Source organism: Nicotiana tomentosiformis, chromosome 7 (assembly GCF_000390325.3).
Source record: "Nicotiana tomentosiformis chromosome 7, ASM39032v3, whole genome shotgun sequence".
Taxonomy (NCBI): domain Eukaryota; kingdom Viridiplantae; phylum Streptophyta; class Magnoliopsida; order Solanales; family Solanaceae; genus Nicotiana; species Nicotiana tomentosiformis.
In genome coordinates this window covers 125,255,791-125,327,879 of record NC_090818.1, presented here as the reverse complement: position 1 = coordinate 125,327,879, position 72,089 = coordinate 125,255,791, and the positions used below count along the sequence as shown (strand labels likewise).

Genomic DNA, 72,089 nt, shown 5'->3' with positions numbered 1-72,089 from the left:
AAAACAGTGTACGGAGAACAACCAACCGCAAGAGAAATGTTCGCCATCGAGGAAGTGAAACCAATATCCTCGCCTTCGCCAGTAAAGGGATCGGGCTCAGAAGGGGAATGAGATACCAAATAGCAATCACAAACATCGGCTTTGACCCAACCGGATAACCAAAAGATCGAAGAAGATGATGATCAGAGGATCCCTCGATCCTTCATGATTCCCGATGATTCTGACGCTACCAAATCAACGATAGAGGAATTGGAGCAAGTCACACTAATCGAGCACTGGCCCGAACAGAAGGTATATCTAGGGACGAGGATGACCCCCGAATTCAGGAAGAAACTTATTCAATTTCTTATCGATGACCTTGATTGCTTCGCGTGGTCCCATTTAGATATAACAGGGATCCCATCGGACATAACGACGTATCGGCTAAGCTTGGACCCCAGGTTCAGACCGGTAAAGCAAAAGAGAAGACCCCAGTCCGATGTAAAGAACGCATTCATAAAGGACGAGGTAACCAAACTTCTCAAGATGGGATCCATTCGGGAGGTGAAATATCCCGAGTGGTTAGCCAATGTGGTTGTAGTGCCTAAAAAAGGGAACAAACTTAGAATGTGTGTGGATTATAATAATTTGAACAAAACATGCCCCAAAGATTCCTTTCCACTGCCCAACATTGATCGCATGATCGATGCCACGGCCGGCCACGAAATCCTTACTTTTCTCGATGCCTATTCCGGGTATAATCAAATCCAGATGAACCCGGAAGACCAGGAAAAGACTTCATTTGTCACCAAATATGGAATATATTGTTATAATGTGATGTCCTTCGGGCAAAAGAATGCAGGAGCTACTTACCAACGCCTAGAAAATAAAATGTTCGAAGAACAAATAGGTAAATCAATAGAAGTTTATATTGATGACATGCTAGTTAAGTCCCTGCGCGCAGAGGACCATTTGACACATTTGCAGGAAACTTTCAAGATTTTGAGGAAATACAACATGAAGCTCAATCCCGAAAAATGTGCTTTCGGGGTCGATTGGGGCAAGTTCCTCAGCTTCATGGTATCAAATCGGGGAATCGAGATTAACCCCGATAAAATCAAGGCCATCGAATACATCACCATTGTGGACAGCGTGAAAGCCATGCAGAGGCTAACAGGACGGATTGCAGCCTTAGGCCGATTCATTTCGAGATCGTCAGATTGAAGTCACAAATTTTTCTCTCTACTAAAAAAGAAGAACGATTTCGCTTGGACCCCGGAATTCCAGCAGGCATTAGAGGAATTCAAACGATATCTATCGAGCCCGCCATTACTTCATACTCCAAAAGTAGACGTAAAAATTTGCTTGTACTTGGTAGTATCCGAAATCGCAGTAAGCGGTGTCCTAGTTCGAGAAGAGCAAGGTACGCAATTTTTCGTTTATTATATAAGTCGGACCTTAGGAGAAGCAGAAACTAGATATCCACACCTAGAAAAGTTAGCACTTGCACTGATAAGCGCCTCTAGAAAGTTAAGACCGTACTTTCAATGTCACCCCTATATGCGTATTAACCACTTAATCGCTTCGTAATATTTTGCACAAACCCGAACTATCAGGCCGATTGGCCAAATGGGCGATCGAACTCAGTGGGTACGATATCTAATATCAACTCCGTACATCCATCAAGTCTCAAATTTTGGCAGACTTCATGGCCGATTTCACGCCAACCCTCGTACCTGAAGTCCAAAAAGAACTCTTGTTGAAATCGGGTACGTCATTGGGGGTATGGACCCTTTTTACGGACGGTGCTTCGAACGTGAAGAGGTCTGGGCTAGGCATAGTTTTAAAGCCACCCATGGATAACACTGTTAGGCAATCTATCAAAACTACCAGGTTGACTAACAACAAGGCCGAGTATGAGGCAATGATTGCAGGTCTCGAGCTAGCTAAAAGCTTGGGAGCAGAAGTCATTGAAGCCAAGTATGACTATTTGTTGGTGGTAAATAAAGCAAACAGAACCTTCAAAGTTCGAGAAGATAGAATGCAAAGGTATTTGGACAAACTACATGTCACTTTGCACCATTTCAAACAATGGACTTTACAGCATGTTCCACGAGAACAAAACAGTGAGGCTGATGCACTTGCTAATTTGGGATCATCGGTCGAGGAAGGTGAGTTGAGATCGGGGACTGTCGTTCAACTCTCGAGATCCGTGATCGAAGAAGGTCATGCTGAGATAAATTCTATGAGCTTAACCTGGGATTGGAGAAATAAGTATATTGAATACTTAAAGAACGGAAAACTCCCATCGGACCCTAGAGATTCAAGGGCCCTAAGAACCAAAGTTGCTCGATTCACGTTAGCTTCAGATGGAACGCTATACCGAAATACATTCGATGGACTATTGGCAGTATGCTTAGGCCCAGGAGATACTGATTACATCCTGCATGAGGTAAACGAGGGCACTTATGGGAATCACTCCGGTGTCGATTCATTAGTCCGAAAAATAATCAGGGCAGGGTATTATTGAATCGATATGGGCAAATATGCAAAGGAATTTGTTCGAAAATGTGATAAATGTCAAAGGTTTGCACCAATGATCCATCAACCCGGAGAGCAACTTCACTCAGTCCTGTCCCCATGGCCATTCATGAAATGGGAGATAGATATCGTCGGCCCTCTGCCATCGACCCCAGGTAAAGCTAAATTCATTTTGTTTATGACTGACTATTTATCTAAATGGGTTGAAGCACATGCATTCGAGAAAGTAAGAGAGAAAGAGGTTATAGACTTTATCTGGGATCATATCGTGTGTCGATTCAGGATACCCGCCGAAATAGTGTGTGACAATGGGAAATAGATTGTCGGCAGCAAAGTGACGAAATTCTTCGAAGATCACAATATAAGAAGGATATTATCAACACCATATCACCCCAGTGGGAACGGACAGGCTGAATCAACGAACAAAACTATCATTCAAAACCTAAAGAAGAGGCTGAACAACGCTAAAGGAAAATGGAGAGAAGTCCTACCCGAAGTCCTTTGGGCATATCGAACAACATCAAAATCTAGTACGAGGGCAACCCCGTTCTCCTTAGTATATGGCTCTGAAGCCTTGATACCAGTCAAAATCGGCAAACCCAGCGCCAGATTTTGATATACAACAGAAAAATCAAATAACGAGGCTATGAACACTAGCCTCAAAATATTGGACAAAAAATGAGAAGCTGCTCTCGTCCAATTGGCCACCCAAAAGCAACGAATTGAAAGATACTATAATCGAAGAACCAAGCTCCGCCATTTTAATTCCGGGGACTTAGTGCTAAGGAAAGTCACCCTCAATACCCGAAATCCAAACGAAGAAAAACTAGGACCGAACTGGGAAGGACCATATCAGGTTCTCAAAAACATCGAAAAGGGATCATATAAGCTCGACATTATAAATGACAAACAACTATCAAGCAATTGGAATGTGTCGAATCTAAAATGATACTACTGTTAAGGTACGGCCCTCCCATATTCATTTACATTTCAAAACTAACCCCTGCAGAAGTCCGGTTAGGAGCTAAGATGGATCCTTCTGTACGAAGTCCTAGCTCCGAAAGAACGCGTTGCACTCTCTTTCCCTTATACCAGTTTTATCCCAAATGGGTTTTTCGGCAAGGTTTTTAATGAGACAACCAATGATCGTGCTATACTTGGAAACAATACGAAAGTATCCGAGGCATATTTACAATCGACCTCGGAATACTGGGGGGGGGGCATTAGGCCCTCAAATATATCGAGTTCTGATGCAAGAAAGTTATTTCGCAACAACGGGGTTCCAATAGGAAAAGCTGTAAGAGCCAAATGGTCAAAACGAATCATGCTCATGTAGTTGGCCCGAGCCCTGACGCAAAACATGAACACATGTATAATGACTTGCAAATAAAGTTCTCCTCTTTACTAATATCTTATATCCAAGAAAACTTCCTCTATTCTGAGGTTTATTACGCAAACATAATTAAGATAAATCTCCGAATTCGAGTAAAGCACTCACTTGACCATTACGCCTACGGGCTACATTATTTCGAGTTCGAATCATTCACTCGACTACTAAGCCTACAAGCTACTTTTATTTCGAGTTCGAGCAAGCGCTCACTCGACCATTATGCCTACGGGCTACATTATTTTGAGTTCGAATCATTCACTCGACTACTAAGCCTATAGGCTACTTTTATTTCGAGTTCGAACAAGCACTCACTCGAACATTACGCCTACGGGCTATATTATTTCGAGTTCGAATCATTCACTCGACTACTAAGCCTACAGGATACTTTTATTTCGAGTTTGAGCAAGCACTCACTCGACCATTACGCCTACGGGCTATATTATTTCGAGTTTGAATCGTTTACTCGACTACTAAGCCTACATGCTACTTTTATTTCGAGTTCGAGCATGCACTCACTCGACCATTACACCTACGGGCTACATTATTTCGAGTTCGAATCATTCACTCAACTACTAAGCCTACGGGCTACTTTTATTTTGAGTTCAAGCAAGCACTCACTCGACCATTATGCCTACGTGCTACATTATTTCGAGTTCGAATTATTCACTCGACTACTAAGCCTACATGCTACTTTTATTTCGAGTTCGAGTAAACACTCACTCTACCATTACGCGTATGGGCTACATTATTTCGAGTTCGAATCATTCACTCAACTACTAAGCCTACGAGCTACTTTTATTTTCGAGTTCGAGCAAACACTCACTCGACCATTATGCCTTCGGGCTACTTTTATTTCGAGTTCGAGCAAACACTCACTCAACCATTATACCCAAGGGCTATATTTCTTCGAGCTCGAATCACTGACTCAACTAATAAGCGTAAGGGCTACATCACTCCAAGTTTGAGTAAGCCTATGTTCAGAAAATCACTCAACTCAACCACTAAGCATACGGGCTACCTTATTTCAAGTTTCAAGTTGAGTAAGCGCTTACTCGGTTACAAAGTCTATGAAGTCCAAATTTGATCAAGTTGCCTAAATCCTTGTGAAAATGTTCATAAGGCGTAAATAAAATATTCACAAGACAGGAAACGAAACAGGAGCAGGTCGGCAAAAAAGGGGATATTTTTATATACAAAATTATTTACATGATTTATTACAACGTAAAAATTAAGGACTAAGCTTCCTGGTCATCCCCAGGAGCGGTCTCTTCTCTATCGAGCTCCCCCCGTTCTCGGAACTGCTCTTACTCCCGTCGTCATCATCATCGTCATCGAAAACCAAGGCTTCAGCATCGTCTTTGAGTTCTTTGGCCCTTTTTATCTCTTCAGCGAGGTCGAAACCTCGAGCATGGATCTCCTCGAGGGTCTCCCTCCGAGATCGACACTTAGCAAGTTTAGCGACCCAATGTGCTCGATTATCGGCGGTCTCGGCTGTGAGCACCTACGTTTTGCCCTACATAGGAAATTACTCCTAAATATAATCCAAAAATAATTTTAATTATTTTTATGAATTTTAGAAGTTTTTCTTTATTTATTTTGCATTTATTCGCATTGTTTATGCATGTTAGGAATATCGTAAATCATAAAAATCCTAAAAAATATCCAAATCTTAATTTCATAGCATTTTAGATTTTAAATTGCATATTAAAATTTAATTACATTGTTAAATGCATTATATAAATATCTAAAAACCAAAAAAAATGCATTCTTAGGTTAGTTAATTAATTAGGTCATTAGTCAATTAGTGAATAAAATATATATAATAGTTAAGCCACACAAATTGATTTTAATTAAAATTTGAGTCCAAAGTGACTAATTTTGTAATTATTTCAAGCCAATACATTTAGAAGCTCAATCCACCCCATAGTCATAGTCTGAGCCATACTCTTCTCCCACTCTAATGACCCTAATTTCACCCCTCCCCTTCCATTCTCAACACTAAAAGAGAACAGAATTAGACCCCCTCCCCCTTAGAGAAAAATAAAACCTAGTCGTCGCCTTCTCCCTCCTCACTCTTTCATCAGCATTCATACACGCATTTTCTCACCCCAAACGATCACTCTTTCTCTCATCGCGCACATATACACATATCTCCCCTTCAAAAGCAAGTTGAAAACTATTCCCAAAATCGGATTCTGGATCTAAAAACAAATTTCAAGAGCCAAAAGAAAAATGAAAAAAAAAACCCAGAAGAAAATAGCTTGAGACACCGATTTCAAAGAGCTATAGATTTCTGCTGATTTGGCCATTCAATTCCTGGTTTTTTTTTTTCAAAGTCAAATCAAGCTCTTAAGGGATTGTTTTGTTGTTGTTTATTCGCTGGAACTGCAACTGTGCTTCCTTCTTCTTTATCATTGTATTCTTCCTATTTCGGCTCTCCGAGGTACTGTTCGATCCCTCAATAGTGTGATACTGTTTTGGAATTAATGAAATACATGACATAATTGTAGTTGTCTACTGTTATGTGTGGAATTGAAAGTGTTTTGTGCTGTTTTGTATTCAGTATCCTTAAACATGTAGAATTCATCCTCTAAATCATGAATCTTAAAGCATAAAATAACTGCTGAATATGTATTGATCGAAATAAACATACTGGAAGTAGTCCTTGTTTTGATTTACAGCTTTCAAAATTCAAACAGTTTCTCTGGGGCAAATAACTTCGAGTGGATGTGTTTGGTTATGGATTAACCAAATTAATGGCGCTTGAATGGTGGAATTTTGTAATTATCAATCGAATAGTGTAATTCCAGTTGTTATTCTTAAATCATCATTTCTGCAAATCGTGGATGTAATCTGTATCAATTTTTGTTTCAATTTAATCATTACTATGGTTGAATTGGGCCTAACACTTGACCTAACAAGAGTTGTAGTATCACACGTGGGCAGGCTGCCCTTTCAAAAAGAACTTGTCGTCCTGGGCTCCCACTTCAAGCCCAAATGGCATTTTCATATGCCCCATGTTAATGCAATTCCTTAACTTGGCTCCAATCCATAAAAGAAAGAAACAACTAATTGTTAAAACTATCCTTTGCATTTTTCTCCAACAACATAATCCCGTATGAATCATCTCTTGTGCATACATCTTTTGAGAGTTAATTGTTTTAAAATCTTCTCGTCTCATGTATACTTGGTTAGAAAGTTTTTCCTAAACCTTACAAACATTATTCATTCCCAGTCAATTTACCCATCATTAGGATCTTACAGTAAATCCAAAATGGTAGTGGAAAACACAAACAACTTATAAACATCGTAGCCTGCTTTTGACGCGCAATAAATAAATCATCGTGGCTATGGGTACGATTCCCGTGGCATAGTTGCGATACATAAATCCCAATTTGAGTGCGCGCTTCACGCGACTCGACCACAACTTTGACTAATAATAAAAATTAACATGTTGTAAATCGCGGGTGCGTTTCACGTGGCGTGATTCGCAATATGACAAAAACAAACAAGTGCGCGACATCGCGACTTGTTTAAACAAATTTCATAAACATTAAAAGCGGTTAAAAAGTTAAAAATGCACAATAGGTTTTAAATATGTATTAAATCAGATAATTAGGTTAATTATTAATAGTTGAGAGACCGTGCTAAAACCACGGAACTTGAAAGTGTCTCACACCTTCTCCCGGGTTAACATAATCCCTTACCCGGTCTTCTGTATTTGCGAACCATAAATAAGAGCCAATTTCCTCGATTTGGGATTTAAAATAAATCGGTGACTTGGGACACCATAATTATTCCAAGTGGCGACTCTGAAATAAATAAATAATTTTATTTCGAATAATGTCACTTTAATTGGAAAAACTCCCTTATCCCTATCCCCCTCAGGAAAAACTGCCTCTCTTGCTTGGATCTGGGCAGCTTCAGCATCGGCCCGATAGATGGCCACAAGTGCATCCGCATCGGCCTTGCCTTCTCGGCGTCAGATTCGGCCTTGGAAAGTATAGAGGCCAACCGGGCCTCGAGCTCCTCTATCCTTCTTGCTTGGACCGAGCTTTTCTCCTTCATTTTTTGAAGTTGGTTTTCGGCCGATGACAATTGGACTCGAGCAGTTTCTTTCTCTGCAGCAAAGCGGTCCATTCCTTCTTTCCACTTCAAAGACTCCGCTCTTATTACATCGACTTCTTCACGGAGTTTTCCGATCATCTCGATTTTCTGCTGCAGTTGTGAGACCGAAAGAATAGCCATCATTCTGGTATCAAGCCCAAAGACTTTTAAAAGCATTATTACCTGCTCGTAGAAATCGATTTGATCTTGGTGAGCCCTAGCCAACTCAGCTCGGAGGTTTTTTATTTCCTCTCCCCTTTGGCCCAAAAGGATCTTTAAGGAGTTCCTCTCCTCTGTAACCCGTTGAAGCTCGTTCTCGTATCGATGCAACTCGGTTCGAGATCGAGAACATGATTCTCGATGAACCTCCGCGGCCTGCAAAAAAGAAGAATTGAAAAGCAAACTTAAATGTAACGCCATATGATTTAAGGCCTACCTGATTCAAAGTCTGCTGCACTCCGTGAAAAGGATCTGATGCGTCACTTGTATCGGCAGTGTCTTCGACGCCGATGAACAGGTCACGAAAAGGATCCTCTCCATCATGAGGCATATCTAATTCAAGGGCCTCCAAAGCTTGGGCCTCCCGAATCGCCCCTGCGAAAAAACAGGGAAGGTGGGAGAGCCTTCGATTGCCACTGCCCCAAATGAGTCATATGGGGCATTCTCTTCGATTCGAAAAGATTCGGTAAGAGCCCATTCAGAAATATCCCTCGTCCGTCAGCTTAGATGGGAAACATCTTCAATTTCCAGCAACTCGGGGACTCTACCCGAATCTCTCTCCGATATATCCTCAATTAGAGGCAAATCCTTATGAACCACCATCGATCCAGCTTCCTGTGGAACGTCGGTGGTCTTCTTTGTTCGGGCCGCTAGAGCAGACCCATCGTTCTCTTCTTCTTCTTTATCCCTCAGACACAGAAATGATTCTACGGTCAAAGGAATGACATTCTTATTCGGTTTAAGAGCCGTCCTCTTCTTCGGTTTTTGATCTTCGAGGGCGGGGGCTCTTTTCCTCTTATTATCTTTTACCGGCTTTGGGACAGAGGCCGAAGCCTCTTCCTCGACAGACGATGGCCTTAAAACCGCATCCTTTCTCACACCTGCATACGAAATTTTTTTATCGAAGAATGTGAAAGGCATCTTATTCGAATTACCAAGGAATATGAGAGAAATGCTCACTGCGATTTTTGGCCTCCCATCGGCCCTTTGACAAGTAGTGCCATGAGCGCTCGACATATGAGGAGGTCAAAACCAGATCACGTACCCAATTCTTGAGATCGGACACTACACTGGGCATCTAGGGAACCGCTGTGTCATAAAAAAGGATATTGGTAAGAAAAGAAATGAAAGAACAACATAATGGAAGATAACAGCAGAATTACACTTACGCTTCATGTTCCACTCCTCGGGGAAAGACATCTTTTCGGTTGGGATCAGGTCTGAAGTCCTCACTCGAACGAACCGACCCATCTAGCCTCGATCTTTATCCTCGTCTATACTCGAGAACAGAGCCTTGGTAGATCGACGTTGGAGTTTTATTAACCCTCTTCGAAAAAGACGAGGACGGTATAATCGGACAAGATAATCGAGAGTGAAAGGCATCCCCTCGATTTTACTTACAAAATATCAGATCAAAATAACGATCCGCCAAAAGGAAGGATGCATCTGGCCTAGGGTTATTAGGTATTTATGACAAAAATCTATGATAATAGGGTCGAGGGGACCTAACGTGAAAGGGTAAGTATACACGCTTAAAAACTCTCTCACGTGAGTAGTAATATCCTCTTCAGGAGACGACACTACCACCTCTTTATTCTCCCAGTTACAATCCTTTTATATCCGCTCGATGAGCTCCCGGGTTATCGAACAAATATATCTCGATACGGGCTCACATCGGCCAGGAACCGGTGAACCTTTATCAAGTTTGAAATCTGAGGTAAGAACACACGCCGCTGGAATGCACTCCTCAGGACGAGGATCCATCGGTGTTTTATCTGCGGCAGATTGGGAAGAAGAAGCTTTTTATTTTTGGGGCACGGTTTTGGACGTCTTCACCATCTTGGATTTAAAGAAGGTGACGAAGATTTGGTAATTTGGAAGAAGAATTTTGCAAAAAGGAATCACTGATTTGCGAATAGACTCAGAGAATACAAAAAAGAAATTAGGAAATTTGGAAGATTGAAATTGCAAAAGTGATAAATGATAATAGGAAGGGTTATTTATAGGTTTAAGAAAATGACAGTTCAGTATCAGCGGTGGCCGACCACCGTCTGACATGCATTAAATACCTTGAAAAACTAAATCGACGGTACAGCTATCACATGCGTCATGGTCGAGCCCAATATAAACGTCATCTTTTAATCTGATCAAGCCTTTAAAAAGTCAAATCGTTTCTCACCACGTTCTTCCTGAGAAACGAGGGGACTATCTGTATACGGTCGAAATAGATTTCGGCCTTCGTACGATCGATCGAGTTCGAGACATAATCGATCGAAGCGAGACTTCGAGACGGGTTACGAAGATGATACAAACAAGCTTCAAGTCTGAGGGGACGATATCATTATCGATCCCGAATCCAAATCGAACTATGATGCAAAGTGAAGTTATCGAGCTTTTGATCCAGAGATCGACCAACATTGACCCCGAATCATTTCAAGGGTCCAAGTCAGAATCGAGCTCGAGCCAAGATCGAGAGCTCGAGTCAAGACCGTAAACTCGAGTCAATATCGAGTTCGTAGACAAGAGTCATTGCAATCCCACTAGAGGAGAGAATCTCGGCAGAAATTGTGAAAAAGTTGATCTATTATGGGTCTCCCACTATGTATTTTTAATTATATCTAAAGTAAGATCCCTCTACTATAAAAGAGATGGTTATCATTTCTATATGGGACAAGTTTCACACTTACATTGTAATCCAAATACCAGATTCTCCATAGTGAAGAGTTGTTCTTTCAAGTTTCTTAAATTGATTCAACTTGTTTAATCCCAAATTTTATTTTCTTTGCAACCTTATCTATTTAGCATTCTTTGCGATCCATATTGGGTATTTCTATTTATCTCTACGATTTATATTAAGTTGCACCATATATTCTTAAAATTACGTATAAATTTAATTCTATCCGTTTTTCAGGTAAATAAAGTTCACAAAACCAACTGCTTCCTGGTAGTTACTAAAGGCTTTAGAAAACGACATAGCTGCTCTTGTTGGATTGGCTGTGAAGTAAATTCTAGTGCTAGTAGTGCATGATTAGTAGTTATGGTGGTAGTATAATGTTGGTGCAACACTAACCTTTTTTTTGCTAACCCAGAAATTTTCGAGGGTCACTGGCATACGGTACGTTCAAAAATCGGTGGATAATATGTCCACTCATTTACTCTTCTCTACTTAAATAACAAACCTTTATTTGCGACTCGTGACATGTGCCTAATCCACACATCAGAAGCAGAACAATATTATCTCATAAAAAAAGGTATTATTAGGTGAAAGAAAGCTCATCACAGCATTACAAGAGAGTAAAAATGCTCAAAGAGGAAAGTACACATCCAATAGCAACCTTAGTCTTACATTTATAATATTTAAGCATAAATTGCATTATTTATTTAAAAGAAAACGTAACTTGCATATAAATATAAATTTAGAAGAAACCTCATTTCATCAACACCAAATATAAGTACAAAAGATGGCATATATAAAGTATAAAAATTGGGGAATTTTGAGTAGCAAACCCCATATAAAATAGAAAGAAAGAAACTGACCCATAAATTGCAGTATTTAAAAAAATACATAAATTGCATATGAACATAATTATGGAATGAAACCCATTCAGCAAAACCAAATATAAGCATATAAATATAAAAGAGGAAAAGAAATTGACCTATTGTGGCTTGTTTATAAAGATGTTCACCCATTTGAATTAGAGAAAGTTTCGTAACTAGACAATATTAAATAAAATATAGTAATATATATGAAGCAGTAAACCAAATATTTCATATTTAGCCAAAAGAAATTTACGTTCATTAATTAACTATCCAAAATTGGATCTTTGACCGAAAATCACGTTCAATTATTGTTCCAAGAATCTCTCTCAAGAATCATGAATAGAGTAAAAATTGACTCCCAAAAACTCTACAAATATTAGTAGTATATATATATATATATATATATATATATATATATATATATATATATATATATATATATATATATATATATATATATATATATATATAATGTGTGTGATACACACACACACACACACACACACACACATATATATATATATATAATATATGCGGTATATAATGTGTATTTTAAGTGCTTCACATATATTTTTTTTATATATTATACTTAAAATATATAGTAATATATAATGTGTATAAGCAACTAAGATATTTAATATCCAGAGATTTTAAAATATTAAAAAATGGAATAATAAAAAAGATGAATCCTCAAAGAATTGAGAGATGGTAAAATTTGGAACTTTTTTGAGAAATTAAGATAACTTTATGAAAGACAGAGAAGGTACAAAATTAATTACATTGACATAATTAATGTAAGGATAGAAATGAATTGCTTGTTTTGTGGGGTAGTAGATAACATAACCACATAATCTTTCAATTCTGCTAAAAAGGTAAAAAAAATCTATCATATTTGAAATAAACAAAGAATGCTATTATTTATGAAAATAATCTTTAAATAGGGAGCAATCGTGTAAAAATCTCCCCATTGAGCAAAACCAAATATAACTTCATTCCAGCTTACTTTTTCAAGTGATGGAGATGGTGTTTGATTCAATACCTACAAAACAAAACAAACATACACTTTTTTCATAGATCACACCATACAATATAATAAAAATTGCAAAAAAATTGTGAAAGGAGATTTATAAGTTGATTTGTAAATTTGTAAGTCGTATAAGCTATTTGTAAGTAGCAATTGATATATGTGATTTGTAAGTCGTAAATTATGAATGCGACTTATAAGTCGCAATTAAAAATGTGATTTAAAAGTCGCATTTGTTCAATGCATTATAACTGGTATTCCTTAAATGCTTATTACATAAATACAATTATAAGTCGCATTTGATAAATGCGATTAAAGTCTCATTATGCACTTTATAAGTCTCATTTAAACGTAATTTATGTTCACTGTCAAGGAAATTGACATTTATTGATTATATAAGTGGTTACCATCAAAGGAGAATTTTTTTTAATAAGTCAATCGCTATTATAGAATATAAATGAGAAGTTAATTTTTTTAAAAAGAAATTTATATGTAATTATAAGTAATTCCAAAACATGAATCAAGAATGAGGAAAAAACGAAGCATATTTATCAGCGATCATAACAATAAAGTACTTGCATAGAGAAATGTGTGATATTCAGCCAATAAGTTCCTCAATTTGGCATCAATCGTGATAATCAACCAGAACAATAATAATGATGCCTCAATCCCAAATAAATTAAAATCTGCTTCTTCATTTAACCTCAACTCATATCAATCAACGTGATAAATGGAAAAAAAATTCAACCACCTCAACTCATATCAATCAACGTGATAAATGGAAAAAAAAATTCAACCTTAGTTTTGCAGATTATTTAATTTTATTTTTTTATCATTTTTTTAGTAATACATAATGTAATATCACAATGTAATATCATCGTATAGTATGTCATAAAACTTTGTGATGGTATCAGGATTTTGATTCGCTCTAGCTCTTAATTTTTACATGCTTATAATCGTGAGTTCCTCTTATGTAATATATTTGTCTAAAACTATTATATACATTTATTTTTAACAAGAGGCGAGTTCTAAACTCAGTGAGTTTAATGAGCATGATCATATACACATATATTTTAATATATATATATACGCATATTTTGAGCCGAAAGAAATGAGTTCAACTAAACTCGCAAACCCTAACTGGACAACTGTAAAGGTTAACTAAGCAAAAGACCTTCAAAGTTTATGTTGGAGTTGAGATTCCATCAAAATATTTGCGATTCCTTACGTTCCATATACAAAAAAGATAGTAGCTGAGATCATACTCGGGATCTTCTTGATGGCTTTGTCAACTCTGCAAAAATTCCAGTACATCGCCATGGATCTACACTACTCGTTTCACTTTACGAGTTTGACCAACTTGGCTATTCTTAGGGATGCCATCCAAAAGATAGAAAGTACGTCGCAAAAAAGATATTTACATGCTCTTATACTCTAGAATACTAGCCAGCAAATTCATATGAAGGGCGATTTACACAGGCGATCCGGTTATCTTGCTTTTGAAGACTTTCAACCTTTCTTCCACTTGGGCAATATCCGAATCAGCTAACTCTTTCATCTCTTCTAGAACAGGAAACTCAGCTTCCATTTCATCAAGATTAGTAGACTTTTCAAAACACTTCTTAGCCAAACTCAATTTTTGCTCCTGGATTGCTTTTCTTTTTGTCTTTGCATCCTTCAATCTTCCCTTCAACTTACTCATTTGGTTTCTGATGGAATCCATTGTACATTCAAGCTTGTCGTTGTACTCTTTGAGGTTGGTGTAGAGTTCCTGACCTTTTGTGAGCTCATCGACGATGACCACTTTCTTGGCAGCCTTCTTATAATACTCCTCTTTGTCCTTCTTAGCTCTACGCAAGGTTGAGGAAAGATGCGGAAGGTTCTCTTTGAGTTTCTCCAAGGCAATCGCTCTCTCAGCCGATAAATCTGGTGACAAAGCATATATTGACAGTGCTGCACTTAATGTTGAACAGTTTTCAGGTACAAGTAAGTCTTGAGAAGGCATGTTTAGTAATCTGTCAATGTCATCTTTTGATGTGGCGAGCATTTCCACTGACGGTGTAGACTTTTGTGTGGCGGATATCTTGTCATATATGGAAGAAGATTGGCCAGTCGAAAAACTGATAGATCGAGCTCGTTTAATTTGTCCACTAACTCGAGTAAAGAAGTCTTCTAGATTATCAATTTCCACAGGATTGTCGAGTGGTTCACTATTATCATATGTCTTGTTTTTGGTCTTAGCTAACAATGGGGAAACCGTGCAATTTTCGCCTTCCTGAAAAGAAAAAGCTCTCAAACTTAGACAGAGAAATCATACATAATGACACAAATAATAAGGAGAATTTACGTACATTTTCCGAAGTGGAGGATGAGGCGGAGATTGATGTATCGTCACCAGAAACTTGCATGTCGGTCTTATTCCTATCTTCATTAGCAGGAGTACAACTTGTAGAAGTTGTACCTGGTAGCGGCATTTTCATTGCGGAAGTCTTCATCTTCTGAAATGGGTAAAGCAACAGCGAAGTGAAGGAATCAGGCCAAGCAATCCCCTTACAATCCCAGAGGTCTGTTTAGGGGATGCGCGGTAACTTTTACCTTGCATGATATTCCTCTTGTAGATATCTTTTCAGCCGTCTCATACGAGTTCCTTTTTTGTCTGAAATCGTCTTGTTGTACAAAGGATTGTGATGGAATATTATCCCCTGAAAGGCATGAATAAGGAGGCAATACTAGATATCAAATTGCAGAAAATGGAAACCAAAGGTAGAAAAAGACAAGTAGCAGAACATTGAAAGCTATACGAAAATCTAATTAATATAATGGTATAAAAGACAAGTAGTCCTCAACCAAAGGTTATCATATCAAGGATTCTATGAGCCATTGTATTGCAAGCCAAATCATAATGGTTACATATATTTTTGCCTCCTTGAAGGGGAGCCTTGGACTAACGTTAAGTAGTTTCTGTGTGACCTATAGGTCACGGGTCGAGCGATTCTACTGATGTTTGCATCATAGTAGTCTGCCTACATTAGACCCCTTGGGGTGCGGTCCTTCACTGGGCTATGCGTGAACGCGAGATGCTTTCTGCACCGGGTTGCTCTTTTTTTGTATTTTTGCCTCCTTGACCAACATTTTCCTTCTCCATTTAATGGCAAATCAAACGCCGATGATTCCTCTATTCCTAGGGATATACCACCCAACTAGGAAAATTATGATTTGTTCCATCAAGAAGGGTATCGTACCTTTATAGTTTCTCTTCATATTCTGGCCAAATTTTCCTGCAGACTGAGAATTGCCTTCAATACCAATGGACTTCGGAGCAGCAACTTCTTGCCTGTCAGATGGACTGAGAGGCATATCACATGGTGAGATCTTCCTGAGGACATCGATAGCAGTCTTGTCCCGATTCTTAATATAAGTGGACCACCAGGAATCAAAGAACGTTCTAGAACTTGGATTAATATTAAATGGAACAAATGAGAATTTCCTTTTTAGTTGCGAAAACCTTGATTCAGTTTCTTCCATGTTATCTTCCTCTCCTCTGATTGAAAAATCATTGGCTGATCGGTGGAGGGGAACAGCCTGTTTCATGCCAAACTGTCGAGCAAACTGATTCGGAGAATAATGTTCTACCCCACATTTCCACTTCGAAGATTCGTCTAGAACGATACTGTACGGGATGTCTCGAGCAATAAGATAACTAGCCCAAATCTCTTTTAACTCTGTCCTGTTAAGTTTTTGGAAGTAAGGATCAAGTGACCGTTTAAACCACTCAGGTCCAAACTTCCTAGAAGAAAATGGCGTGAATACGCTGGCTGTTCTAGACGAGCATGTGTGAAAGAAAAGAAAGTAATGGTTAAATGTTTTAGGCCTCAACACACCTTCAGCCAAGGGAAACCCATAGGTCGAAGCATTACCGTTATCTGAAGTCGAAGGTTGATGTTCGGGAAAGTAAGACTGTAGCCATAACTGCAAGATCCAGAACGGACCCGTTGCATTGTCAAACTTACTCGTAATGATGTCATTGCAGCCATGATATAAATTAGACAACACAATAGGTGCCAAAGCAAGCTTTTTACCCATAGCAAGAGCGAGAGCCAGTTTCGTACATTGCTCGACCATGGTAATCGAAGAATTACAAAAGAGATATCTACAAAGCCACATAACCAGAAACGATATATGTTCTTCCTCTGTCACAGACATTGCTCCCATTGACACATCAAGAAATTTGCAGTAAGTTAAGCATTCTTTAATTTTTCCATACTCGGGAAAATCAAGAGTTGATTCAGCAATTCCGAGAGGGACACTTACTTCCTCGCCATGCGGCCTAAGTCCTGTCAAGGCAACAATATCTAGTACTGTTGGCCCCATCATACCAAATCTGAAGTGGAACGAGTTTGTCGAGATTGACCAATAGCACAAGGCAGCGTAAAGAAGAGTTTTATCCATCGGTATATCAATTTTCGACAACTGAATAGCATCATATATATCAGCTGATTTCCACACCTCCCATTTTGCCTTCTCAACTCTATCTACCCAATCGATCCACGTTCTACTTACATTAGGCCACGATCTCAGTGTCTTACCTTTGAACGAATCAGGTTGCACACAGTGTAGAAGTAGCTTTTCTCCTTCAGCTAAGGGGTAAAGAGGAGAGAGCTCCGGAGGAAGTGTAGTCTTAAAACATGGGCCTAATATAAAATTAGATGGCGATCCAGGAATACGAACAAATATCTCGTCAACAGTTAGCTTGCTGTTCGACTCCTGCTTTTTCTCGGCCAACTTTTTATTTGACCGGAGAACTTCAGTGCCGAAGCTTGAAACTTTATCTTTTGCCATTTCTAAGTTCTTTATCGCTGGAACAAGTTAAAACGGAAAAGATTGTAAACCTGCAGATGTGAAAAGGTAAATTGACTTCTTTAAATTATTAGAATGATTAACTTCTACATGAAAACAAGGAAACATATGCTGAAACTTGAATAGCTCATATATTAAATAACCTGATATTATAAGATTTTCCGAAAAAACAAAAAATAGAAACTGCAGTTATTTTCTTAATAGCATTGTGACTTAAAATGTGAGTGGAAGTACTGCTGCTTTCAAAGAAATTTCCTTATTATCCATATGCCAAATTAGCTCTTGATCTAACCATTTATATAATCTTAAAATTGCTGAAATTCAGCAGCAGATAAATGATTCCAGCTCTGTTACCTAAGTTATTTTGGAATTTTCATCCATTTAGTTTTTGTTAAATGATTATTCGACTGCTTCTAGCGAGAGGGTGTGAGATTATCCCACATTGGTTGAGGGAATGAGTAATTGTCTCCTTATATGCTCTGGGCAATCCTTACCTCATGCGCTAGCTTTTTAGGTTTGACTTAGGACCAACGTCCATTTTCTTATCATAGTATCAGCGCAGATAGAGGTCCCGAGTTCAATTCTCACCGCCATGGGCGGAGCCACCTTAGGCAAAGGGTGGTCAAGTGCACACCCATCGTCGGAAAATTATGCGGTATAGATAGGTTAAATGTTAGCTATTATAAGTATATATTTAGTTTTTGCACACCCTTATCACAATTGAGACAAAAATTTGCACACCCTTTGCGAAATTTCTAGCTCCGCCACTGCTCACCGTCAACAATTATTAAAAACATTTCACAAGTAATTACGTCAATAAAAGTGTGTTCTCTCTAACAACTTAAACTTTTAGACGAGACGATCACTTAATTCTAAACACCTTTTCTCCCTTCCAAGAGGAAAAGGAGAATCCAACAAGAATATATCTATATTCTATAAAACTACCACATTTGGCAATCTATACTGCAACGAGAGAGCCATAGAACTATAAAGATTGATAACATTACAAACCAAACGACAATTTCCATGAATTGTCAAGAAAACCATAGTTTCAATTTGAATTCCACCAAAATATTACATCCTGAATCAACATGCAATACTTCAACTTAAGTATAACATTTTAGGGTAAAACAAATATTAGAATAAGAAAAGAAGAAAAATCAAACTTACCTCAGTTACTGAGTTAGTAGTTTTTCATACCATATGTGAGCTCTTTTTACTGTATATTTTAAAGTGATCATAGACTTGTTACTAGTAGTCACAATAAACAGAGGAAGATGACTGCTGGTTGGACACGTGTGCACTGAATGTGCTTAAGTTTTATTGGACCTGGGACAGTGGGCTTATATTGTGTTTGCTTAATGTCAAGCCCAAGATTTTCTGAGAACCCAACTCAAATGTGGGCTGACAATGTATATATGTACGTGGAGTATTTTCCGTAAAATTAGTACGGCTAGCCGGTTTTCGGTCTGGTAATTGAAAAATAGTCAGCGTTTGCAAAGTTATTAAAAAATAGCCACTATTTTGCTATAATACGGACCGATCCAGCATAATATACTGGAGATTGGTGCACCTGTATATGAACTTCCAGCATATTATGCTGGAACTCCAACACACGGAAAGTTACAGCATAATATATTGGAGATTGGAGCACCTGTGTATGAACTTCCAGCATATTATGCTTGACCGGTATATTATATTGGAGTTCCAGTATAATTCCAGTATATTATACTGGAACTCCAGTATATTATGCTGGAATATTTTTCGGATTTTGAACAATATTTTCGTTCAGATTTATTTTTACATGAAAAGTGGCTAAATTTCGATTACTTTTGAAACTGTGGCTATTTTTCAATTACCACTTGTAAATCTGGCTATTTTTAAATTTCTCCCGTATTTTCCTCTATATTTTATGTTTCCCCACAACTCAAATTGAGCTATCATTTTTTATGTTTTTTGGGGGGTTAATCATATAGTTTTAATATAAAAACAAAATATGAAATACAACAAAAAATTACTTTCACTCCAAATATTAGGGGTGAGCCTAATTTGGGCAAATTCGAAATCCAAACCGAAATCCTAATTTCTTGGATTTTTGGTTTTGGGATTTGTCGAATTACGAATTAGATGTCAGATTTAATATTTAAAAACTTTGGATTGAATTTCGTACCTGGGACTTCGGATTTTTGGATATTCAAAAATCCGAAATTTTATTACTTTAAAAATCCAAAATTTTAATACTTCATATTTAGCCCTATCCATTAGACATTTAATTTCTATATGCTGAATACTAATAAATTTAATACCACACACATTAAATGTTACCTCATATATTTAATACTAGTTACAAAGTTTAATATCAGCCCTACTAAATCGAATATTGGGTTCTTTCATTCTTACCCACGACAGTTTCTATTTTCTGCATTTGTGAACACTAAATTTTGAAGTTGCGTTACTATCTAATTTGGTATGATCTTATAATATTTGTGTGATGACCCAAAAAGTCATTTTTAAATTTAATTATTATTTATGTGTTCTAAGACTTCGAAAAGCACTATTTATTATTCCTCGACTTGCGTGCGCAGTCCGTATAATTATTTGAAAAGTTTTTATATAAAAAATTGATTATAATGTGAAATAGAGTATTAAAACTCAACTGAGTTGACTTGGGTCAACATTTTGAGCAAACGGACTCGGATCAGTATTTTGACAGCTCCGGTAGGTCCGTATCGTGATTTGGGACTTGGGCGTATGCCCGAAATTTAATTGGAGGTCCCTTACCTTGAAATATCGCCAGTTGGCGAAGACTAGAAGCCTAAAAGCTTAAAGATTTTAAAGTTTTACCACAAATTAAATTTTATTGATATCAGGGTGGGATTCGAGTTCTAAAAATTTTCATAGGTCCGTTATGTCATTTATGACTTGTCTGTCAAATTTGGTGAGAAACAGAGTTGATTTGACGTGATTCGGACGTTCGGTTGTGAAAATAGAAGTATTAAAGTTTTCTTAAAAATTTTATTTGATTTAGTGTCCGATTCGTAATTCTAGGTATTAAATTGGTGTTTTGATCGTGCGAGCGAGTTCATATGAGATTTTTGGACTTGTGTGCATGTTTGGTTTGGAGCTCCGAGGGCTCGGGTGAGTTTCGGATAGCCTACGTACCATTTGAACTTTGAGAAAAATCTGGTTTTTAGCTTCTGCTATCATCTGGTGCATTGTGCTTCGCGATTGCGAAGCCATTCCTCTGATCGCGAAGAGGAAATTGTGAGCCGAGAGTTTTACCCTTCGCGTTCGCGAAGATAGGTATGCGTTCGCGTAAGGTTAACTTCCAGTACACTGCGAACGCGAGGGCCAAGCCGCGTTCGCGAAGAGGAAATGAGGCAGAAGCTGGGGCACTCAAATTTGTTCTTCGCGTTCGCATGAAACGGTCCGCGATCACGTAGGTCTACGGGGTTATACTTTGCATTCACGTATGGGATGTCGCGTTCGTGTAGTCCAAATTAGCAGCCTGTGCAAATTGTGCTTCACGATCGCGAAGCCATTCTCGCGATCGCGAAGAGTAAAATAGACCTGGGCAAAAGTTGTTCTATGCGATCGCGAACACTAGAGCTCAAACAGCAGCACCTGTTGTAGAACCTCAGGTGGATCTTCAGGAGGAGGTTCTAGTTCAGGCTGTACCAGTTGGACCAGTTCAGGTCTCGGAAGGATTCATAACTACTCCAATGCTTCAGTATGCTCTAGTCCGTTTGGTAAGTCTTATGGAGGGCGTGGCCCAGAATGGTACATTTCCAGTGGCACCAGCCATCTCACATGCTGGGGGAGGAGCACAAACTTCCACTACTTCCGCTCCGGAGCAGATGGCTCCCCAGAATCAGGCTCCAGCAGCCCCGCCAGTTGGGGTAGTTCAGCCAATTATTGCGGCACAGGCCGGTGATAGGCTCGCCATGTCTTTTGAGGCCTTATTGAGACTGGATAAGTTTACCAAGCTCTTTCCAGTTCACTTCAGTGGTACACCTTCTGAGGACCCACAGGATTATCTTAACTGCTTCCATGAGGTGCTGCGGAACATGCGTATAGTTGAGACCAATGGGGTCGATTTTGCTGTATTTTAGATGACGGATTCCGCCAAGAGGTGGTGGAGAGATTATACATTGACCTGACCAGTTGTATTTCCTGCATTGACCTGAGAGCAGTTTTCATGGCTATTTCTAGAGAAGTTCCTCCCTATCACATTGAGAGAGGATTACCGCAGGCAATTTTGAGCATCTACAGTAGGGTAGTATAGTTGTTACTCAGTATAAATCCCGTTTTGTGATTCTCTGAGTGCTTCTGTATGTGTATCTACACCGGTGGGAGACTCTGTTGTAGTAGATCATGTCTATAGTTCGTGTATAGTTGCTATTGGTAGTCTTGAGACTAGTGTGGATCTTCTACTTCTTGATATGGTAGATTTTGATATTATTTTGGGTATGGATTAACTGTCACCTTATCATGCTATATTGGATTGTCATGCCAAGACAGTGACCCTAGCCATGTCGGTTACCTCGTTAGAGTGGAAAGGAACTCCTGGTCATTCTACCAGCAGGGTTATTTCTTATATGAAAGCTCGGCGTATGGTCGAGAAATGGTATCTAGCCTATTTGGCTTATATTCGCGATCCTAGTGCGGATGTTCCTTCTATGGACTCAGTACCAGTTGTTCGTGAATTTCCAGAAGTATTTCCTATAGATTTGCCGGGGATGCTACCCGATAGAGATATTGACTTCTGTATTGATTTAGCTCCGGGCACTCAGCCCATTTCTATCCCACTATACCGTATGGCCCCGCCGGAGTTGAAAGAATTGAAGGAGCAGTTACAAAACTTGCTTGATCAGGGATTCATTAGACCTAGTGTCTCGCCCTGGGGTGCACCAGTATTATTTGTAAATAAGAAAGATGGTTCAATGCGAATGTGTATAGATTATCGGCAGTTGAACAAGGCTACTGTCAAGAACAAATATCCACTGCCAAGAATTGATGACTTATTCGACAAGCTTTAGGGTGCCAAGGTGTTTTCAAAGATTGACTTGAGGTCTGGTTACCATCAGTTGAAGATTAGGGCATCTGATGTCCCTAAGACAGCTTTTCGGACTTGGTATGGGCATTACGAATTCCTAGTGATGTCATTTGGGTTGACAAATGCCCCAGCAACATTTATAGATTTGATGAATCGGGTGTTCAATCCCTATTTGGATTCTTTTGTGGTTGTATTCATTGATGATATCTTGATTTACTCCAGCACTCGAGAGGAGCATGAGCAGCATCTTCGGAGCGTGCTTCAGACTTTGAAGAATAATCAGTTATATGCTAAATTTTCAAAATGCGAGTTTTGTTTAAACTCAGTTGCCTTTTTGGGGCATGTTATATCGGCAGAAGGCATAAATGTGGATCCTAACAAGATTGAGGTTGTTCAGAATTGGCCTAGACCTACTTCAGTTACAGATATCCGGAGTTTCTTGGGCTTGGCAGGTTATTATCGTCGGTTCGTGGAAGGGTTCTCATCTATAGCAAGCCCATTGACCAGACTGACCCAGAAAGGTGCCCTATTCAGATGGTCAGTCGAGTGTGAGTTGAGCTTTCATAAGCTAAAGACTGCTTTGACTACGGCGCCAGTATTGATATTACCCATAGGTTTAGGATCTTATACGGTATATTGTGATGTTTCTCACATTGGGCTTGGTGCAATATTAATGCAAGATGACAGGGTGATTGCATACGCGTCGCGACAATTGAAAGTTTACGAGAAGAATTATCATGTTCATGACTTAGAATTACCAGCCATTGTTCATGCGCTGAAGATTTGGAGGCATTACCTCTACGGTGTCTCGTGTGAGGTGTTTACTGATCATCGTAGCCTTCAGTATCTGTTCAAACAAAAAGATCTTAATTTGAGGCAGAGAAGATGGTTGGAGTTGTTGAAAGACTATGATATCATCATTTTGTATCACCCCGGAAAGGCTAATGTAGTGGCCGATGCTTTAAGTAGAAAGGCTGTGAGTATGGGCAGTCTTGCGTATATTCTGGTTGGTGAGAGACCGTTAGCTACAGATGTTCAGACTGTGGCTAATCAGTTCCTGAGGTTAGATGTTTCAGAACCCAGTCGGGTTCTAGCTTGAACAGTCACTCGGTCTTCTTTATATGAGCGCATCATAGAGCGACAATATGATGATCCTCATTTACTTGTCCTTAAGGACACGATATGACACGGGGATGTCAAACAGGTTACTGTGGGGGAAGATGGGGTACTACGAATGCAGGGTCATATTTGTGTGCCTAATGTGGATGGGCTTCGTGAATTAATTCTGGAAGAGGGCCATAGTTCCAGGTATTCCATTCATCCAGGTGCCGCCAAAATGTATCAAGATTTACGGCAACATTATTAGTGGAGGAGAATGGAGAATGATATAGTTGCATATGTAGCTCGGTGTCTAAATTGTCAACAAGTCAAGTACGAGCATCAGAGACCTGGTGGTTTCCTTCAGAAGTTAGAAATTCCTGAGTGAAAGAAGGAACGTATCACTATAGATTTTGTTGTTGGGCTCCCACAGACTCAGAGAAAATTTGACGCAGTTTGGGTCATTGTGGACAGGTTGACCAAGTCATCACATTTCATTCCGGTGACAGTTATCTATTCTTCAGAGCGGTTAGCTGAAATTTACATTCGTGAGATTGTCCGCCTTCACGGTGTGCCCATGTTTATTATTTCAGATCGAGGTACGCAGTTTACCTCATATTTCTGGAGGGATGTACATCGTGAGTTAGGAACGCAGGTTGAGTTGAGTACAATATTTCATCCACAGACAGACGGACATTCAGAGCGCACCATTCAGATATTAGAAGATATGCTTCGCGCTTGTTTTATATACTTTGGAGATTCTTGGGATCAATTCTTGCCACTTGCAAAGTTTGCTTATAATAATAGCTACTAATTGAGCATTCAGATGGCTCCATATAAGGCATTATATGGAAGGCGATGTCGTTCGCCAGTTGAATGGTTTAAACCGGGAGAGGCTCGGTTGTTGGGTACTGATTTGGTACATGATGCCTTGGATAAGGTCAAGGTTATTCAAGATCGACTTCGCACAGCTCAGTCTAGGCAAAAGGGTTATATCGACCGTAAAGTTCGTGATATTGCATTCATGGTTAGAGAAACGGATTTCACCTATGAAAGGTGTAATGAGGTTCGGAAAGAAGGGCAAGTTGAGCCCTAGGTATATTGGACCCTTTGAAATTCTTGAAAGGGTGGGTGAAGTAGCCTACATGCTTGTATTACCACCTAGTTTATCAGCGGTTCATCCGGTGTTCCATATGTCTATGCTCCGGAAGTATCATGGTGATCTGTCCCATGTGTTAGATTTCAGCTCAGTCCAATTGGACAAGGATTTAACTTATGAGGAGGAGCCTGTAGCTATTCTAGCCCGGCAGGTCCAACAGTTGAGGTCTAAGAGTTATCCTTCAGTTTGGGTACAATGGAGAGGTCAGCCGGTAGAGGCATCTACCTTGGAGTCCGAGTCGGACATGCAGAGTAAATATCCACACCTTTTCACCAGCTTAGATACTTTTTCTAATTCCGTTCGAGGACGAACGTTTGTTTTAGAGGTGGAGAATGTGATGACCCAAAATATCATATTTAAATTTAATAATTATTTCTGTATTCTAAGACTTTAAAAAGTACTATTTATTATTCCTCGACTTGCGTGCGCAGTCCGTATAATTTTTCTGATAGTTTTTATTTAAAAGCAATAATTAAAATATGAAATATAGCCTTAAAACTCAATTGAGTTGATTTTGGTTAACATTTTGAGCAAACGGACTCGGATAAGTGTTTTGACAGTTCCGGCAGGTCCGTATCGTGATTTAGGACTTAGGCATATACCCAAAATTTAATTTGGAGGTCCCCAGCTTGAAATATCACCAATTGGCAAAGACTAGAAGCCTAAAGGCTTAAAGATTTCAAAGTTTGACCACAAATTGACTTTTATTGATATCGGGATCAGATTCGAGTTCTAAAATTTTTTATAGGTCCATTATATTATTTATGACTTGTCTGTCGAATTTGGTGAGAAATAGAGTCGATTTGACGTGATTCGGATGTTCAGTTGTGAAAATAGAAGTTTTAAAGTTTTCTTAAAAATTTCATTTGATTTGGTATCCGATTCGTAATTCTAGGTATTAAATTGGTGTTTTGATCATGCGGGCGAGTTCGTATGAGGTTTTTGGACTTGCGTGCATGTTTAATTTGGAGCCCGAGGGCTCATGTGAGTTTCGAATAGCCTACGGACCATTTGAACTTTGAGAAAAATCTGGTTTTTAGCTTCTGCTGTCATCTGGTGCATTGTGCTTCGTGATCGCAAAGCTATTCCTGCGATCGCGAAGAGGAAATTGTTAGCCGAGAGTTTTACCCTTCGCGTTCGCGAAGATAGGTATGCGATCGCGTAAGGTTAACTTCCAGTGCATTGCGAATGCGAGGGCCAAGCCGCGTTCGCGAAAAGGAAATGCGGCAGAAGGTGGGGAACTAAAATTTGTTCTTCGCTTTTGCATGAAACGGTCCGTGATCGCGTAGGTCTACGGTGTTATGCTTTGCGTTCGCGTATGGGATATCGCGTTCGCGTAGTGCAAATTGGCAGCCTGTGAAAATTGTGCTTCGCGATCGCGAAGCCATTCCCGCGATCGCGAAGAGTAAAATGGACTTGGGCAAAAGTTGTTCTACGCGATCGCGAACGAATTTCTGTGATCGCGATGAGTGAAAATCTGGGCAAACAGAACTTAAGTTCTGGAAATGGGATTTCGACCCATTTTCCACTATTTTCGATTTTTAGCTCGGGTAAGACGATGTTTGGGCGATTTTCATGGGAAAATATTGGGGTAAGTGTTCCTTATCCTATATAAATTATATTTCATGATTACATACTCATTTACATCATGAATCCGTGAATTTGTGGAAGAAAAATTAAATTTTTATAAAATCTTCCAAAAATGTAAAATGAAGATTTGAAAGCCAATCCGATGTCGGAATTCGATAGTTTTTGTATGGTTGAACTCGTGTGGGTCCCACTGTTTATTTTTAAAATGAATTTTGAATTTTTATCCAAAAAATTCATAAGTTCATATGGAATTAATTCCTACGATTTGTATTGAGTATATTAAATTATTTATGACTAAATTTGAGGATTTCGGACACGAATGCGCGAGGCAAAGATTTATTGGATTCTTGAAATTTGGTTGCAAAGCGAGGTAAGTGTCGTGGTTAACCTTGACTTGAGGGAATAGAATCCTTGAATTATTTTCTATGTGAATTTTATGTGTAACGATATATAGGCAAGATGACGGGTACCTATACTTTTTCAAATTAATTGTTAGCTTAATTACTTAAATATCCTAAATTGTTTTAAGACACGAATTAATCGTTATAATAATTGTTTCACTCATATTCTTGTCAAATATAAATTCTTGAATTCCTGCAATAATTGTTACATGCTTATTTGACTATGTGTCTTAATTGCTATTTGCCATTTAGCATATTAAATATTAAACTGCATATTTTCTCCCTGATTTTCATAAATAAATTGCTAATTGTCGTTGTTTGTTTTATAAATAAATTATAATTATTGTGTGCCTTATTGCTCAGTAGTTTCTCATTGAACGTGGTATTTATTGGAGTAATTTTTATTATATTTATGAGTTGTTAAAATATATTGGGGGATCGGGTTGCATGCCACAACGGAAATGAAGGTAAATATATTAGGGGATCGGGTTGCATGCCGCAACAGATTTATTTAAAGTTTATATTGGGGAAACGGGTTGCACGCTGCAATGGAAACAAGTTGAGGGATTGTGACTGTTGAGTTGATTTCAATCATTAATATTATTTACTGGTCTTACTAATATTCCCGTTATTATTATTGTTGCTATTACTACTATTGCGTATAGGTTAATGTAAGTGACCCGCCTTAGCCTCGTCACTATTTCGTCGAGGTTAGGCTCGGCACTTACCGGTACATGGGGTCAGTTGTACTGATACTACACTCTGCACTTCTTGTGCAGATTTCGGAGTTGGTCCCAGCGGCATACTTTAGATTTGCCCGGATACATCTACCAGTGGAGACTTGAGGTATAACTACACAACGTTCGCAGTTCTGAAGTCCCCTTCTATATTATCTCAATTGTGTATTATATTTCAAACAACTTGAATTTTATTCAGACCTTTATTTGTATTATTCTAGAAGCTCGTACACTTGTGACTCCAGTTCTGGGATGGTATTTAGATATCGCGATTATTATGAATTTTTCACTTTATTTCAGACTGTATTTTCGCATTGTTTTCTTGTTATTAATTAATTTAAAAATTTGTTAAAATGGCTAATTAAATTCTAACGTTGGATTGCCTAGCAAGTGAAATGTTAGACGTCATCACTGTCCCGAAGGTGGACATTTCGGGTCATGACAGTTTGATTTGTTAATTCCAGGGCCTTACTATTAGGACAGTTTGACATAAATAATTTAATTGGATTTTTCCTTTTTATGAAAAACGAATCTCAACTTATCGGCTCAAAACCGAAATCCGAAATATCCAATTCGATTAATCCGAAACCGAACTTAAAAAATCCAATCCAATCCTTTCTTATTTGGATTGAATTTGGATTATAATTTTTTCAATCCGAAAATCAAAAATCCAAACCGAAACCTCCATATCAAATCCGATTTGCCCAAATGCCCACCCTTACCAAAAAATGTGGACCTGCCTCCAAATAATCAAAACGTAAATTCTGAAATTAATTCTCTCAACACCATACCATTTTAAAGGTAACATTTAAAATTAAAGAACTTTAAAATATAAAAGGTATTATTCTTTTTGAAATATACGAAAAAAAATATTACATAAATGAAACATATGAGTACTAAAGTCTACGTATATTACTTTGACGCTAATCTAAAGAATAGTTTTGAATAAAAGACAACAAAAATAACCCATGGGACGAAGAAGCATCGACAAAGGTGACATTCCATATAAGGGCAGATCCAACAGCTCATCTATGGATTCTTTTATCCTAGACATAGATTTTCAATAAAAATTTACTAAAATTATTGAAAAATTGAGTAACTAACCCACAATTCAAACAAGGTGATGAATTTCTGTGATTGAAATCAAAATCTTGAACTCACATAATTAAATCCTATAATTAAATTCTAGATTTACCTATGATTCCAAGAGAGAAAGAACATAAAACTATGGAACATAATTTATATGAGGAGTTTGTATTGATGAAATAACTCTGATTTTTTTACAAAAATCACAAAGCATTAATGAAGTTTGGTGACTTTGGTCGTGTAGATAAGAGTCACTAAGAAATACAATTTACAATGTCTGTCATTTTCTAATAACTACTAAAACCATGTCACAAGTAGGAAAAAACAAAGAGCAAATCCACTTTAATCTTTTTGTCCTTTGACCACCAATTTTCCACCCTTGTGATAAGATAATGTTCATTTCACAAGCACTTTCACACATGAGAAGAAGTAGGCCCCACTTGCCAAAATTCCTAAAGGGCCCCACTTCCACCATATATAGTAAAAATATAGTATGCTTATGAGGTCTCTATCTTAAAAGATGTCATCCCTTACCTCATCTTTCACTTAGTTCAATTGACCTAAAACTTGCATTTCCCATTTCTTTGTATGGTCCAACTACCATTCCATCTTCTTCTACATAACCACTCACACCTCTTTTTCTTTTCCTATATCTATACAACCCTAACCCTATGACCCCACCAAATACCAAGATGGCCCCACATAATAACCCTATCCCTACCCCTAACCCCACCTCCACCTTATCTTTCCCTACACCTTCCCTCACTTTGAAAAACCCCATCTTGGACTCATCCCCTACTCCTACTAAGCTTAGTATGGGGTAGTCTAGTATGTAGCAAAATCCAGATGTATTAGTATACACCACACCCCAACATGTGCAATTCCCTTCACATGCACTTTGACATTCTTGAAAAGAAACCATCTTTTGGTAAGTCATTAACTCCTTGTTAGGCAATTCAACACCATTTCTTGACAACCCCTTGTACTTTTTATGATCATACACCCCACAAAAGTCGCCGGAGTCTTGATTTTCCGGCGAGACACACCGGCCGGAGTTGTAATCCGTACTATTGTCTAGACAAGAACAACCTTTACCCGGTTGACAAAGTCCATATATACCACAAGGACTAGGTAATTCACATGTCTCCTTTATTGCTTGGTAGTCCAATATCCAACTTGTCCCGGCCCAAAAATATCCTTTTAAATTCCCATCCGGTTCGATCCGGATCCGACGGACACCGGATACGGGTTGTTGAAAACTGTTAAAAGATTCTACATCAACTGGAACTGACTCATTTTGGTACATACCAAAAAAACCATCTGACTTTAGTACAGCATAAATTGGTCCTTGACCTTCAATAACATCTGCCTTTGCTTCTAATGCCTTGTGCTTCCAGTAGATCCGACCCGAACCCGGTTCGTCCTTGGACTTTGCATACAACCCGAAAAAATCAAAGCCCAAACTCATGGAATAAAGCCCATTGGACGAAACCAATGTCATGGCACTTGTGAAATTTTGATTTTCCACAAGGGTATCTGAGGGAAAATCAAAACTTTGCCACAAAACAGAATTTAACCTCATTCCACTATCAAGCTTTTGGACTTGCAAATTTGATGCATTTGAAAGCCAGACACGGTCTCCATTAGTCTGAGTTGACCAAAATACCCCTGAACGAGAATCCGACAGCACAAGACTGCCATTAAACAAGAGCTCAGTCGGGTCAGCCCATCTTGCAAAATGGGTCAAGTTAGCAACCCATATTGACTCAGAAGATGGAACATGAATAATAGAAAGAGTGAGTTGATCTTTTTCAACTCGGAGAAAACTCAGTGAGTAATTACCAGAAGAATCAGTAAGAAGAGGTTGAAAAGTTGAAATATGAGGATCTGGGGTTGCTTTAAATCCTTTGAAAAGCTCTTTGGATGTTTCAGCTCCAATATTAAACCAGCAAAAATTTGTCAAAAAAATGGAAATCAAGAAAATATGAGTCACTGAGTTAACTGCTAGTTCCATGAAATCTTTTGCATGAACAAAATTTCAGAAAATTTGCGTTTTTGTTTGGTATAAAGATCAGGGTATAAATAAGAGCAAAAGCTAGCCTATGGTATATATTATGATTGGGTAAGTATAGACCAAAAGAAAAAGATTAATATTTTATTGTGAAAGATCGCATGAAGATCTCGAAGAAAAGAAAATGAATATATAATATTTGTATATAAATATAGTGCATGGTTTGAAAGAGAACTAATTTTGTAGTATATTTACTGATAGGAGAGATATAATGTTTAAATATAGGTACACCATAGGAATTAAAATAAATGTAGATCCAGGGCGGAACTAGCCTTTTGAATGTGGGTATGACCCAACGTAATAATTTTAGTCCAAATATTATTTTTGTCAAAAGAAATTTATTGAACTATATAGTATAAATTATTAATTTAAAATTCGATAATTTAGAAGGACTATAATTTTGAAGATATAAGTTTCAAATTTTAGCTCATACATTTATATAAATATACTAGAAAGTTATAAATGTTTTTGACAATAGTGACTGACATCTACTTTGAGGGTGAAGGGGATTTGTGGTATTTCAATGTCACAATAATCCAACTTTTACTTCGGTGGATCATAAAGTGCATGGAATGTGAACTACTAGTGGCTTGTCCATATTCATATTTATTACTTCATCAACCGTATTTTATAGGACAGTTTTTATTTAACGTTGTATTTGCAAAAGAAAGACTTTGGGCTAAGTGATTTTAGATTTTATGATCTTAAACACGCCAGGATAATTTATTTGCTATAAACGTATATTATTAAGGGTAAATATGCCGTACAAATTTAACAAAAAATTCAAAATATAGAAAGATGTATCATATTTTTTACTAAATCTACATAAATTTCAAGAGATTATAAGTCTTTCGAGATAACTTTATTTCATATATACTATGAATTTAGGTTTACTTCATTTCCTATTACCACCTTCGCTCGTCATGATTAGTTTCACACTTGAGAATCGATATATTTAGATATCGACTCATGACATGATCAAACAATCTTAAGCGACCAATCCGTCAGAACACATATTTTTTTTTTAAAAAAGAAAGTAATTTTGTCATAAAGTTTTAATACTTCATTTCTTCCTTAAAGTTCAACTTTCCATAATTAGTTGCGGTAAGTCATGACTCACATATTAAGAAGGTCAAACAGCAAAAAGTAAAAGCAAAAAGTTTAAATTGAAGGAAACATTTGTCTTCGTAGTTAGAAGGGAGGATATTTACGTACAATAAAGGCCATAGTTTTGTGGCATTTATTATACATAGTTAGGAGAGAAGATATTTACGTATAATAAGTAACGTGAATTATTTGTGGTTTTGGCTAGACCATAATATTTTTTGGGCGGGCATTAAATTCTACGTATAATAAAGACCATAAAATCTGAAGACAACTAATCTGCTTAACCAACAGCAATGACGATATGGAACTCAAAAGTCAAAATCTACAAAGTCAAACAATCACGTTACTCTTTATTCTCTCCATCATTTATGTATCATGTCCTTCATAAATTCGCCTCTTTTTTGCTTTTTATTTATTTATTTTTTAATTTGGTAAAGAGTTGAACAATAAATATATGAATATATATACACCCTTTGTTCCAAAATAACTGTTGCTTTTACTTTTCGAAAGTCAAGTTAACTAATCTTTGAAGTTAAATTATATTATATTAACAAATTTTTAAAATTAAAGTTCAGGTATTCAAAAACTTTATGAGAAGTATTGAGTTATAAATCTTTTCATGTCAATACGAAAAAATATATTTTATAATATTGGTCATATTATAATTTGAATCTCAAAAAACGAAAAGTTACAAATAATTTGAGACGAGGGAGTACCGTATTAATATAGTACTTCTAAAACTGATCTACTATTCAATTTTCTATGAACATCACAGTTCCTTTCAAATTCTAATAAATTAACTATGCCATAAAAAAGTCAGCTACGATAATTTATTTTTCTTGCTCATTTCTACCTATATAAATTTCTTAACACATATTGTTGGGTTTGGTTCACCTGAAAAGAGACATTTACTCTAGAAAAAGAAAAGATTAAAATTGCACAAATTAAAGCTTCTAACCTAAACTCTATGTGGCGACTGACTTCTTAAACAATTTTATTAGCCGTTGAAATCTCCTTTACACAATGTTAAAGTTTCTTTTTCTGAAAATTGTTTCTTTTTTTGAGGTCAAAGATTATAGAGAAATGAAGAAGAGCCTTAGAAAAATGGTAAAATTGTCTTCGATCTATAGGTCACGAGTTCGAGACATGTAATCAGCCATCAGTGCTTGCATCAGAGTAGGCTGTCTACATCATACCCTTTAAGGTCCGGTCCTTTCTCGAACCCTACATGAACACGGGATGCTTCGTGCATTGAGCTGCGCTTTTAAAGATTACAGAACTAAAAGTACTTTTTAAAGAAATATCAATGTCTTAAATGTTAAAATTATGAGCTTATTAGCTGTGTGCTGAAAAAATGAAAAAAGTTCCAATCAAACTGAGGCGTCTTCTTAAGTTTTGATTATTTGACTTACCTACTATTGAATATCCTCCCATCAATAGTTTTCTTCGTATATAATTTTAAAGTCAATAAGCTCAAGTTGGCGAGCTCATAAATGGTTGTTAACTATTCCCCCCTTTAATTTGTATGACTAGCAAAGGTGCAACTTGCTCAAAAGCTTTAATTTGTTAATTTTTATGATATATGATTCTAAAACCATCTTGTTGGTTTATTCAATTCCCTTTTTTTCTATGTAATTTTTTAAAATTTAAAATAAGTGACTTTTCATTTCTTTCTTTCAATACTAGATATACTTGTTTCCATCTTTTAAAAAGAAATTAAAATTAAGTTTATTATAATCAGACTTCAACGATTAGCTGATCCTAAAAGAGAGTCTTTTTTGATTCATCTTGCTATCCCGGATTTCTTGACCCATTTAATTCGTATTCGTGCTAGGTACACTACTAGAAATTCGGCAAAAACTTGATCAAAGTTGGTCGGTTTTTCAAAATATTTTTTTTAAATTTATTTTTACGAAACCGACCAACTTTGGTTGGTTTTCTTTGGCGCAAAAATGCGGGAAACTATTTTTGAGTCCCGCAAAATTTATTTTTCAAGAAACCGACCAACTTTGGTTGGTTTTTCATTTAAAATAAATTAAAATTAATTTTAAAAAAATCGACCGAAATTGGTGGGTTAATTCGGCCGGTCATTTTAAAAAACCGACCGAATTCGGTTGGTAATTTTATTTTTAATAAAACCGACCAAATTTGGTCGGTTATTTTCGTGCGAAAATACAATTAAAGAGTATAAATGAAATAAAAGTCAGTCTTAAAACAAAATGTACCAATGGTCTAGTGGTAGAATAGTATCCTGCCACAGTACAGACCCCGGTTCAATTCCCAGATGATGCATTTTTTAATTACATGATTAAAATACCGACCAACTTTGGTCGGAATTTTTGAATTTAATTGACGGACCATTTTTTTCATCTTCAAAATACCGTCCACACGTAAATGGTCACATTTTGGATGATTATTGGCCATTACCGACCCATTTTGGTCGTTTTTTTTGGACGATTTTGTCCGAATTTTTAGTAGTGGTAGAGCTCATTAGACGAAAAACGCTTCTTGGGAGGTTTATCCATTTTCAGCTCGAACTCGAAATCTGTAACTAAGGATTGAAATATTTCATCCATCCCAACATACCTCCTTAGTGGTAACAAATTTCATTTTTCCTGAATTTCCTGACTTGGATTATAAAATTGTTGCACCTATTTATACTCAATAATATTGTAAATGTAAGGATCTTTCTCTTTAAATAAGATCTGAAATCCAGTAATAACAATGCACACAATTATTCTGTTATTATCTATTATCCTTTAACTACCCTTTAAGACTTGATCCAATAAAGTTGAAATACCTTTTGATTTAAAGAAATGGTGCTTAATGAAAGGAGAAAGGCAAAGAAGTATGAGAAATCAATGGAAAAAATGTACCTTGATTTTCTCCATGTATTTCGGGTTAGTAAAATTTTATGATTTATATCCTTTAATTTTCACCAAAATTTTAGACAATTTATAATTTCTAACCGTGAATACTTAAAGAATTCATGGGATTTTAAGTTCTTGAACCAATGAGTCACTATAGTATTTTACATCAATTTAGCTTCTTCAACACAAGGAATTTACCCCTCCCTGATAAAACTTGAATTAGCTTCAGTTCTCTAGCTTGTGAGATGCGTCTCTTTTTTGTTCAAATTCATTCAAAAAGAAAATTAAAAAAAAATTGAGAACTTAGAATTAAGCTGCCTTCGAACTAAAATAACAACAATAACGACAATAACTATATAATAATTTTTTGGGTGTGCAAAAAACGTTTCACATCAGTAGTGGAAAAGAATAGGAAGTTACACATAAGGTGCGTGAATACTCTTAGGGTTCGTTTGGTTTGAATACGGCTAATGCTGGATAAGTTATGCTGAGATAAGTTATGCCGGGATTAGTTATGCTGGGATAAGTTATCTTGGTATTGTTTTTTATCTACTGTTTGGTATGTTGTATTAAAAATAACAATTGCATAATTTCTAAAAAGAAGATATAAGTTATCCTGACACTAATTACCCCACCCTCTACAAGGTATAAGTTATCCCGGTACTAATTATAATCCCGGAATAACTTATACCAAGTTTGCTAACCAAACAAAGTATTAAGGTGGTATTAAAATTTTATACCAGCACTATACCTTCTTATACCTCATACCAAACGACCCCTTAATGGGGTGGGACATTTTGGTAAAAATCGTGCAAGCTTGGCCTAAAGCGGATAATAGTACATCAAGTTAAGAGTATCTTTGGAGTGATTTAGCCCAACAACTGCTATCAGAACCTATGACTTAGCGGGAAGAGTATGGAGATGGTGGAGTGGCGATTTACTATGCTAAAGGTAGCTTAGAGACGCACACACACAAGAATAAGTTAGCTCTGGGCTTCGATGAGCATAATGCTCAGTCATGTGAGTGGCACACAATAAATCTCGGGAATTAACCTGTGGATCTTTGTAATGAGAGCCACGTGAAACTTAATTAGTTCGAGGGGTTTGTTGATAGGTCATGTAATACTTAGTTCGAGGGGTGTGAGCACTTAATTTTTTACCGTGTTTGAATATTTTTCGCTCCCGTCTTTCCGCGCGTGTCCCCACCATACCGGTCCCCCATGTCTTGTCCCCCCTTATTTTTGTCCCCCATGTCTTGTCCCCCATTATTGTTTGTCCCCCATGCCTTGTCCCCCACGTCTAAACCCCCCATTATTCTTGTCCCCATGCTTTGTCCCCCCATTACTTTTTGTCCCCCCATGCTTGTCCCCCTCCCACATGCATAAAATCAGTCCAAATCCACCCAAAAAATGGGGGAAAATACACTGCTTTTCTCACTCAAAATCGGATCCGAAAATAGTCCATAAACCAGCTCTGTTTCCACATCAAAACCCCAGCAAAAATCAGTTCAAAAGAGAAAAAAAAAATAGCCAAAAATCACTCCAAAAAAATAGCTCCGAAAATACCTGAAAAACAGCCCTTTTCCAGCAAATATTCGCTGCAAAAATAGCCAAAAAAGGGTGACGAAAATCAGTAAGAAAAAAAAGCTATTTTTCCAGCCAAAGAATCCAGCACTAAACCACCCCGAAACAGCCACTATTCCTATGTCAAAAACAGAGGCTACCGGCGAGTTCGGGCTCCTTGTTTGAAGTCGTTGTTCGAGTCACTTGAGGTTCGAAAGCTCCAGTCCGAGGTTTTGTTGCTGTCCGTTTTCTGTGGGCGAGTTTGACAATCGGAGTCCCACTTTGCTGTATACATTTGGAGTTTTATATCAATACACATATTCGAAAAGCTTCACATAAGGTCTCCTCCCCCCTTTAATTAATTTTTTATTTTATTTTTGCTCCTGTTGGTTTAAGTAAAAGTTCTGTCGCTTAATTGATATCTTGTATTAGCATGCCTTTGTTTGTCGTCTTAATTCGCTAATTCATATTCTAGATATTTACTTCATTATTTGCAGTTTCTGTCCATGTCACTTGCATTTGCAGTAATTCTGTTTTGAGCATGTGTCATGGAGTTAAATATTATTTTATCATTAGTTTATTTTTGTGAAAGCTTTGGAGAAGAAAGCTGTAAGAAATTTCACTAAGTCAAATGGGTCAATATGACGTGCTACGTGTGGTTTTGGGCCTAATAATTAAGCCAAGTTGTAGTCAATGAAGCGACCGTGCTAAAACCACGGGACTCGGAGAATGCCTTACACCTTCTCCCCGGTCAACGGAATTCCTTACCCGGATTTTATTTTGCAGACCAATAATAAAAGAGTCAAATCTTTCCTTTGACTAGGGATTCAAACAAAAGGTGACTTGAAACACCCAAAAAAAATCAATTTCAAGTGGCGACTCTGTAAATAAAATAATCCCTATTCAAGTTTGTCACTTTAATTGGAAAAACTCTTTAACCCACCATCCACAATCAATAATACTCATTTTATCATTTTGGGGGTAAAAAGGAGGTGTGACAGCTCTGGCGACTCTGCTGGGGACCCTTTTCAAGAATTCGAGCTTGTACATTGACTTTATTTGGCTTTATTAATTTTTGTATATATTGTGATTTATTTGAGTCTAATGTGTTACTTGTCGAGTTTTTACCGCTTTGATATTGTTGAACTGTACATATAAATTGTATTTTTCTCTCGCATCCCTCTGAGTCTTCTGATAATTAGTTATGTTGTGTTTGCCTACCAGCATCACAAAATTTCTGTCTTGAGATAAAGCCAGTTAGCCTACCAGCTTCTGGTGAAGGATTTAGTCACATATGTTTAGGCGGGAGAGCCGTTAGCTAGCCAGTGCTGTTCTACTACTGGTAATGCTTGACGCTCCCCGGCTCGGGTTGTCCGCCTGAGTAAGCCAGGTCTAGATACCATCTCCTTTAGGATTTACAAACTTAGAAGAACAAGCCACAAGAAATGAATATCCCTAGTAGGCTACGCTTTATTTGCATCATGTGCATTTGACTTAGAAGCACTCGACTCATGAGCCGAGTTGTCTTTTAGGACAAGTTCCTTGTTGAGACCATTATGTCATGTTATGTGCTACTTGTTGCATTATTTGGGAGGCTTGCATGTCGACCGACTTTAGCATATATCGGTTGAACGAAGAAAAAATGATGTGGTTCAGTCATATGGTTTTTAAAGATTAATTTTCATTAAAAAAAAAAGAAAGAAGAAAAAAAATATAGTCGATTTAACCGAACTACGCGGGTCTGATTCTCACCGGATGTGAGATACGTAGGCAAACCTCATCGGTTCCGGCCCCAATTTTCAAAAAAAAAAAATAAATAAAATAAAAATCAAAAATCAAAAATATTTTCCTTTTCCTTAATTCCATATTTACAATTCTTTCCTTAGAAAATCCAAAAAAAAAATAAATAAATAAATAAATAAAATAAAAAAATAAAAAAAAAATTACTAAATCCGAAAATATTTTTTATAGTCCCATAGTTGAGTTTTTATTTATTGATTTATATTCTTTTATGGAGTCAAAACCCAAGAAATCGGAATTTTTGTGTGTCAATAATATGTTTGATCAAATCCTAACCCTGTGTCTGGTTAGACAGGCATACCATGAGTGGGGAAAGAGGTAGGTCTGAAAAGAGGCCCAGATCAGAAGGGATACCAGATTTTCTGATTGTCGATCAGATACCACAGTTGTTGTGGGATTGGTGGAGAGATTTTAAGGAATATGAGCGGAACCAGATAAAGAAATACTTGGGACATTTGGTTCACATGATTACGATAAAGCCCAGGAGGGATGTGATTGAAGCTTTAATTCCGCATTGGGATCCGAAAAATAATGTGTTCCGTTTTACCGACTGCGAAATGACTCCGACCTTGGAGGAAATCTCCCATTTCCAGGGGTGGGGCCGCAATCTTCGCCGCCAAAGGCCCATAGTACCAAAAAATATGAATGAGGGTAGGTTTCTGAAGCTTTTGAACATAAATTACGGACAATATGAAGGTCTAGGAGGCAAATGGGTTAAGTTGGGCCTTTTGTTTCAGTTGTATGGCCTAGAATGCAATTTCGAAAGGAATGTGGGAAAATTAAAATCAAAGGAAGATAAGGAAACGTGGAAGATACATAGAAGGTTTGCATTTATGGTCACTTTTTTGGGGCGTGTAGTTTTCCCGGAAAGAGAGGGACGCATTGACATCCGTTTGGCAGGTATAGTTGAGGCTCTGACCTCAGAAGGGAGTGATTATACTTTGGTTCCTATGATTCTTTCTTGCATTTTTCGTGCTTTAACTAGATGTAAAATGGGCGCGCGAAACTTCGATGGTTGCAACATTTTGTTACAGATATGGTTTTTGGAGCATTTCTATCGTCATCCTACGATCACTAATTTTAGTGAGTTATGGCCCAATCATACTTACGATCACCAGAAAAGGATTGATAAATGTGACTTACCAGAGGGGATTGGCGCCTGGAAAGAACTACTTCTTACTCTGTCTGCCAAACGGATCACTTGGAACTACGATTGGTTCTCCTCCAAAGAGGTCATTTGTGAGTCTGCATACCACTCTTATTTGGTACTCATAGGATTGGATGGTGTTCAGTCTTATGCTCCACTTCGGGTAATGCGCCAATTTGCACGACTACAGGAGGTGCCACCAACACGAGATATGAGCAAGTTCTGTTATGATTTTGGTAAAGATCAACCTCATGACGAAGAAGAAATTATGAAAATTTGGTATGCAAGTAAAGTCTCGGAGTTGAATGATATGGTAGAAGACCGCGATCGTGGAGAGGTGATCCCTGAATATATTACCTGGTTTCATAACCCTTCGTTTCTTAGAGATAGGATTGAAGGATCCAACAGGAGGAGAAACGATCAAAGAGCTATAGAAAGGTTAAAAGAGGAATTGGAGCATTCCCGGATGACCATATCTAAACAACAAGCCCAAATGCAGGCCGGAGTCGCTCAGATTCGTTTAAATATTGAGAAAGATTATCAATCGGCCTTACAGGGCATGGATAAAGATCTAAAGCATGCTAAAAATGAGGCGGCCCGCTTAGAAGAAGAATTGGCAAGCACTATTGGTTTAGTTAGAAGAGTTGAGGCAAATAAAAATGCTGAAATGCGTAAGCTGCAAGAAGACTTGAGTATCATTGAAGAGGATGCGCACCAACAGCAATTAGAGTTTGATAAACAGAGAGAGCAGTTTGCAAGGGAAAGGGCCCATTCGATACGTTCAAAGGGTCAGTTTTTTGCACAATTGGAAGAAACGAAAAGTCGTCAACATACAGATTTTGAGGTTGAGCGGCGTCAGTGGATGATTGAGAGAGCTGTGCTAAATCGCCGGATTGAAGAATACGAGGGACGCGAGACTGATATGGGTAACGCCCTCAACACTACCCAGATATGGTTGCAGAATTGTCACATGAATATGGGGCAAGCGAGAGAGCAAGTACTTCAATTGGCAGAAAAAGCAGCATATATCCACGATGATCATCGTCATCTAAACAATGAGCAAGTTGGTCAACAGGCACGTGCCCTCGTTCCACAATTGCCGGGAGTGTTTCAGAATTTGTACGAGATGTTGGGGGAGAGTGGAGGCCAAGGGATGCAGATCATTGATGATATCAGTTTAAGAAAGAATGCCAATGAAGATTAAAGTTTTAGTGCAGTCACTTAGTTATTAGTTTCATTTTTTTTTTTTTTTTTTTTTGCATTCGTCGTATTTTTAATTTTATATTTGTCGCATTTTCAGTCATATTTATGTCTTTAGAGTCATTTTGAAAAAAAAAAAAATTGTTATATATATATATATAATTTATATATATATATATATATATATATAATTGTTATTTTGTCTGTCCTGAACTACGTAATGATCTGATTCATGCGGCGACATGATACGTAGGCAACCCACAAAAGGTTCGATCAAAATATTTTTTCAATGATTCTAAGATGATGGATCAAAATGAGGCGTGAGTAATAAAAAAATAAATAAATAAAAAAAAATAATAAATAAATAAAAAAAATAAAATAAAAAATAAATAAATAAATAAAATAAAAAAAAAGCGTCAATAAGAAGCTACCTCATAAGCCGGAATGAAACATGAAGCCTCCAAAAGCATGTTAGAAATATTGACAATGATAGGAGCATGGCACATTATGTGATTCATATCTATAAAATGCTTAACCCTAACACGTTTGCGGTCTCTTATCTAGTAAGCTTAGGGTGGTTGGTTTGTGGTGAAACTGGCAACACACCATTACTTCACTAGATCTAAGGGAGCGGTAGTAATGGCCAACGATGATGAGATCGAGTTGATCAGTGACGATCCACAAGGTCAATCAGTTGAACAAGAGTCAGAGGAAATAAGAAAATTGAGACAACAATTGTCTGATGTGTATCAAGCTTGGGTGTCTGGTCAGCCTCCACCCCGTGGTCCCTCAGAGGGAACTTCCACCGTACCCCTGGTCACTCAACCACCGCCTCATGCAACGAGCGACCACATCCTACCACCAGGGTATGTGCCAAACTACAGCCTCCACGTTGCTCCCGGTACCTCTAATGTGCGACCTCCAGTCGCACCGGTCAGGAACACTCCTCTAGTCGTGTCTGGCGCACCGGCATACACAATCCCGCCTCCACATCCTGTGACGAGGCCAATCAACGAGCCACCATCTCACGCTTATGATGGCCAATACTACTCTCCAAACATGGCTTTCGGGGTTTCGGCTCCATATAATCAGACTCCTCAGTACGAGTCACCAGTGGAAAATGAAAAGCCTGCCAAGACGGTTGAGTCGGATGAGATGGCCAGGAAAATGAAAAGTCTTGAACAGAACATAAAGAACATGCAAGGACTAGGGGGTCACAAAAGTGTTTCGTTCAGTGATTTATGCATGTTCCCTCACATCCATTTGCCACCAGGGTTCAAGACCCCAAAATTCGAGAAATATGATGGGCACGGCGACCCTATTGCCCATTTGAAAAGGTACTGCAACCAACTGAGGGGTGCAGGTGGAAAAGAAGAATTGCTGATGGCTTATTTTGGAGAAAGTCTTGTGGGAGTAGCCTCTGAATGGTTCATTGACCAAGATATCTCTCACTGGCATGTCTGGGATGACATGGCCCAAGCCTTCGTCAAACAATTTCAATACAACATAGATATTGCACCGGATCGCAATTCCCTGTCCAATATGAAGAAAAAGCCGACTGAAAGCTTTAGGGAGTACGCAATCAAGTGGAGGGAGCAAGCAGCTAGAGTCAAGCCACCCATGGATAACCACGAGTTGATTACTGTTTTTCTGGAGGCCCAAGAGCCTGATTACTTTCAGAACATGATGTCCGCAATGGGTAGACCTTTTGCAGAAGCGATCAAAATAGGAGAAATGGTCGAAAATGGCCTCAAGACTGGCAGAATTGTAAGTCAAGCTGCTCTCAAAGCCACCACCCAGGCTATCCAAAATGGGTCGGGAAGTTTGGCAAATAGAAAGAAAAGAGATGAAGGGTCCATGATGACTTCGGGATCCAGGGAAGTTCAAAGAGGGGCATCGCACCCTTATGTGCAAGCTCAGCAGGGGCACTCCATCTACCCTCAACATTACTATCCCCCGCCAATTCCTCAGTACTCTTTGGGACCGCCACAATACACAGTGTTTAATGCTCAATCATATGCTCGTCCTCCTAATCAACAGGTACGGGCACCAGCTCCAAGATTACCCCGACCTCAGCAGCAAAATTTTCGGGCACCCTACAACGCTCGTCCTAGGCAGGATTATGGCCGAGAGCAGAGGCCAGTGGAAAAATTTACTCCATTGGCGGAATCATACTCTAGTCTGTTCCAAAAGTTGAAGCAGATAGGAGTGATTGGACCCATCGCTCCCCACCATATGCATCCCGATTCACATGGATTTCAAGCAAACGCTAGATGTGAATATCATTCAGGTGCTCCGGGGCATAGCACTGATGATTGTTGGACCTTGAAAAGAGCCGTAGAAAGACTCATTGTTGAAAAATTGATTGTAGTCACGAATGGTGAGGACCCTCCTAATGTGACCAATAACCCGTTACCAGTACACAATGATGTTCATTTTGTGGGAATGATTGGCCGAGATCATGAATACAAGCCGGTTGGTCGAGCAGAAATGACAGTGGTAACAATTCAAGAGGGAACCAAACTGGAAGTAAATCCAAGCCTAGATGCACCGTTGATTGTGAAAGGTGCTCAGGGCTCAGAAGGGGCAATTTTATATGTTCCAAAAATCTCGAGGTTGGAGGTTCGCTCCAATGCTCAAAGCCCAAAGTTATACGTCCTTGGAGGTCACCCCATCACAAAGGAGAATCAGGGCGGTACGACGAGTATAATAGAGCCAATCATAATCAAGCCTGCCACACAACCCCGTATAACAAATACGAAAACCATCCCTTGGAACTACAACAAAACTGTAGTAACCTACAAAGGTAAGGAAATCATAGAAGAAGTGGGGGAAATTGGAGGTTTGACTCGATCAGGAAGGTGTTACTCTCCAGAAGAGTTGAGGAAGGCTAAGCAAATCAGAGAAGGCCAAATGCCAATAAAGAAACCGGTCACTGAAGAAGAGGCGGAGGAGTTTTTGAAAAAGATGAAAGTTCACGATTACTCAATCATTGACCAGCTGAGAAAGACTCCTGCCCAAATCTCTCTGTTATCTCTGCTTATACACTCAGGAGAGCATGCCCGTGTACTAATCAAAATCCTGAACGAGGCACATGTCTCAGAAAATACCACTGTGAATCAATTAGAGAAGATGGCCAATAGATTTTTTGAGGTGAACAGAATTTCCTTTACTGATGATGAACTTCCTGAGGAGGGAGCCGGTCACAATAGGGCTTTGCACTTGACTGTCAAATGCGAGGGGCATTATGTGAAGCGAGTCATGGTTGATGGAGGCTCGAGTGTAGATGTATGCCCCCTTTCTACCTTGAAAAGAATGAAGATCAATACAGACAGGATCCGACCCAGCAATGTTCTCATCCGGGCTTTTGATGGCTCAGCGAGGGATACCATTGGGGAGATCGACCTGACCATGACGATTGGGCCTGTTGATTTTGAAATTGTCTTCCAAGTATTGGACATGAAAACTTCTTATAACTTGCTTCTTGGAAGGCCATGGATCCATACAGCCCGAGCTGTGCCATCCACTTTGCATCAGATGCTCAAATTCGAGCACAACATGCAAGAAATTATTGTTCACGGAGAAGACGAGTCATCCATTTATAAAGACCCGTTAATCCCATGTATTGAGGCCAAGGAAGGATGTGAGTCCATTGTCTATCAGGCTTTCGAAGTGGTTGTTGTGGACCATGTTGAGGAAGGAAAACCCATTCTACATCCGCGTCTCTCTGCCACATCTGTAATGGTGGCTGCACTTATGATGAGACAAGGTTATGAGCCAGGAAAAGGTTTGGGGGCATCATTGCAAGGAATTTCAGAACCCATTTCTCCTTTCAGTAACAGGGGTACTTTTGGTTTAGGCTTCAGGCCAACACAAGCAGACAAAGACAAAGCCAAGCACTGCAAGAAGCAAGGGTGGGTCTTGCAGCAACCTATCCCTCACATTTTCCACACTTTTGTCAAGCCACGATTCAAATATGGTGAAAATTCCGAGGCGCATGCAAACATTGATGAAATTTGCCAAGACCTCAGGCAGATGTTTTTTGAAGTGAACATGATCCATGCGGGAGAAGGCACTAGTCGTGCCGATATGCAACTAATTGGCCCAGAAACCATGCTCAATAACTGGGAAGCAACTCCTCTCCCCATAAGGAAGGAGTTTTGGTAGTTGACTTTTGCAGCTTCTTTCTTTTGTACTTTGGGTTACTTCCAGGGTTGTAATCCGAATATCTTAGTATGATTGTTTTATTTTGATGTTAACCCTCCTATCCTTTCGAATTCAATGAAATGCAGTTCAGTTTCGTGTTAAATTTTGTATATTTTCCTTTTCCTAATTCCTGCCATTTTTATTTCCATTTCAGTGTTGTTAATGCCGGCTTTAATAACATGACATGCATGCGGAATTCACGCCCAGATCTCAAAAGGCTGTCTAAATTCGAAATAATGCATCAAGAGGTCGAATATGATGAAGATAAGGTCTTTGATGAAATAAAAAGAGAGTTGGAACAATTTGAAAACAAGCCTAGGCCCAACCTCAATGAAACTGAGCCAATCAATATCGGAGGTCATGAAGAAGTTAGAGAAACAAAGATAAGCATTCACACTGAACAAAAAACCAAAGATGCCTTGATTCAGCTTTTATTTGAGTATAGAGATGTGTTTGCCTGGTCTTATGATGATATGCCTGGTTTAAGCGTCGATTTAGTGGTTCATAAACTTCCCACGTATCCTGATTTTCCACCAGTCCAACAGAAGCAGCGAAAATTTAAAACGGACATGAGTGATAAAATCAAAGAGGAAATAATGAAGCAGTTGAGCGCCAATGTTGTCAGAGCTGTACGATACACCACCTGGGTGGCAAATGTTGTGCCCGTGCCAAAGAAAGATGGAAAAACTAGAGTCTGTGTTGACTACAGAGACCTGAACAAAGCAAGCCCGAAGGATAATTTTCCTTTGCCGAACATCCATATTCTTGTAGATAATTGCGCAAAGCATGAGATACAGTCGTTCGTGGATTGCTATGCTGGGTACCACCAGATTCTAATGGATGAGGGTGATGCAGAAAAGACCGCTTTCACCACTCCATGGGGTACCTATTGTTACAGGGTCATGCCATTCGGTTTAAAGAATGCAGGGGCAACTTACATGAGGGCCATGACCACCATTTTTCACGACATGATGCACAAAGAGATTGAAGTATATGTCGATGATGTCATCATAAAATCAAAGACACAGGCTGACCACGTGAATGATTTGGAAAAGTTCTTCAAACGGCTTCGAAGGTATGACCTTAAGCTCAATCCAGCCAAATGTGCGTTTGGGGTTCCATCTGGGAAACTCCTCGGTTTTATAGTCAGTCGGAGAGGCATCGAATTGGATCCATCTAAGATAAAGTCCATTCGAGATCTGCCACCCCCGAAGAACAAAAAGGAGGTCATGAGTTTGCTCGGAAGGTTGAACTACATCAGTAGGTTCATCGCTCAGCTCACAACCACGTGCGAGCCCATCTTTAAGTTGCTGAAAAAGAATGCTGCAATCAAGTGGACAGACGATTGCCAAAATGCTTTTGACAGGATCAAAGATTATCTATCAAAACCCCCTGTACTGGTCCCACCTGAACCTGGTAGACCTTTGTTTTTATATCTATCGGTGATGGATAATTCTTTTGGATGCGTTCTGGGGCAACATGATGCGACATGCAAAAAGGAACAAGCAATATATTATTTGAGCAAGAAGTTCACAAATTATGAGGTTAAGTATACCCTTTTAGAAAGGACATGTTGTGCTTTGACTTGGGTCGCTCAGAAGTTGAGACATTATCTCTTGGCCTATACTACTTACCTCATATCCAGAATGGATCCTCTGAAGTATATTTTCCAAAAGCCAATGCCCACCGGCAGGCTCGCAAAATGGCAAATCCTACTTACAGAGTTCGACATCGTCTATGTCACTCGCACTGCAATGAAAGCACAGGCTTTGGCCGATCATTTGGCAGAGAATCCAGTTGATGATGAGTACAAGCCACTTACCACATACTTCCCAGACGAAGAGGTCAACTCAATAGAGGAAGTAGTTCCAGACGACAACCCTCTATGGAAAATGTATTTTGATGGAGCTGTCAATATCAAAGGAGTTGGGATCGGGGCAATCCTCATCTCACCTATTGGACAGTATTACCCTGCAACAGCCCGACTTCGGTTCTTCTGTACCAATAATACGGCAGAATACGAAGCATGTATCATGGGTTTGAAAATGGCCCTCGATCTGGATGTGCACGAACTATTGGTTATGGGAGATTCTGACTTGCTTATCCGGCAAGCCCAAGGTGAATGGGAGACTCGAGACATCAAGCTTATTCCATACAGACAATGTGTACAAGATTTGAGCAAAAGATTCAAATCCATCGAGTTCAGGTACATTCCCAGGTTTCACAACGAGCTAGCAGATGCTTTGGCTACTTTAGCCTCGATGCTCCCTTATCCGGGAAACACCCATATCGATCCACTAGAAATCCAAATTCGGAATCAACACGGTTACTGCAATACAATTGAGACAGAACCAGATGGTGAACCATGGTATCATGACATAAAACGATTCCTGAAAATGAGAGAATACCCAGAGCACGCTAAGGGAGATCAAAAAAGAACTATAAGGAGGCTCGCCAACGGTTTCTTCCTGAGTGGGGAAATTTTGTACAAAAGGACCCCAGATTTGAACTTGTTGAGATGTGTAGATACAACAGAAGCTAAGCGGATCATGAGTGAAGTACATTCGGGGGTATGCGGACCTCACATGAATGGATATGTTTTGGCGAAGAAGATTCTGCGGGCAGGGTATTATTGGCTTACAATGGAGCGAGATTGCTTCAGTTTTGTTCGCAAGTGTCACCAATGCCAGATTCATGGTGACCTGATCCACTCGCCACCTTCAGAGTTGCATCCCATGTCCTCTCCTTGGCCTTTCGTTGCTTGGGGAATGGATGTTATTGGGCCAATTGAGCCAAAGGCTTCAAATGGGCATAGATTCATTTTGGTTGCAATTGATTACTTCACCAAGTGGGTGGAAGCCGTCACTTTCAAAGCAGTCACCAAGAAAACAGTGTTAGACTTTGTTCATTCCAACATCATCTGCCGCTTTGGTATCCCAAATACCATTATCACTGACAATGCAGCCAATCTCAATAGTCATTTGATGAAGGAAGTATGCGAGCAATTTAAAATTATGCATCGCCATTCTACCCCTTACCGGCCAAAAGCCAATGGAGCCGTTGAAGCAGCGAACAAGAACATCAAGAAGATTCTTAGGAAAATGGTCCAAGGCTCGAGACAATGGCATGAAAAGTTGCCTTTTGCTCTCCTGGGATACCGCACGACTGCTCGCACATCGGTCGGTGCAACTCCTTATCTGTTGGTATATGGGACAGAAGCTGTAATACCGGCTGAAGTCGAAATTCCCTCTCTTCGGATCATTGTGGAGTCGGAGATTGAAGATGCAGAATGGGTAAAGACCCGTTTAGAACAACTAATGTTGATTGATGAGAAACGGCTAGCAGCAGTGTGCTTTGGCCAGTTATACCAGCAAAGAATGGCACGCGCTTACAACAAGAAAGTGCGTCCAAGGTACTTTGAGGTAGGCCAACTCGTCCTGAAACGCGTTCTTCCACACCAAGTAGAAGCTAAAGGAAAGTTCGCCCCAAACTGGAAAGGACCGTACATCATCAAGAAAGTGTTACCAAAAGGGGCCTTGCACTTGGTAGATGAAGAAGGACGGCTACCAGATATGACTATTAATGCAGATGCAGTCAAAAGATATTATGTATGATATATACCCACTGTGGAACTTTCGTGCATGATTTTCTTAGATCGAGATGACGAAGGCTACCATTGCTCGCTATTCCAAGAAAGTGTCACCCTTTTGTTACCCCTTTCAAGTTGTATTTTTCTTCTTCCTTTGTTTTCCACTTTTTGGAACATGTGTACTTAAAAAAAAAAAAAAGAAGAGCAAATTTTCTGAGTTATTGAACTACGTCCGACCTGATTCCGAAAGGATACGTAGGCAGCCTTACCCCGGGTTCGGTCCCATTGCAACAAAAATCCATATTCCTAATATTCCAAAACTGGGGCAGAAGTTTGTTTTATCTTACAGTTTTTCCTGTAGAAACAGTTCCAAAGGTCGTAATTCAGTTCAAGGTTCCTTTCGCCTTTTCCTGTCAAGAACTTCTGATCGATCTTTGAGAATACTTGAAGTCCCCATGCCAGGGGCATCAGCCAACCTTCCGTGGGTCGTATTTTAGTAAAAAAAAAAAAAAAAAAAAGAAAAAAGAAGAAGAAATGAGAGAGTCTTATCGGTGAAAACCCGTATGGGCACTATAAGGCGCCAGTGATTAGAGAAATGAGAGAGGTCAGTTAGTGAAAACCCGCAAAGGGCGCTACTAACCGAATGAGGGTCTTCCATGCGCAGACATGAGTACAACTAAGACAGTTTCAAGATGAACATTTGCGACGTATTTTGAGAATTAGACAGCTCAGACAGATCAGGCGTCCAATCCAAAATGCATGTCATGATTCATTGAAGTCGGCACATATCTCCAGATAAGTCTCCTTATTTCTCTCCCCGAAAGGGACACCTTTTATTTAGACACAATTCCTTTTTCATTTTCCAATTGCTTTTCTATTCTTTTCCACAATTTTTCTTAGATTCTCTTTCGGTCTAATCTTGCATCAAGAGCAAAGCAAAGATGGCTGCGAAACTGGCTATAACTTTCCCGTAATACCAAGCATAAATTTGGAGCATATACGGCATTGACGAAGGCAGGAATCCATATGTGATCTCTTTTTGATAAGGCAGACAAAGTGTCTCAAAGAAACTGAAAAGGTCTCTTGAGCAAGACTTGCTTCATGGAAAAGTTGATAAGCACTACAGAAAAACATTGGTTTTAGGTGAAAGACCACTAAGTTTGATTTTAAAGGAAACAGCCAGGGGCACCGTCAGAAAGACAATGTCTCCAGAAAGCGATACAGAGTATTCGGGAACCTCGGTATCACACTGACAAAATCAGTTCTTCGACAGCAGAGGGGTGAATTCGAACTACTAAGGGCATCAAGGCCACAAACCGACCACCACTCTAAAAACTCACAAATTTTTCTTTGTTTGAAGCAGGATCAAAGCGGTGCAAAATGGCGATTTTCAACGGGCGAATGTCACCAAAGGTAGGTTTCGTTAAAATCTCCACTTTCCTTTATTTGCAGCATGCATCACTACTGTTCATACCTCCCATTTTTGTAGCTTAACCCAGGTAGAACCATTTCGCCTAGGGGGATCCAGCTCATAGTTCCGGGTAGAAGTACTCTTCGCTCAGGTTGCTTTTCGTAGCTTAACCCAGGTAGAGCATTTTCACCTAGGGGGATCCAGCTCATAGTTCCGGGTAGAAGTACTCTTCGCTCAAGATGTTTTTCGTAGCTTAACCCAGGTAGAACCTTTTCGCCTAGGGGGATACAGCTCATAGTTCCGAGTAGAAATAATTTTCGCTCAGGATTTATTTTTCCGTAGCTTAACTCGGGTAGAACCATTTCGCCTAGGGGGATTCAGCTATTAGTTCCGGGTAGAAGTACTCTTCGCTCAGGTTGCTTTTCGTAGCTTAACCCAGGTAGAGCATTTTCACCTAGGGGGATCCAGCTCATAGTTCCGGGTAGAAGTACTCTTCGCTCAGGATGTTTTTCGTAGCTTAACCCAGGTAGAACCTTTTCGCCTAGGGGGATACAGCTCATAGTTCCGAGTAGAAATAATTTTCGCTCAGGATTTATTTTTCCGTAGCTTAACTCGGGTAGAACCATTTCGCCTAGGGGGATTCAGCTATTAGTTCCGGGTAGAAGTACTCTTCGCTCAGGTTGCTTTTCGTAGCTTAACCCAGGTAGAGCATTTTCACCTAGGGGGATCCAGCTCATAGTTCCGGGTAGAAGTACTCTTCGCTCAGGATGTTTTTCGTAGCTTAACCCAGGTAGAACCTTTTCGCCTAGGGGGATACAGCTCATAGTTCCGAGTAGAAATAATTTTCGCTCAGGATTTATTTTTCCGTAGCTTAACTCGGGTAGAACCATTTCGCCTAGGGGGATTCAGCTATTAGTTCCAGGTAGAGCATTTTCACCTAGGGGGATCCAGCTCATAGTTCCGGGTAGAAGTACTCTTTGCTCAGGTTGTTTTACGTAGCATAACCGAGGCAGAACCATTTGGCTAGGGCGATCCAGTTCATAGTTTCAGGTAGAAGTACTTTTGGTCAAGTTGTTTTACGTAGCTTGACCTAGGTAGAACCTTTTTCACCTAGGGGGATCCATCTCATAGTTTCGAGTAGAAGTACTCTTCGCCCAGGTTTGCTTTTCATAGTTTAACCCGGGTAAAAACTTGTCACCTAGGGGGATACAACTCATAGGTCCGGGTAGAAGTACTCTTCGCTCAGGATGTTTTACATAGTTTAACCCAGGTAGAACCTTTTTGCCTAGGGGGATCCAGCACATAGTTCCGGGTAGAAGTACTCTTCGCTCAGGCTGTTTTTTGTAGCTTAACCCAGGTAGAACATTTTCGCTTAGGGGGATCCAGCTCATATTTCCGGGTAGAAGTACTCTTCGCCTAAGCTTGCTTTTCATAGTTTAACCCAGGTAGAACTTTTTCGCCTAGGGGGATCCAGCTCATAGTTCCGAGTAGAAGTACTATTCGCTCAGGTTGCTTTTCGTAGCTTAACCTAGGTAGTTTGCCTAAGGGGATCCAGCTTATATTTCCAGGTAGAAGTACTATTTGTCCAGTTTTGTTTTTCATAGTTTAACCCAGGTAGAACTTTTTCACCAAGGGGATTCAACATTCTTTTTCTCAGTAATACATGGCACCAACCACCTGGTTACATTTCCTTTTCAGTAATACAGGGCACCAACCCCTGATTACATTTTCTTTTTAGTAATACAGGGCGCCAACCCCTGGTTACATTTGCTTTTCAGTAATACAGGGCGCCAACCCCTGGTTACATTTCCTTCTCAGTACTACAGGGCACCAACCCCTGGTTATATTTCCTTTTCAGTAATACAGGGCGCCATCCCCTGATTACATTTCCTTACCAGTATAGGGTACACCAATCCCTTGTTGTGTTCTCCAACATATGGTATACCACTCCCTAGTTGATTTGATTTTAAAAGCAGGATACACCACTCCCTGGTATCATTGCCAATATAGGGTATCCCATTCTCTGACCACAGTTTCCTAACATAAGGTACACAAATCCTTAGTTGAGACATTCTTTTGGGACAATAAAAAAAAAAAATTTATCATGACCTTTTCAGGGTACACCATTCCTGTTCTTTTATTTCTTTCAATAAAGAAGTAGTTTAGAATTTTTGTTACAATAACTCACGAAATTTTCCTAGTGAAAACTGGGGCAGAAAAATTTCGTTTGTTTGTTTGTTGTGATGTCTGAGCAGGTTTTACCGCGAGGCACAGTGTTCGAGATGAACAAAAGAAAAAGTCTCAATCCAGAATAAAGAAAAGAAAAGGAAAAGAAGTGAATCAAAATGCAGAAGAAGATAGAAAGGATATGGACTACTCAAGACATGACTAAAGTTACGAGCTTCACATTTCCCGTCTTGCTCAGAAGAAGCCGTAGAAGAATGAACTAGCACCTACAGTTAGCAAGCATCAAGGTTCGGATCAGAGTCCGTATTGAACAACCAGTCAAGACTCAAGATCAAGCTCCAAAAGACTTATAGATAGGAATCTTGTAACTCATAGTTGATAGGCTTGTTTAGTTTCTTTCAATTTTGATGTAATAGCAAGACCACGGACCAGAGCCTCGACGGAACCTCACTCGACTCTCCAACTCATCATTCCATCATTATCCTTGAACTACACGCGACCTGATTCTCTTATAACCCAGGATATGTAGGCAGTCCAAACCAAAATCTAGTCACACGGCTCACTTTATCTTTGCCTGAAAACCTTTAATGTTTCCAAGCAAAGAGGGGCATGCTGTGAGCACTTAATTTTTTACCGTGTTTGAATATTTTCTGCTCCCGTATTTCCGCGCGTGTCCCCACCATACCGGTCCCCCATGTCTTGTCCCCCCTTATTTTTGTCCCCCATGTCTTGTCCCCCCATTATTGTTTGTCCCCCATGCCTTGTCCCCCACGTCTAAACCCCCCATTATTCTTATCCCCATGCTTTGTCCCCCCATTACTTTTTGTCCCCCCATGCTTGTCCCCCTCCCACATGCATAAAATCAGTCCAAATCCACCCAAAAAAGGGGAAAAATACACTGCTTTTCTCACTCAAAATCGGATCCGAAAATAGTCCATAAACCAGCTCTGTTTCCACATCAAAACCCCAGCAAAAATCAGTTCAAAAGAGAAAAAAAAAATAGCCAAAAATCACTCCAAAAAAATAGCTCCGAAAATACCTGAAAAACAGCCCTTTTCCAGCAAATATTCGCTGCAAAAATAGCCAAAAAAGGGTGACGAAAATCAGTAAGAAAAAAAAAGCTATTTTTCCAGCCAAAGAATCCAGCACTAAACCACCCCGAAACAGCCACTATTCCTATGTCAAAAACAGAGGCTACCGGCGAGTTCGGGCTCCTTGTTTGAAGTCGTTGTTCGAGTCACTTGAGGTTCGAAAGCTCCAGTCCGAGGTTTTGTTGCTGTCCGTTTTCTGTGGGCGAGTTTGACAATCGGAGTCCCACTTTGCTGTATACATTTGGAGTTTTATATCAATACACATATTCGAAAAGCTTCACATAAGGTCTCCTCCCCCCTTTAATTAATTTTTTATTTTATTTTTGCTCCTGTTGGTTTAAGTAAAAGTTCTGTCGCTTAATTGATATCTTGTATTAGCATGCCTTTGTTTGTCGTCTTAATTCGCTAATTCATATTCTAGATATTTACTTCATTATTTGCAGTTTCTGTCCATGTCACTTGCATTTGCAGTAATTCTGTTTTGAGCATGTGTCATGGAGTTAAATATTATTTTATCATTAGTTTATTTTTGTGAAAGCTTTGGAGAAGAAAGCTGTAAGAAATTTCACTAAGTCAAATGGGTCAATATGACGTGCTACGTGTGGTTTTGGGCCTAATAATTAAGCCAAGTTGTAGTCAATGAAGCGACCGTGCTAAAACCACGGGACTCGGGGAATGCCTTACACCTTCTCCCCGGTCAACGGAATTCCTTACCCGGATTTTGTTTTGCAGACCAATAATAAAAGAGTCAAATCTTTCCTTTGACTAGGGATTCAAACAAAAGGTGACTTGAAACACCCAAAAAAATCAATTTCAAGTGGCGACTCTGTAAATAAAATAATCCCTATTCAAGTTTGTCACTTTAATTGGAAAAACTCTTTAACCCACCATCCACAATCAATAATACTCATTTCATCATTTTGGGGGTAAAAAGGAGGTGTGACAAGGGGGAGATTGTTGGGTGTGCGAGGTATTTTGGCGAAAACCAACATAAATAAACATTAGTTCCAAACAAATTGGGATCGACTATATGAGTCCTCGTTGATTATATTTTTCCATTTAAGCTCCCCAAAAAGAATATAATAGTAGTATAAAATTCGCATAAAAACTTTGTTTCCTGCATTGCAAACAGTACTACGTCAATCTCCACGCCATAAAATGTTGTTGTGATTTATATTTAGCAAAACAAACAAGTTATTATCGTCAGCAAAGATGCAGATATCAAAATATGCAGCTATTGACGTATGCAGATGTCCAAAAGTATGTGAGAATAATTGGAGTTGAATTATAGTTGGGAGTTGGGACCTTCCCTGGACGAAGTGATGTGAGCAAGATTTTGCGTAAACTGCAGTGTCAATTTATTACTCTTTATGTGAATCTTTTCCTTTTTCGAACAATTTAACTTCAAAAACTAGTCAAATTAACTATCGAAAAACTAAAAAGGCTCATATAAACTTAAATGGGGGGAGTTTTACAATAAGATTGTATAAGTTCGAGTGAGTTTGAGTTTTATCGTTTTACTTTTCTTCTCTAAATTAATTCCTACACATTATTTCTACTTTGTCAAGCTGAACAACTTTCTCTTAGTGCCAACCTTTTTTTCAAATAACCAGCTGACACTTAATTTATATCATAGTTTACATACTTGCTTTAATGATAACTAATTAAACTTACACTTTTGACCTGCTTATTTCTGCTATTTTGGTAACGTTCTAATGATCAAAATGATGATAGATGTTTGGTAGGTAATAATTTCTGTCGCAGTTTCTTTTTTTGGTAAACTGGCGAATTTATTCATATATTAAGTAACATTACAAGCAGTAGAAGTGCTAGAGACGCACAAGAGTTACCTAAGTAATTAACACCACATTCCTTGTATATGTTTCCCCTTGCATGTACCTAGTATTACATGTTTATTTACTGCTAAAGGGGGTAATGGTAGATGGACAAAGACATTAAGGTTGGCAGTTTCTTATTGGTAAAATGTATAGAAGTTATGAATGAAAATTATACATATATAGCAATTTTACCAGCTATATCTTAAGTAACAACATCCGCCTTTAATTACATATAGCTAGAAAATAAACTGCTTGAGAAATGCTATGTTGCACGTTTATATGTGCATGCATGTTCTAATTCGTCACGAGAATCCGCTTAGGATTGAATATGAGGGAATTAACAAGCCTTAAGATTAATTATTTTGCGTCAAATTCAATCCTAGTGGATTTCCGTGATCACGAGAAACTTGGTAACTCACTGTTTCAATTTAGATGAATCCTCCTTCATTGTTTCGTCGTGATTCTTTATCTTGTCGGAAAATAAAGATTTAAGACAATTAATTAATCAGATTTCTGTCAAGAGATCAAGGTTAAGGAAAAAAAAAATGAAACCATGGTGTTGAAGCATGGAAATAACAAGATATGATATCATGTTAATAAGTTATTTCAGATATGGAATAAAGGTAAATTGAGTTACCTTTGCTACTATCTTCATATCAAAGGCACTAACACATCTCATCCATCTCTATGAAGTGAAAAATTCAATAATTTAGTGGTTGATTAGTTCTAGGATAGAGGTTTTTATAGCAAAATAAATGACAAATATTATAACTAGTTATTAATAGCCTGGCTCTGATTTAATCTCTTGCCTTGAACTTGACTAGATTTTTTGTAATCTACTTCTATTAATTTGTTGCATGGATTCTTGTAATCCAGCACACTGAATTTAGTGGGATTTTTTTTTTCAAATATCACCTCTATCTCTCTTTTATCAGTAAACTAGTCTCTATCCACGCGCATTGTGCGTTTGCTTTATATCGATGAGCTAAAAAATTCAAAAAGTCGCAAAAATATTCTTAAAAATTGTTTGTGTTAAAAGATAAAATCCAAAGCCGTAAAGATGATAAAATGAAAAAAAACAATTAAAAATGAAGTGCTTAGTCTATCAAGAATCAGATTTGAAGCCAATAAAGTATGCTTCTCAAAATGGTCTTTGAGATAATAGTATTTATAAGTAAAATTTTAAACTTAGAAATGATCTGAAAATTTGAATAGTCTTTAGAAACAAGAACCAAAAAAACAAAAGTATGAGAATTATTTAAAAGCTTGCTCTGAAATACGTGACAATGTATTGAAAATTTGAAACTGCAAATAGTTAATCTTGCAAAAAATGTGAAGATTATATATATGGACAATATTAAGTTGTCTTAAATATTGCTAGGCAACTTCTAAAATTTCAAGACAGTTTTACTCATTTACGGTTTTGCATATCGGCAATAATAAGTTGTCTTAAATATTGTAATGCAACTTTTAAAATTCCAAGACAGTTTTTTAGATAATCTTTTTGTACATGTGCAATAATAAGTTGTCTTAAATATAGCAGTCCAACTTTAAAATTTCCAAGATAATTTTTTCAATTTTTATTTTTGTACATGGACAATAATAAGTTGTCTTAAATATTGCAAGGCAACTTTTAAAATTCCGAGAGAATTTTTCTTATTTATATTTTTGTAATAATAGAGAAATAATGTAATCTTTTATTCAAAAGAACCTTATTAGTGAATAATATTTAGATCTAATAGAGTAAAATTTATTAAAAGTTTTTTTTTGTACAAAAACATTATAGTTGTAAAATTAAGCTTTTAATGGTCATTTTAATTTTTTAACTTTAGGCTTAGCAGCTTCCTACTTATAATATAGTATGATATGATTATTTGTGGCACCTTCAAAATAACATGTTTTCCTTTTGAATATTCATTGAATTTTAGGAATGGATATTTCAATTCAAAGAATGGACCATAGTCATCATCTACACGTGCCAAATCTCGACCTTTCATATCAAATCAATGATTTTTTATTTATTTTTATCGTTTGAAAGATTATTTTGAGAATGATTAATGTTTTTTGTTTATATGCATAATAAGACGGTAATTATTTCATCTTTTGCCACGACCATAACTGCTACCATGGTAATTGTAAGATGAAATCACAGAGCGAAAACAACAAATTGTGTACTTTTTATGGCGCAACAAAAATCGTTGAACTCACCATCAAAATAACTGAGTCAAACTCAGTCTAGGAGACAGAGTCAAATTTCACTAACTAAATATTTTCTTTGTGTCTTTATAGGAAGATTTTAGAGATCAATATCTCTATTGGAGAAGAAGATAACTTTTAGTAATGAAGAAGTTATTCTCCAAAGAGAAGTTATATGAACTGCCTCTTTTTCTTAAAAACTCCCATGCTCCCGTTTCTCTAATTTATGTACGGTAATTTTAGGGAGTTAAAAATAACTTCCCTGGTAACTTGCTCATCTTTATTTTTTACACGGGTCGAGTCCGTCCACATGGGCGGCCCACGATCCAATATCCAACAATAACGACCACGGTTATTAAAATATATAGAAGCTATGAACGAAAAATAAACATAGCAATTTTACCAGCAATATTTTAAGTAACAACTTCCGACTTTAATTAAAGATAGAAAGTAAACTTGCTTGAGAAATGCTATGCTGCATGGTAACACGTTCATGTTGAAGTGTATAACCATCTGATTTAAATATTTAAGTTGTTAGAGAAAAGAAAAATTATATATTTACATATATTTTCAACGTTACCCTTCACGTGCCAATTTGTTTTTCCCGCATCGTTCAAGTACATGGAAATTCTTAGGCAATGAAACTAGAACTATGAGCTCGGCCTTCTTTGATACCATATTAATGTATGAGACCATTATAATACCACGTTTGATTATTAGCAGCTGAAACTAAATCAATGATCTTTACAATAGCTAAAAGAGATGAAAATTGAAATCATAAAGCTGTGAAGAATCACCACCAACAACTAAGCTTCAGTCTCAAATAAGTTGGGATCGACTAAAGCTGCGACCAACCAAAACTAACCAAAAAAAGAAAGAAACATCTCAAATCAAGAACTCCTTTTTTATGCATTCAAATTTAAAGTAATTGATGAAATATTATAAACAGTAAAGATGTTTAGTGTGCACATTTCTTCTAATTAAGATATTTCTTCGAGAAGGACAAATGAGGAAATCTTAAAAGACCTGTTTCCTTTAATTAATTAGCTCATATATCATATGATACATTGAGATCAAACATAAAAACCCAGTCTTTAATTTGACAAAATTAGCTGACCTATTACAAGGTTCCCATAATAGGTTAACAACTTACATTCAATTACTAAAAAATATTAGTACAACATTTTATACATAGAAACGACGGCAAAACGTGAAGCTAATTAATTAATCGTGGTAGATCTATTTTCCCTTCATTAATATTACAGCCAAGTCATTGAGAGGAATGATAATACGGCAGATGTTGCTCATAGAAATTTACTATCAATTAAAAAGCAACATTTCTTCCAAAATTTAAATTGAATTAATAAATCACCAAGTTATAATTCGTCACGGAAATCTGCTTAGGATTGAATCTTAGGAAATTAATAAGCCTTAAGATTAAGATTAATTGTTTTGCCTCAAATTCAATCCTAAGTAGATTTCCATGATCACGAGAAACTTGGTGACTCATTGATTCAATTATAGATCAGCGCACTTCTTCCAAAATTTAAATTGAATTAATGAATCACCAAGTTATATTCATCACGAAAATCCGTTTAGGATTGAATCTGAGGGAATTAACAAGCCTTAAGATTAATTATTTTGCCTCAAATTCAATCCTAAGTGGATTCCGTGATCACGAGAAATTGGGTAACTCACTGATTCAGTTTAGATGAATCCTCCTCCTTTGTTTCGTCGGGATTCTTTATCTTGCCATAGTTTGAAGTCTGCAAAATAAAGATTTCAGATAATTAATTACTTAGATCTAAGTCAAGAAATCAAGGTTAAGGGAAAAAAAATGAAACGACGGTATTAAAGCATATAAATAATAAGATATGATATCATATTAATAACTTATCTCAGATATGGAATAACACTTCTCATCCTCTCCCTAAAGTAAAATATTCAACAATTTATACGAAGAAGAGTGTTCTAGGATAGGGGTATTTATAGCAAAATAAATGGCAAATATTATAACTACTTATTAATAAATAGCTAATCTCTTGCCTTTAAATTGACTTAGATATTTTGTAATCTACTTTTATTAATTTGTTGCATGGATTGTAATCTAACACACTCAATTTAGCGGAAACTTTTTTCAAATTTCACTTCTATCCCTCTTTTATTAGAAAATTATTGAATTTTAGGAATGAGTTTATACTCATATTTGTCACATATTGTAGCATTCAGTCCATAGTCATCATCTGGACGTGCTCAATGACGGCCTTTCATACCAAATCGATGATTTTTATTTACTCTTATCATTTGAAAGATTATTTGAAAATCCATAATGTTCCTTGTTATATCCATAACAATGATGGTAGACTGGTATTTTTTTCATCTCTTGCCACGTCTATATCCGCCACCATAGTAATGACCACGATTATTATTGTATTATCTTCTCTCTAATATTTTATATGCTACAATTATAATTCTGAAAATTATACAAGTTTAGAAAGCCTACTGTGAAGACCCGTTAGGTTATCTTTAAATTTAACATTCAGTTCCGTGCTACGAGACCTCGAATAGCACCATTCAACATTCATCGACATGCGTGCGCGGTCCGTATATTTTTTCGGAAAATTTTTATGTGAAAAATTGATAAAAATGTGAAATAGTGCTTTAAAACTTATTTAAGTTGACTTCGGTCAACGTTTTGAGCAAACGGACCCAGATCAGTGTTTTGACTGTCTCGGTGACTCCGTATCGTGATTTGGAACTTGAGTGTATGCCCGAAATTAAATTCGGAAGTCCCTAACTAGAATTATCGCCATTTGACGAAAACTAGAAACTTAAAGGTTAAAGATTTCCAAAGTTTGACCGTATATTTGACTTTGTCTATATCGGACTCGGATTGAGATTTCGAGAGTTGGAATAGCTCTGTTATGACATTTGGGACTTACCTGCAAAATTTGAGGTTATTCCGGATTGATTTGACATGTTTCGGCACGAGTTATAAAATTTAAAATTTCATAAACTCATAAGTGCGAATCGAGTTGTGATTTGTAGTTTTGACGTTGGTTGATATGATTTGAGACCTCGAGTAGGTCCGCGTTATATTGCGGGACTGGTTAGTATAATTGGACGGGTTCCCGAGTGGCCCAGGTGAGTTTCAGAGTGGTTTCGGACCATTTCTATCCTAAATCATTTATATTTCATGATTCCATACTTATTTACATCATGAATCTATGAATTTAATTGAAAACAATTAGATTTTTGTAAAATCTTCCAAAAAAGTAAAATGAAGATTTGAAAGGCGATCCGATGTTGGAATTTGATAATTTTTGTATGGTTGAACTCGTATCGGAACGGGTGTTCGGATTTCGTAAATTTTTATCGTGTTCCGAAAAGTGAGCCTCATGTTGACTTTTGGTTGACTTTTGCGAAAATGACTTAAATTAAGTCTCTTTCGAATTGTAAATAATTTATAAAGCTCCAATTGAATTGTTGATAAATAAATTGCTAGGTTTGATTGGTTTGGAGACTAGTTCCAAAGGAAAAGCCACGGTCGAATGATCACTTGAATTGCGAAGCAAGGTAAGTGTCATGGTTAATTTTGACTTGAGGGAGTAGAACCCTTGAACTATGTGCTATGTGAATTTCATGTGTAGCGACGTATAGACGAGGTGACGAGTGTCTATACGTTGTCAAATTGCTTGTTTCCATGTTTTTACGTATTTTGCCAATTGCCTTATTTCATGAATAATTGTTATATTTATTGATTCTCTTATTTTCATTGCCTATTATTATGCCTTGATTTCATGCCTTAATTGTTACATGTTTATCTAACTTCTGTGTCATAATTGCTATTTAACATTTAGCATTTTATACATTAAATTGCCTATCACCTCCCTCATTCTACATTTATTTATTACCTATCCCTATTTGTTTCCTATATGATTTATAATTGTTGTAAACCTTGTTGCCTAATAGTTTCATATTAATTGTGGCATTTATTGAAGTAGTCTTACGTATAAGTATTGTAAGTTTATATTGTTGGAGCGGGTTGCACGCCGCAAAGGAATTTATTTAAAAGATTATATTATTGGATTGGGTTGCACGCCGCAACCGAATTTAATTGAAGAATTATATTGTGGGAACGGGTTGCACGCCATAACATAATGATAAAAGAAATAATTGGTTGTGACTTCTGAATTGACCTCGATTGTTGATATGACTTTCATGTCTTACCTCTATTCCTGTTATTATTATTATTATTATTATTATTATTATTATTATTATTATTATTATTATTATTATTATTATTATTATTATTATTATTATTATTATTATTATTATTATTATTATTATTATTATTATTATTATTATTATTATTATTATTATTATTATTATTATTATTATTATTATTATTATTATTATTATTATTATTATTATTATTATTATTATTATTATTATTATTATTATTATTATTATTATTATTATTATTATTATTATTATTATTATTATTATTATTATTATTATTATTATTATTATTATTATTATTATTATTATTATTATTATTATTATTATTATTATTATTATTATTATTATTATTATTATTATTATTATTATTATTATTATTATTATTATTATTATTATTATTATTATTATTATTATTATTATTATTATTATTATTATTATTATTATTATTATTATTATTATTATTATTATTATTATTATTATTATTATTATTATTATTATTATTATTATTATTATTATTATTATTATTATTATTATTATTATTATTATTATTATTATTATTATTATTATTATTATTATTATTATTATTATATATATATATTGCGTACAGGTTAATATAAGCGACATGCCTTAGCCTCGTCACTACTTCGTCGAGGTTATGCTCGGCACTTACATAGTACATGGGGTCGGTTGTACTCATACTACACTCTGCACTTCTTGTGCAGATACTGGAGCTGGTCCCAGTGGCGTACTGTAGATTTGCCCGGATTCAGCTATCATAGGAGACTTGAGGTATAGTTGCACAGCGTCCGCAACTCTGAAGTCCCCTTATACTTTATCTTAGTTGTGTGCTTTTGTCAGACAACTTTATTTTATTCAGACCCTTAATTATATTATTCTAGAAACTCGTGCACTTATGACTCCAGTTCTGAGATGGTATTTCGACATCATTATTATTTTGGTTTGATCACTTTAATTCAGATATTATTCCTGTTTTTTGGATTCTTTACTATTTGATAAAGATGAATAAAATGGTTAAAATTATTCTAACGTTGGCTTGCCTAGCAAGTGAAATGTTAGGTTCCATCACGGTCTCGAAGGTGAGAATTTCGGGTCGTGACAAGTTGGTATCAGAGAACTAGGTTACCTAGGTCTCACGAGTCACGAGCAAGATTAGTAGTGTCTGAAGGATCGGTACGGAGACATATGTACTTATCTCTTAGAGGTTATTGAGTTTAGGAACAATTTCACTTTTATTCTTCTCTGTCGTGTGATTTTATTCTATCATTGATGATTGAACTCTTTTATTCTTGTTGTCTCGCAGATGGTGAGAACACGCACTACGCCTACAGTCGGACATGAGCCGGAGCCCCCAGTGACAGTTGCGACTAGGGGCAAAGGCCGAGGTCACACCAGAGGTCGCGACAGAGGCACAGGCAGAGCCCAGCCTCGAGCTTAAGCAGCAACACTTGTTGTGGAGCCTCAGGTGGATTTCGAAGAGGTGGTTCTAGCTCATACTGTACCTGTTGGACTAGTTCAGGTCCCGGAAGGATTCATAGCTACTCCACTAGTTTAGGACGCTCTAGTCCGTTTGGTGAGCGTAATAGAGGATGTGACCCAGAATGGTACATTTCTAGTGGCACCAGCCGTCTCATAGACTGGGGGAGGAGCACAAACTCCCACTACTCCCGCTCCGGAGTAGATAGCTCCCCAGTATCAAACACCAGCAGTTTCGCCAGTTAGGGTAGTTAAGCCGGTTGTTGCGGTACAGACCGGTGATAGACCTGCCATGTCTTATGAGGCCTTACTGAGATTGGACAAGTTTGCTAAGCTCTTTCCAGTTCACTTCAGTTTTACACCTTCTGAGGACCCACAAGATTATCTTGACCGCTGCCATGAGGTGCTGCGGAACATGGGAATAGTTGAAAGCAACACAGTCAATTTTGCTGTGTTTCAGATGATTGGTTCGGCCAAGAGGTGGTAGAGAGATTATGTATTTACTAGACCAGTTGATTCGCCTGCACTTACCTGGGAGTAGTTCTCACATTTATTTCTGGAGAAGTTTGTTCCTATCACACTAAGAGAGGATTACTGCAGGCAGTTTGAGCATCTCCAGTAGGGTAGTATGACTATTACCCAGTATGAGACTCGATTTATGGACTTAGCACGTCATTCCATCGTCTTGTTTCCTACTAAAAAAGAGAGAGCGATGAGATTCATTGATGGATTCACTTATACTATCAGGCTTCAGATGGCCAAGGAGACAGGGAGTGATATTTCCTTCCAGTCAGCGATGAATACTGCTAGGCGAATTGAGTTGGTTCGTGCTCAGGAGAGAGGGCCAGTGTCAGATAAAAGGCCCTGTTATTCCGATAATTTCAGAGGCATATCATCTGGAGGCAGTGGTACTTATGGTAGGGGACATCCTCCCTGGCCATTTTATTCCTCACTTCAGGCATCTCACAGTGCTTCAGGGAGTCATGGTCCATGTATTCCTTACTCTGGGCAGCCAACATTTAGTGCACATTCAGTTCCTATCAGTGCACCACCATTTTAGAGTCACTACAACGATTATCCGGCCCGTTCGAGTCAGCTTCAGCTTCAGCAGCCACCGTAGCAGGATAGGTGCTATGAGTGTGGGAACATTGGTCACAGCAGGAGGCATTGCCCTAGGTTGTCAAGCAACAGAGTTCAGCAGGATTCTCGTGCCATCATACCGGCACCGGTTGTTCCACTGCTCGCCCAACCAGCTAGGGGCAAGGGTCAAGTAGCTAGAGGTGGAGGTCAGAATGTTAGAGGTGGAGGTCAGACTGTTACAGGTGGAGGTCAACCAACTAGGGCCTGTCCCAGAGATGTATTTCAGAATGGTGGGGCCCATCCCCAATTTTATGCTTTTCCAGCTAGGCTTGAGGCCGAGTCATCCGATGCTGTGATCACAGGTATTGTTCCAAATTGCCATAGAGAAGCTTCAGTTCTATTTGATCCATGATCTACTTAATCCTATGTGTCCACCTACTTTGCTTCATATTTGGTTATGCCTCGTGATTCTTTGAGTGCTTATGTGCACGTGTCCACACCGATGGGGGATTCTATCAATGTAGATCATGTTTATCGTTCGTGTGTGGTTACTATTGGGAGTCTTGAGACTAGCATGGATCTTCTACTTCTTGATATGGTAGATTTTGATGTCATCTTGGGTATGGATTGGTTGTCACCCTATCATGCTATATTGGATTGTCACGCCAAAATAGTGATCTTAGCCATGCCAGGATTACCTCGAATAGAGTGTAAAGGGACTCCTAGCCATTCCATCAGTAATGTTATCTCTTACGTGAAAACTCGGCATATGGTCGAGAAGGGCTGTCTAGCTAATTTGGCTTATATTCGCAATCCCAGTGCCAATGTTCCTTCTATGGATTCAGTCCCAGTTGTTTGTGAGTTTCCCGATATATTTCCTGCAGATTTGCCGGGGATGTCACCCAACAGAGATATTGACTTCTGTATTGATTTGGCTCCGGGCACCAAACTCATTTCTATTCCACCATACCGCATGGCCTCGCCGGAGCTAAAGGAATTGAATGAGCAGTTACAAGACTTGCTTGACCAGGGATTCATTAGACCTAGGGTCTCGCCCTGGGGTGCACCAATGTTATTTGTAAAGAAGAAAGATAGTTCAATGCGGATGTGTATAGATTATAGATAGTTGAACAATGCTGCTATCGACAGTTGGGCTGACAAATTCCCCAAAAACATTTATGGATTTGATGAATCGGGTGTTCAAGCCCTATTTGGATTCTTTTGCATTTTTATTTATTGATGATATCTTGATTTAATTCACCAGTCGAGAGGAGCATGAGCAATATCTTCAGATTGTGCTTCAGATTTTGAAGAATAATCAGTTATATGCCAAATTTTCAAAATGCAAATTTTGGTTAGACTCAGTTGCCTTTTGGGGCATGTTGTATCAACAGAAGGCATAAAAGTAGATCCTAAGAAGATTGAGGCAGTTCAGAATTGGCCTAGACCTACTTTAGCTACAAAGATCCGGACTTTCTTAGGTTTGGCAGGTTATTATCGCCGGTTCGTGGAAGGATTTTTATCCATAGCAGCCCCATTGACCAAATTGACCCAAAAGGGTACCCCATTCAGATGGTCAGACGAGTGTGAGTTGAGATTTTAGAAGCTCAAGACTGCTTTGACTACGACCCCAATGTTGATATTGCCCACAGGTTAAGGATCTTACACGGTGTATTGTGATGCATCTCGCATTGGGATTGGTGCAGTATTAATACAAGATGGCAGGGTGATTGCATATGCATCACGATAGTTGAAAGTTCATGATAAGAATTACCTTGTTCATGACTTAGAATTGGCAGCCATTGTTCATGCGTCGAAGATTTGGAGGCATTACCTTTACGGTGGCTTGTGTGAGGTATTCACTGATCATCATAGTTTACAGTATCTGTTCAAACAAAAAGATCTCAATTTGAGGCGGAGAAGATGGTGGAGCAGTTAAAAGACTATGATATCACCATTTTTGTATCACCTCGGAAAGGCCAATGTGATGGCCGATGCTTTGAGTAGAAAGGTTGTGAGTATGGGCAGCCTTGTGTATATTCCGGTTAGTGAAAGGCCGTTAGCTGCTGATGTTCAGATTTTGGCCAATCTATTCGTGAGGTTAGATGTTTCAGAGCCCAGCCAGGTTCTAGCTTGCACAGTCGCTCGATCTTCCTTGTATGAGCGCATCAGAGAGCGACAATATGATGATCCTTATTTGCTTGTCCTTAAGGACACAATGTGGCATGGTGGTGCCAAGCAGGTTATTGTGCGGGAAGATGGAATTCTGCGGATGCAGGGTAATATTTGTGTGCCTAATATGGATGGGATTTGTTAATTAATTCTCGAGGAGGCCCACAGTTCCCGGTATTCTAATCATCAGGGTGCCACCAAAATGTATCAAAATTTGTGGCAACATTATTGGTGGAGGAGAATGAAGAAGGATATAGTTTCATATGTAGCTCGGTGTCTAAATTTTCGGCAAGTCAAGTACGAGCATCAAAGACCTGGTGGTTTGCTTCAGAAGTTAGAAATTCCTGAGTGGAAGTGGGAGCATATCACTATAGATTTTGTTGTTGGGCTCTCACGGACTCAGAGAACGTTTGACGCAGTATGGGTCATTGTAGACAGGTTGACCAAGTCAGCACATTTCATTCCAGTAGCAGTTACCGTTTCTTCAAAGCGGTTAGCAGATATTACATCTGTGAGATTATCCGCCTTCACGGTGTGCCCATGTCTATCATTTTTGATCGAGGTACGCAGTTCACCTCGCACTTCTGGAGGGCTGTACAACGTGAATTAGGCATGTGGGTTGAGTTGAGTATATCATTTCATCCTCAGATGGACGGACAATCCAAGCGCACTATTCAAATATTGGAGGATATGCTTCGTGCCTGTGTTATGGATTTCGGAGTTTCTTGGGATCGATTCTTGCCGCTTGCAGAGTTTACCTATAATAACAACTATCAGTCGAGCATTTAGATGGATGATCTCGTCCAATTCATACCTCAAATCAAAGATATGAAACGACCGATTGCAATAGTAGTACCCAATAAGAGTCAGGGTTGATTTCCACAGGGAGTTATATATGGGAGTTAGGAGTATATATATTGTAGTACATGAGTTTGAACTACCTCAATTTACACTTCCACAAATTGGGTTGTTTCTATGTCTATTTTAAACTAAGATTGCAAAATTAAGAAATGAAACTAAGAAATTGTTTTTGTTATTTTCCAAGTTTTGTATAAAGCCTAGGGTTATGACCACCACCTAGGTATTTGCCTAATGAGATATAGACATTAATGCTTGTTTTGTTTATCGGGGTGTATTATAGTTATCAACTCTCAATTACCCACTCAATACCTCTCGGTCAAAGAGTGATTTTGCCCAATTTGGCTTTTTCAAATCCAAATGGGTATCGCACAAAACGGTTGATAAAAGCTCAAGTCGGGTTATTACTATCTTTAGGTTGAACCCTTTAATTGGGATTATCAATCTCTCGATTAACCCAATTTCTTGTTAGCCAAGTTTTCCTAGACTAAGTCTCTCTTTCTCAAGTAGAGACTAAGTCAAATAGGCATGAATTAATATTTTCAACCATTAATTCTACAAATTTAAGCATGAACAAGGCTAAATAATAAACACTCAACCATAAACAAGTATTAAATTAAACACCTATAAGGTTTACACACTAGGGTTGGGTCACAACCCTAGTAAAACTCTAGCTACTCATGCTTGAAATTGAAGAAATAGAAACGGCTACTGTAGTTGCTGATGTCAAAAGTTGACCTAATTTCGTGAAACTCTTCTATTTATACAAAGCTGATAATTTCGGATAAAAATGCCCCTCGGGAAGTTCTGTAGCCGCACAATTCCATGTGTGGTCCGCAGGTTTCTTCAACTTTTCAGGAACTGGAGGTCTGCGGCCGCACAATTCTGATCTGCGGCTGCGAGGCAGTCTTTCCGCAGTCCGCAGATTTAAACCTGCGGCCGCAACTTGGCTTCTACGGTCCGCAACTTTACTTTTGCGGCCGCACAATTCCTGTGCGGTCCGCAATCTTGAGGGACTTGGACCTTGGAAAATTGCACACCCTGTGAAGTTGATTTCCAATTCTTCAATTGTGGCTGCTTAATTCCTTTGTGGACCGCATTTTGCTAGGAAGCCTGTTGGGTTTTTCTTCATTGTTTGTGGCCGCAGATGGAATTCTGCGGTCTGCACTTTGCAAGTTCTTGTGCCTTTTGTTGCCTTGTGTTTTAATTACTCCTTTTTAGTCAGATTTTATCCCGGGAGTCCAACTTCCAACATTCCTGTAATTTTGCACATTTCATCAGTTTTGAGAACACAATTAAACGCTTTTAAACTAAAACAAAAGCTAAAAGGCGCTAATAAGTAGTCAAAATCCCCACTTATCAACTCCCCCAAACATAAGTTTTTTTGCTTGTCCTCAAGCAAATAAAATATTTCCTACTTCCACAAGTTATGGGACATTCTAGCCAATCAAAGGTGAGTCATTCACACATCAATTGGGACCAACAATTACCCACACTACTTATGTATTATCAACAAGGCGACAAGTTAAACTTTTATGCACATATAGTTCTAATATGACACTTGAGCATCAAGAGTTGACCTTATTCATCAAGGAAGCTCGCTCTTCCATGTAGGTCATTGTGGATCCCAAACTTCTACTCTTCTACTCTCTATTTGCCTATCTCACTTAAGAATTTTAGCACTCAATCCAAAAAATTTGCGAAAGGTTCACTAATCTCTCTCAAGAGAATGTCGCAAGTACGTCTTTAAGTACCATAGGATTGTCTCTCATGTAGATCGCCACTAATGTAAGCTCACTCGGCTTGAAATCACGTAGGGATGTTTCGGAGTGTAATGAAGGCTTTTGGACTAAGGTTGAATATATTATGGTAGAGCGGGTTCATCTTTCCTTAAGCACTCTACTTTTTTTGTTCTCGGCTCATGCTTTGCCAATTCATTGAGGAATTTTCTTTTCCTTGGGGAACTAGAGAGACTTAGTATCACTCTTTCTTGATCATGATATTCATTTTCTCCCTCTCTTATTTCTCCATGGTTTGTATCATTATTTTATTTTGCATTCCTTCAACTCTTCCACTTATTCACTTTCTTTTACTTTTTTCTTTTTTGTTCTTTCCTTTTCTTGCCTTTCCTTCACAAAGTCACTAACTAGAGCTATTTATTTCCAAAAAAACTTATTTTTAACCATAAGCACCTAGTTAAGTGTGTTGGTACCAAGTGAAGTATGTTTGACTCTTCGAGCATGACTTAATTACGTTTTTTTATTCATTACTGCTACTATTATTACCTAAACATCAAAACAGACTCAGTTCTTTAAGAAGGTTATCACGCCATCCATCGTTGGGAAGAGTCACCCGGTTCACACAAAAACTACCTTTGGAAAGAATCGTGGAATTATGAAAACCAAAGGCTTATTATCTACTAAAATACAAAAAGAAACTGCTTAGTTAAACACTAACTAATAAGAAAACACATGTAAAGAAGCTACAAAGCAAAAACTATCGAAAGCATAACGAATATACATAATGAAAGAAGATATATACATAATGAGAGAGGAAAAGAGAGAATATATACAGAATAAGGAAAAAGAAAAAAATATTGTTAATTATTACAAACCAATTGTCTCAGAATCATCAAAATATATCAAATAAACTCCACACCACCCACCCATCCCCCGAATAAAAAGATGCATTATCCCTAATGCTTAACAAAATAAGAGTAAAGGAAGGGTAAGAGTGAAGAAAACTCCCTATGGCTCCTTGGCCATCTCTGTGTCCACAGCAGCATCACCGACCTTAGTCTCATCCAACTGGATCTCATCATCATCAACTCTGGGCGTGACTGGGTTGGTGAACATCTGACGTACTGCCTTGGCAGTGTCAGCAACAAGGTCTGGCTCCTCAAACTGGCCAGCTGGTGCTGTAGGATCTGGGCCTGGGTGGTGCGGATCAATAAGCATGTCAAATGGAATCTCCGGCTGCTGCAAGCTTGGTAACCTGTCTCCGGAGCTTGTTCACTGACTTCTTGGAGGCCTGGGACTTCCGTATATTTTTCACTTTCTTGCCCAGATCTTTTATCACTGACCTATACTACACCAAAGTGGCCATGATTGTGTTCTGATTCTCCAAGAGCTTCTTCAGAGTTTCTTCAACTGTGGGGGGAATCTGGGGTGCCTAAATGGAGGACTGTGCTGCAACATTATTGGTTATTTCAGACAAATTTGCAGTAGTTGTCTGCATCCAGTTGTTGAGGCTCGCTAGTGTCTCAGAGACTCGCAGTGCAGATAGTAGAGCTGTGGGCATCAGCACCGGCTTCAAAGACGAGGTGGAACCTGTAATGGGGGCTACTAGACGTACTGAGACTGGAGGTGGGGACATAGCTACTGCACTGGCTGAAGGCTTTGCTGAAGTAGATGGCATGTCGATTGTCTCTGCAGCTACCACCGATGGCTCATCAGACTGGCTTATGGTGGTAGTCGACTGACCCTTTTTCTTAGGGTTGTGTACATCCATCAACGAATACCATGAGAAGGGCTTCCTTTCCCGCACCTTCGTATCAAAATCTTGTGGCTCCACCTGTACATCTGTAAGATACTTAGTAATGGTCTTAGGATACGGGTACGAGGTATCAGCTTGCCTAGCAACCATAAATATGTTGGCCAACATTACGACACCCACATTGATTGGATATCCGGCCATGATGGAGACGACTAGAATTGCCTACGGGATAGGAAGGTATGTCTCATTCTGACACAGGTCCAGTCGGCTGCATACAAAGGTCTGCCACCCATTTGCCTCGAAGCTCAGGGTATTTCTGTGAATAGACACCCCTGCTGTAATCCATGGTGGTGGTGGCCCAGGAGCTGCCAGGATCTCAACTAGCCACGGGCGAGCTACATCCCCCATTGTAAACTTTTTCAAATACTGTGTGGGTTCAACATCATCAAACCCCAAGTAGGTGTTCAATGTGTGCTGGTCAAAATGCACCTTTAGGTTCCTCATTTTAGGTACCTTGGTCCCTTTCTTGATATGCGCCACATTGGCATAGAACTCCCGGACAAGGTATTCCTTCGTGTCCACTACGCTCTGGGTAAACCATATCCACCCCTTCCGCTTTTGTAACTACCTCAAGACTGCCAAATTATACTTTTCGAGATCTTTCAATTGGAACTGACACTCAAGAGTGAGCGATATCACTGGCCACCACTCACGAAAACTAAAGAAGGCAGCCAAACTGATGAATCTATCCTCCCAGATCTCTTTCTTCTTCGACCGCTTAAGGGTGGGAACCGTAGCATCTCCCCCTTCTGCCATCATCAAGGATGTCATCAACTATAGTCGCTGGTTCCTAAGGGACAGGTGGAAAAGAGGGCTCGGAAGCCTGACTAGCACTTTCCGAATCCTCAGAAGTACTGTGAGATATGGAAGGCTCATCCCAGAGTTGATACATTCCTGGTGTCTTTGATGGGACATCCGACTTCTCTTGAACCGAGTTGCCCTCCGATACTTCCCTAGATGGGACATAAGAATTGGATTCGGAGGGCTCTACATTTCTCCCTCGTCCAGCTGTAGCCTTCTATGTGATTATCTTTTGGAGGGCTAGGGGTAAAGCACTCCTGCCTCGACCCCTGGAAGGTTCACCCCTCCCCTTTGAAGTATCACCTCTGCCTCGAGATCTAACCATTTTCTGTACCAAGAAAGCACATGTGTCAGTTATAATTCAAGTGAAAACATACAATAACACACCAGAGAGACAGTGAACAACAAGTGTAAAACATGCTTGCAGGGTAGGGGCGTGAGGTCCGCAGAATTCTATTTGCGGTCGCAGAATGGGCATTGCGAACTGCACAATTTATCATTGCAGCCGCAGAACTGGATTGCGGTCTGCACAATTGTCATTACAACCGCAACTCAGACACCACCAATGTGCCAACTCTCTGATAACATAGAATGAGCTATTTTGTGGCTGCAATCAGTTTTCTACGGTCCGTACATTTTCTATTGCGGCCGCACATGTGAGTCATCAAATTGACAACTCTATGATAACATATAAATAGTTGTTCTCCAGCAACAATGGGATTTCTGCGGTCCGCACATTTTTCATTGCGGACGCAGAATCATGCTTGATTAAAGTACCCTAATTTCAACATTTTCTTATCGCATAATTTCTTGTGCGGCCGTAGATTT

General features: G+C 38.4%; 3 protein-coding genes across 3 annotated transcripts; 1 reads left to right on the top strand and 2 right to left on the bottom strand.

The window, feature by feature from the left end:
• Nucleotides 1–14,000: 14,000 nt before the first annotated feature.
• Nucleotides 14,001–18,877, bottom strand: LOC104112815 (uncharacterized). Its single transcript, XM_018776601.3, has 5 exons — nucleotides 18,828–18,877; nucleotides 16,043–17,689; nucleotides 15,396–15,502; nucleotides 15,152–15,298; nucleotides 14,001–15,075 (listed from the first exon to the last, which is right to left on the bottom strand). The coding sequence occupies exons 2-5, from the start codon at nucleotides 17,637–17,639 to the stop codon at nucleotides 14,272–14,274; spliced, it is 2,655 nt and encodes an 884-aa protein (XP_018632117.2). The 5' UTR covers nucleotides 17,640–17,689; nucleotides 18,828–18,877; the 3' UTR covers nucleotides 14,001–14,271.
• A 10,049-nt stretch (nucleotides 18,878–28,926) lies between these two features.
• Nucleotides 28,927–30,993, bottom strand: LOC104112814 (PAN domain-containing protein At5g03700). The gene has a single exon (XM_009622835.4). It carries the CDS (start codon nucleotides 30,796–30,798, stop codon nucleotides 29,320–29,322), a length of 1,479 nt encoding a protein of 492 aa, XP_009621130.1. The 5' UTR covers nucleotides 30,799–30,993; the 3' UTR covers nucleotides 28,927–29,319.
• A 9,015-nt stretch (nucleotides 30,994–40,008) lies between these two features.
• Nucleotides 40,009–63,855, top strand: LOC138896320 (uncharacterized). Its single transcript, XM_070181121.1, has 3 exons — nucleotides 40,009–40,448; nucleotides 41,162–41,407; nucleotides 63,543–63,855. Exons 1-3 carry the CDS (start codon nucleotides 40,009–40,011, stop codon nucleotides 63,853–63,855), a joined length of 999 nt encoding a protein of 332 aa, XP_070037222.1.
• The last annotated feature ends 8,234 nt before the right edge of the window (nucleotides 63,856–72,089 follow it).

What these genes read in the sequence shown, in the direction of transcription:
- LOC104112815 (XM_018776601.3), bottom strand. Translation starts at nt 17,639, where the DNA reads ATGGCAAAAGATAAAGTTTCAAGCTTCGGCACTGAAGTTCTCCGGTCA. An exon ending in TATGAAGAGAAACTATAAAG is followed by an intron (nt 15,503 to 16,042) that starts GTACGATACCCT and finishes CATGCCTTTCAG; the next exon opens with GGGATAATATTCCATCACAA. An exon ending in CATCCTCCACTTCGGAAAAT is followed by an intron (nt 15,076 to 15,151) that starts GTACGTAAATTC and finishes TTTTCTTTTCAG; the next exon opens with GAAGGCGAAAATTGCACGGT.
- LOC104112814 (XM_009622835.4), bottom strand. Translation starts at nt 30,798, where the DNA reads ATGGAACTAGCAGTTAACTCAGTGACTCATATTTTCTTGATTTCCATT.
- LOC138896320 (XM_070181121.1), top strand. Translation starts at nt 40,009, where the DNA reads ATGCGTAAGCTGCAAGAAGACTTGAGTATCATTGAAGAGGATGCGCAC. An exon ending in GTTCCACAATTGCCGGGAGT is followed by an intron (nt 40,449 to 41,161) that starts GTTTCAGAATTT and finishes TTACTTCACTAG; the next exon opens with ATCTAAGGGAGCGGTAGTAA. An exon ending in GACCACATCCTACCACCAGG is followed by an intron (nt 41,408 to 63,542) that starts GTATGTGCCAAA and finishes TTATACTATCAG; the next exon opens with GCTTCAGATGGCCAAGGAGA.